The sequence below is a fragment of the Triticum dicoccoides genome, chromosome 5A (genome assembly GCF_002162155.2).
Source record: "Triticum dicoccoides isolate Atlit2015 ecotype Zavitan chromosome 5A, WEW_v2.0, whole genome shotgun sequence".
Taxonomy (NCBI): Eukaryota; Viridiplantae; Streptophyta; class Magnoliopsida; order Poales; family Poaceae; genus Triticum; species Triticum dicoccoides.
The window spans coordinates 528,326,187-528,383,395 of NC_041388.1; the positions used below are offsets into that span (position 1 = coordinate 528,326,187).

Consider the following 57,209-nt stretch of genomic DNA (forward strand, 5'->3'; position numbering starts at 1 on the left):
CAGGCCGCCGCCTCCGCCGTCGCCGACGCCGCCAAGCCCGGCCGGCCCTCCCTCCTCTCCGGTGAGTCCTCGTCGCCGGCGATCGCCGGATCCGCTGTGAACAGTGCCGCGAGATCCGATCCGGATCAGAGCTACAGTAAGCCCTAGGAGGTCATTTTTTTTCTCTAAGTCCCAGGAATTTTCAGTCCATATGCTCCTGTTCGAGGCCCCGTAACTTTGCATCCGTAACTCCGATTTGGGCATATAGCATATCAAAATGTTCATCTCAGAGAGTACATCATTTCATTCCATTGCATCATTTTCATTTCAGCTCATCTTGGTGACCGAAATGCTGTTAGAAGAGGGCTACTTGAGTTAATTGTCAGATCTGCTACTCCGTTTAGCACTTTTGTCATTTTTTGCCATGATTAATGTGTGCATGATATGCCCGTGAGTTCTTCATATGTTTTGTTAAGGGTTTTCTCATCTTTCCAGAGGTGCAACCCATATATTTTTAGGATGTGTGTGGTGACTTGTGCAAGCTTGCAAAGTGGTGCACTTTCTAATTCTGTTTTCAGGGACTTAGTAATTTCACTAAGTCCTGGAATTGTTTATCTCATGATGCCATATGTTCATGTTGTTTCCTAGTGATCCGTTCCTCTTTTGAGGATGGTCATTAATGTAGTTTTGTTAATATTATAGTGCTATAGCCATCCATCTCTTTTTTTGCAATTATGGAGCACCCTAGCTTGAGTCAATCGAGCTCTACTTTTGCTTCGTTGCGAATCTGGGCAGATCGTCAACTTGTTTGCGATTTTGCCGATGTTATTGTAGTTGACCCGTGCATGCTATGCTATTGTTCTTGCTATGTCTATCTTGTATTTTGTGCCTTCTTTATGGGTGTATGCTTTCCTTGCCATGACTTGCACCGTAGTGAGTGCATCGAGCTCGTAAACATGCCTTCGTGAGTTATGTTTCAGCATGTCCCAGTTTTCACTAAGTCTGAAAACTGATTAGGTTTTTGCTATGTTCGTGTGCTTGTTAGTAAATTTTGTGATCCCTTTTGGCTCAAGGTCACTAAGGGACTTTTGTTAAGCTTGTTGAGTGGCTCCATGCCATGTCTTTCTTTATCATGTTCAGGTCCTGTAGCATGTTGTTGTGTTGCTCCAAAGAGGGCTATATGATCTGAAATTCCAGACAAGTGTTAATTTCACTAAGTCTGAGATCTGCTTTACCATTTGCGTTTTTGCCATGCTTGTTTGAACCTATTAATGGATGATTTGGCCGTAGCTCAGTGCTAGACTTTTGTTAAGAATATTGTGTGCATCCCTGCCATGTATTTTGTTGACATGTTTGGGTGATGTAGAATGTTCATTTCATTGCATCTAGATGCCTACTTGCTGTAAATCGCAGACCGGTGTCATTTTTGAATCGCTTGCCATTTCCAAACCGTAAATCCGATTCCGACGTTCTTTATATTGTTTTCAAGCGATTTCATCTCATCTTTCCAGTGGCACCCTTGGAATTCCAAGTTGAGGCCAGGTTCATGCATTTCCTGTCATATCTTACATTTTGCATCCCGCATCGCATCCCGCATAGCATATCATCTTTGCATCGTGTTGTTTGAGTTTGCACGTGTTTGATTGTATCCTTGTTGCTTGTTTGTCTTGTTTGGGTAGAGCCGGGAGACGAGTTCGCTAACGAGGAGCCCGTTGAGTTCGCTTTTGAGGATCCAGTCAACTCTGACAACTGTGCAGGCAAGATGATCATACCCTCGAAATCACTACTATCTTTGCTATGCTAGTTTGCTCGCTCTTTTGCTATGTCAATGCTACGATGCCTACCACTTGCTTGCAAGCCTCCCAAATTGCCATGACAAACCTCTAACCCACCTTTGTACTAGTGAACCGTTGATTGGCTATGTTACCGCTTTGCTCAGCCCCTCTTATAGCGTTGCTAGTTGCAGGTGAAGATTGGAGCCCGTTCCGTGTTGGAACATCTTTTACTTGCTTGTTGGGATATCATTATATTGCCATGTTATCTTAATGCATCTATATACTTGGTAAAGGGTGGAAGGCTCGGCCTCTCGCCTAGTGTTTTGTTCCACTCTTGCCGCCCTAGTTTTCCGTCATATCGGTGCTATGTTCCCGGATTTTGCGTCCCTTATGCGGTTGGGTTATAATGGGAACCCCTTGATAGTTCGCCTTGATTAAAGCTTTTCCAGCAATGCCCAACCTTGGTCTTACCATTTGCCACCTACCCTTTTATTCCCTTGGGTTCTGCAGACTCAAGGATCATCTTATTTTAACCCCCCCCCGGGCCAGTGCTCCTCTGAGTGTTGGTCCAAACTGTCAGCCGCTGGTGGCTACCAGGGGCAACTCTGGGCTGGCCTACCGGAAGTTTGGACAATCTGAGTGTGCCCTGAGAAAGAGATATGTGCAGCTCCTATCGGGATTTGTCGGCACATTCGGGCGGTGTTGCTGGTCTTGTTTTAACCTGTCGAAGTGTCTTGAGTTACCGAGATACCGAGTCTGATCAGAACGTCTTGGGAGGAGGTCTATTCCTTCGTTGACCGTGAGAGCTTGTCATGGGCTAAGTTGGGACTCCCCTGCAGGGATTGAACTTTCGAAAGCCGTGCCCGCGGTTATGGGCAGATGGGAATTTGTTAATGTCCGGTTGTAGATAACTTGAACCTTAATTAAATTAAAACGAATCAACTGAGTGTGTTACCGTGATGGCCTCTTCTCGGTGGAGTCCGAGAAGTGGACACGGTGTTGGAGTAATGTTTGCGCAGGTTGTTCTCTAGCTTCTCGCGCGTGCTTTGCCTCCTCGTCTCGCTCTCTTTTGCGAATAAGTTAGCCACCATACTTGCTAGTCGCTTGCTGCAGCTCCACTCATATTTACCCTTGCCTTACCTATAAGCTTAAATAGTCTTGATCGCGAGGGTGCGAGATTGCTGAGTCCCTGTGGCTCACAGATTACTATTACACCAGATGCAGGGCCCGATGATTCCACTCCAGGAGACGCGTATGAGCTCAAGTGGGAGTTCGACGAAGACTCTCAACGATACTACGTTTCCTTTCCCGATGATCAGTAGTGGTGCCCAGTTGGGGGTGATTGGGACCATTGTCGCATGTTGGGTTCTCTTTTATTTTGGCGCCGTAGTCGGGCCATGAGTGTTTGGATGATGTAATGTTATTTATGTACTTGATTGACGTGGCGAGTGTAAGCCAACTATGTTATCTCCCCTTTTATTATTATTACATGGGACGTTGTGAAGATTGCCTAACTTGCGACATATGCCTTCAACGCGATTATGTCTCTAAGTCGTGCCTCGACACGTGGGAGCTATAGTCGCATCGAGGGTGTTACAAGTTGGTAATCAGAGCCTTCCCCGACCTTAGGAGCCCCATTGCTTGATCGTTTTTAGCGGCCGAGTTGTGTCTAGAAAAATGTTTTGAGTCATTTAGGAATTATATATCGGAGAGCTTAGGAATTCTTTTTACTTCCCAGTCTCCTCATCGCTCTGGTAAGGCATCCTGACTTAGAGTTTTGACTCTTCTCTTCTCAAATTTCACAAAAAAAATTAGGATCACGCGGGTATCTTAGAATCATTCCGATGGTTTTATGATAAGAACATTGTCTTGGTGCCTTCTGTCAGGGGTTTAGTGGAAGTGTCCCAGGGAGTTGAGCTCTGAGGTGTTGTCATCATAATTTTATCATTGCAGTTCTGGAATACCTGAGTTTAGTACGCCGACATCGAAAATCTCTTTTATGCAGTTCGTTGGTGAGATAACCTCGACGCCGCCCAGTACTGGGGCGGGAGTTCGGGAGTATCGCCATAACTTGTATAACGGATGCTTTTTGAAGGTTGAGGTAGATGGTTTCCAAAGGTTTCTTGGTTATGTGTTGAAGGATGGATACAGCTGGATGTAGGATTTGCTAGTTTGGGTGAGATATTATGCTTCCCCTGTATCCCCAACACCTGATTGCATAACCGGAAAGGTTCGGAAGTTTCATAGGTGGGAATTCTAGTAGCTCTAGTTCTTCTTCCATGGATATTGGTTTGAGATTGGGATTTCTTACCGATTATTCGTTCTTGATCCGTACCTTGTTGATTTATTTCTCTACCTTAATTCTACGTGGCTTCTCAATTTATGGATATGTGACCATTTCAAGAGGAATGCATTTGTTCATTTTGTTCGGATGTGAAGACTATATGTTGCAATTTTCATTCCGTTGGATTCAGCTTCAATATTTATCTATCAATGTGCTAATGGTGGTCAACCTCTTCAGGATGGCTCCTCCAACGCGCACAACTCTGAATCCTGATCCGCCACCACCTCCACCTCCTCCAGAGGCATGGCAAGCTGTGATGGCCGCAACCAATGCAAACACACAGCTGATCATGCAAATTCTTCAAGAGCGCAATCAAGGCAGTCAAGGGAATCAAGGCAGCAATCAGAGTCACTTTGCTACACTCAACCAGTTCCTTGCTAACGGGCCAAAGACTTTCAGCAATTGTGTGGAGGCAACCGATGCTGACGATTGGCGTGTGGATCTGCGTAAGCATTTCGAGTGCAGTAACGTCAGGCCTGAGGACTTTGTCAAGTTCGCTTCCTTCCAACTCAAAGATCAAGCTGCAGAATGGTTCCAGCAGTACAAGGACTCCAGAGGTGGACGTGTTATCACTTGGGATGATTTCCGTCGAGATTTCCGAGCTCATCATATTCCCCAGAGCGTGGTTGAAAGCAAGCGTGAGGAATTCCACAATCTGAAGCAAGGCTCTTTGTCTGTCTATGACTACAATAAGTTGTTCCAGAAGCTAGCCCGCTTTGCCAAGCAGGACGTCCCTGATGAGAAGAGCATGATATATCAGTTCAGGGGTGGTCTCAGAGAAGAAATTCAGCTCGCTCTTGTCCTCTTTGAGCCCTTGAGATACGATGAGTTCTACAACATGGCACTGAAGCAAGAGGCTGCTCAGTTGAGGTGTGATGCTTCCAAGAAGCGAGTCAGAGATGTTGCTCCTTCTTCCTCTACTCAAGTGGCCAAGCAGCAGAAGTTTTGGCTTCCTCCTCCTCCGTTCCGTCAGCCGTATCAGCAGAAGAGCAAAGGTGGCGGTGGTTCTCCCACCCACCCAACCCTGGCTTTCAGAACAAGACTTCGTCTCAAGCTCCAAGATCGAGTGCTCCGTATCACCGTCCGCTTTCAGAGGTCACGTGCAATAAGTGCCAACAGAAGGGTCACTATGCCAACAAGTGTTTCAACCAGAGGCGTCTTCCTCCTCCTCCTCCTATCAGATCGGCAAGTATAGTTGTGGTCAAGCATAACCCCAAGCATGCCAAGGTCAATTTGATGAATGCAGCTCAGGCAGAGGACTCGTCAGATGTGATCATGGGTAACCTTCCTGTTAATGATATACTTGCAAATTTTCTTTTTGACACTGGTGCATCGCATTGCTTCATCTCGAAACCTTTTGCGTCTAAGCATGAGTTGACTTCCCAAGTTATGCATAAACCGTTAGCAGTTGTCTCTCCGGGTAAATGTTTGCTTGCTAAACACGAGATTCCGGATATTTCTATCATGATGGGTGATTTCAAGTTTCTGGCTTCTCCAATGGTTCTTGGTAACTCGGATATTGATCTTATTCTCGGGATGGATTGGCTTTCTAAGCACAAGGCTTAGCTTGATTGTGCAGCCAGGCAGATTCAATTGACTCATTCGTCTGAGGATGTAATTGTCTTTGCCGCTCGGGATAATTCCATCCATCTGTTTTCTCTCAATGAGAAGGGTGAATTGGATGCCATCTCTCAAATTCCAGTCGTTTGCGAATATCAAGACGTCTTTCTAGAAGAGCTCCCACGAATGCCTCCGCACCGGCCAGTTGAATTCGTTATTGATCTTGAGCCCGGCACGGAACCTGTGTGCAAACGTCCTTACAAGCTCGGACCTGAAGAGTTGAAAGAGCTGAAGAAGCAACTTGATATGCAAGAGAAAATGGGTCTTATCCGGCCTAGTTCTTCTCCGTGGGGTTGTGGTGTTCTTTTTGTGAAGAAGAAGCATGGAACGGACCGACTTTGTGTTGATTACCGTCTAGTGAACAAGAAGACCATCAAGAACAAATACCCACTTCCCAACATCAATGAGCTGTTCGAACAACTCAAAGGTGCCCAAGTATTCTCCAAGCTTGATCTCTGTATGGGTTATCACTAGATTCGCATTCGTGAAGAAGATATTCCCAAGACAGCATTCAGAACAAGCTTTGGTTCATATGAATACACTGTCATGTCTTTTGGCCTCGCCAACGCTCCTCCGACGTTCTCTCGCATGATGAATTTCATCTTCAATGCCTACACCAATGACTTCGTTTTGGTCTACCTCGACGACATTCTGGTTTTCTCGAAGAACCAGGAAGATCATGCCAAGCACTTGCGTTTGGTTCTTGATAAGCTCAGAGAACATCAGTTCTACGCCAAGTTCTCCAAGTGTGAATTTTGGCTTGATGAGGTTCTTTATCTTGGTCATATCATCTCCGCCAAGGGCATTTCCGTGAATCCTGAGAAGGTGTCTGCAATTGTGAATTGGGAACCTCCTCAGAACGTGAAGCAACTCCGCAGTTTTCTCGGTCTCGCAAGCTATTGCCGAAGATTCGTTGAAAACTTTTCTAAGATCGCGAAGCCTCTCTCTAATCTTCTCCAGAAGCACGTCAAGTACGTTTGGTCTCCGGAGTGTGACATTGCTTTCAACACTTTGAAAGAGAAATTGATCACTGCTCCAGTTCTGACTCCGCCTGATGAATCCAAGCCGTATGAGGTCTTTTGTGATGCCTCTCTCCAAGGTCTTGGCGCAGTATTGATGCAAGAGAAGAAAGTGGTTGCTTATACATCTCGCCAGTTGAAACCTAATGAGAAGAACTACCCCACTCATGATCTCGAGTTGGCGGCAGTTGTGCATGCTCTTTTGACTTGGAGACATCTTCTATTGGGAAGAAAAGTGGACATTTTCACTGATCACAAGAGTCTCAAGTACATCTTCACTCAGCCTAATCTCAACCTCAGGCAAACTCGATGGGTCGAAATGATTCAAGAGTATAATCTGAGTATTGAGTATACTCCAGGAAAGGCCAATGTGATTGCTGACACTTTGAGCAGAAAGGCTTACTGCAACAGTCTGATTCTCAAGCCTTATCAACCCGAGCTTTGTGAAGCTTTCCGCAAACTTAACATGCAAGTTGTTCCTCAAGGTTTCCTCGCCAACCTTCAAGTCTCTCCTACCTTAGAAGACCAGATTCGCCAAGCCCAGCTTCTTGATGCTATGGTGAAAAAGGTGAAGATTGGGATTGCCAAGAGTCAGTCCAAGTACAAGTGCTACCACCTTGATGACAAGGACACTCTCTTCTTCGAGGATAGGATTGTTGTACCCAAAGGTGACCTCCGTAAAGTGATCATGAACGAGGCTCACAATTCTCTCCTCTCCATCCACCCTGGGAGCACGAAGATGTATCAGGACCTCAAGCAAGCTTATTGGTGGACTCGAATGAAGCGCGAGATCGCTCAATTCGTGAATGAATGTGATGTCTGCAGAAGAGTGAAGGCAGAACACCAAAGGCCAGCTGGTCTCCTCCAACCTCTTGCCATTCCAGAATGGAAGTTTGACCACATTGAAATGGACTTCGTGACTGGGTTTCCAAAGTCCAAGCGTGGCAATGATGCTATATTTGTTGTCATCGACAAACTCACCAAAGTGGCTCACTTTCTGCCTATCAAAGAGTCGATCACTGCAGCTCAATTGGCGGAACTCTATACCTCTCGAATTGTCTCTCTGCACGGTATTCCTCAAGTGATCTCTTCAGACCGTGGCAGCATCTTTACCTCGAAGTTTTGGGATTCTTTCCAGAAGGCCATGGGCACGAACATCCACTTCAGCACAGCTTTCCATCCTCAAACAAGCGGTCAAGTCGAGCGTGTCAACCAGATTCTTGAAGATATGCTCAGGGCTTGTGTGATCTCCTTCGGCATGAAATGGGAGGATTGTCTTCCTTACGTGGAATTCTCCTACAACAACAGTTTTCAAGCAAGTTCGGGCAAGGCCCCTTTTGAAATTCTGTATGGCAGGAAGTGCCGTACCCCTCTCAACTGGTCTGAAACCGGTGAACGTCAGCTTTTGGGTAATGACTTAATCACAGAGGTAGAAGAAATGTGCAAAGTCATTCGAGATAACCTCAAAGCAGCCCAATCCCGTCAGAAGAGCTACTATGATAGTAAGCATCGTGATTTGGCTTTCGAGATCGGAGATCATGTTTACCTCCGTGTCTCTCCTATGAAAGGTACTTTTCGCTTCGGTATCAAAGGGAAGCTTGCCCCTAGATACGTGGGACCTTTCAAGATTGTCAGCAAGAGAGGCGACCTCGCCTATCAACTCGAGCTTCCTTCAAACTTTGCAAATGTTCATGACGTGTTCCATGTCTCTCAGCTTCGAAAGTGCTTCAAGACTCCTGACCGCACCGTCAACTTCGAGGACATTGAGCTCCAGGAAGATCTTTCTTATCGTGAGCACCCAGTTGCTATTCTTGAAGAGACTGAACGCAAGACTCGCAACAAGTCAATCAAATTTCTCAAAGTCAAGTGGTCACACCATTCTGACCGTGAAGCTACCTGGGAACGCGAGGATCACCTCTGTTCTGAGTACCCGGCGTTCTTTCAGTCCTAGATCTCGGGACGAGATCCTTTCGTAGTGGTGGAGTGTTGTAACACCCCGGATGTAACTTTCCCTATTTGTACTCCAACTCTTGCCATTTCCGGCGTTAAGTTATTTTATTTTCTCGGGTTCGGGTCTTTGTCTCCGTGTGTTGTTGTCGTTGTCATGCATCTCATATCATGTCATCATGTGCATTGCATTTGCACACGTGTTCATCTCATGCATTCGAGCATTTTCCCCGTTGTCCGTTTTGCATTCCGGCGCTTCGTTCTTCTCCGGTGGCCATTTCTAGCTTTCTTTCGTGTGTGGGGATTAAACATTTCCGGATTGGACCGAGACTTGCCAAGCGGCCTTGGTTTACTACCGGTAGACCGCCTGTCAAGTTTCGTACCATTTGGACTTCGTTTGATACTCCAACGGTTAACCGAGGGACCGAAAAGGCCTCGTGTGTGTTGCAGCCCAACACCCCTCCAATTTGGCCCAAAGCCCACCTAACTCTGCTCCATGTCCTAGAGCGTTCGATCACGATCGCGTGGCTGAAAACCGCACCTCATTTGGACTCTCCTAGCTCCCTCTATGCCTATTTAAACACCCCCCGAAATTCGGGTCTTCCTCTCCCCCGAAAACCCTAGATCAGTCTTCTGCCGCGCCGGACACGTCCGACCCCCCCGGACAAATCGCCGCCGCCCGCCCGCACCAGTGGCAAGCTGCCACGTGGCGCGCCGCCGCCGTCGCCGAGGCCCGCGAGGCCCATCCGGGGCCCCCGCGGCCCGCTCCCTCGCCCCGCCGCCTGGCTGCCCGCGCCGCCGCCTCGCCCCGACGCCGCCGCCTCGCTCCACCGTCGCCGCCTCGCCCGGCCGCCGCCGCCGCCCGGAGCGCCGCGCCGCCCCGCTCCGCCGCCGCGCAGGCCGCCGCCTCCACAGTCGCCGACGCCGCCAAGCCCGGCCGGCCCTCCCTCCTCTCCGGCGAGTCCTCGTCGCCGGCGAGCGCCGGATCCGCCGGTGAACAGTGCCGCGAGATCCGATCCGGATCGGAGCTACAGTAAACCCTAGGAGGTCATTTTTTTCTCTAAGTCCCAGGAATTTTCAGTCCATATGCTCTTGTTCGAGGCCCCGTAACTTTGCATCAGTAGCTCCGATTTGGGCATATAGCATATCAAAATGTTAATCTCAGAGAGTACATCATTTCATTCCATTGCGTCATTTTCATTTGAGCTCATCTTGGTGCCCGAAATGCTGTTAGAAGAGGGCTATTTGACTTAATTGTCAGATCTGCTACTCCGTTTAGCACTTTTGTCATTTTTTGCCATGATTAATGTGTGCATGATATGCCCGTGAGTTCTTCATATGTTTTGTTAAGGGTTTTCTCATCTTTCCAGAGGTGCAACCCATATATTTTTAGGATGTGTGTGGTGACTTGTGCAAGCTTGCAAAGTCGTGCACTTGCTAATTCTGTTTTCAGGGACTTAGTAATTTCACTAAGTCCTGGGATTGTTTATCTCATGATGCCATATGTTCATGTTGTTTCCTAGAGATCCGTGCCTCTTTTGAGGATGGTCAGTAAGGGAGTTTTCTTAATATTGTAGTGCTCTATCCATCCATGTCTTTGTTTGCAATTATGGAGCACCCTAGCTTGAGTCAATCGAGCTCTACTTTTGCTTCGTTGTGAATCTGGATAGATCGTCAACTTGTTTGCGATTTTGCCGATGTTATTGTAGTTGACCCGTGCATGCTATGCTATTGTTCTTGCCATGTCTAGCTTGTATTTTGTGCCTTCTTTATGGGTGTATGCTTGCCTTGCCATGACTTGCACCATAGTGAGTGCATCGAGCTCGTAAACATGCCTTCGTGAGTTATGTTTCAGCATGTCCCAGTTTTCACTAAGTCTGAAAACTGATTAGGTTTTTGCTATGTTCGTGTGCTTGTTAGTAAATTTTGTGATCCCTTTTGGCTCAAGGTCACTAAGGGACTTTTGTTAAGCTTGTTGAGTGGCTCCATGCCATGTCTTTCTTTGTCATGTTCAGGTCCTGTAGCATGTTGTTGTGTTGCTCCGAAGAGGGCTATATGATCTGAAATTCCACGCAAGTGTTAATTTCACTAAGTCTGAGATCTGCTTTACCATTTGCGTGTTTTTCATGCTTGTTTGAACCTGTTAATGGATGATTTGGCCATAGCTCAGTGCTAGACTTTTGTTAAGCATATTGTGTGCATCCCTGCCATGTATTTTGTTGACATGTTTGGGTGCTGTAGAATGTTCATTTCATTGCATCTAGATGCCTACTTGCTGTAAATCGCAGACCGGTGTCATTTTTGAATCGCTTGCCATTTCCAAACCGTAACTCCGATTCCGGCGTTCTTTATATCGTTTTCAAGCGATTTCATCTCATCTTTCCAGTGGCACCCTTGGAATTCCAAGTTGAGGCCAGGTTCATGCATTTCCTGTCATATCTTGCATTTTGCATCCCGCATAGCATATCATATTTGCATCGTGTTGTTTGAGTTTGCACGTGTTTGATTGTATCCTTGTTGCTTGTTTGTCTTGTTTGGGTAGAGCCGGGAGACGAGTTCGCTAACGAGGAGCCCGTTGAGTTCGCTTTTGAGGATCCAGTCAACTCTGACAACTGTGCAGGCAAGATGATCATACCCTCGAAATCACTACTATATTTGCTATGCTAGTTTGCTCGCTCTTTTGCTATGCCAATGCTACGATGCCTACCACTTGCTTGCAAGCCTCAAAAATTGCCATGACAAACCTCTAACCCACCTTTGTCCTAGCAAACCGTTGATTGGCTATGTTACCGCTTTGCTCAGCCCCTCTTATAGCGTTGCTAGTTGCAGGTGAAGATTGGAGCCTGTTCCGTGTTGGAACATCTTTTACTTCCTTGTTGGGATATCATTATATTGCCATGTTATCTTAATGCATCTATATACTTGGTAAAGGGTGGAAGGCTCGGCCTCTCGCCTAGTGTTTTGTTCCACTCTTGCCGCCCTAGTTTTCCGTCATATCGGTGTTATGTTCCCGGATTTTGCGTTCCTTATGCGGTTGGGTTATAATGGGAACCCCTTGATAGTTCGCCTTGATTAAAGCTTTTCCAGCAATGCCCAACCTTGGTCTTACCATTTGCCACCTACCCTTTTCTTCCCTTGGGTTCTGCAGACTCAAGGGTCATCTTATTTTAACCCCCCCCCCGGGCCAGTGCTCCTCTGAGTGTTGGTCCAAACTGTCACCCGCCGGTGGCTACCAGGGGCAACTCTGGGCTGGCCTACCGGAAGTTTGGACAATCTGAGTGTGCCCTGAGAAAGAGATATGTGCAGCTCCTATCGGGATTTGTCGGCACATTCGGGCGGTGTTGCTGGTCTTGTTTTAACCTGTCGAAGTGTCTTGAGTTACCGAGATACCGAGTCTGATCGGAACGTCTTGGGAGGAGGTCTATTCCTTCGTTGACCATGAGAGCTTGTCATGGGCTAAGTTGGGACTCCCCTGCAGGGATTGAACTTTCGAAAGCCATGCCCGCGGTTATGGGCAGATGGGAATTTGTTAATGTCCGGTTGTAGATAACTTGAACCTTAATTAAATTAAAACGAATCAACTGAGTGTGTTACCGTGATGGCCTCTTCTCGGCGGAGTCCGGGAAGTGGACACGGTGTTGGAGTAATGTTTGCTGCAGGTTGTTCTCTAGCTTCTCGCGCGTGCTTTGCCTCCTCTTCTCGCTCTCTTTTGCGAATAAGTTAGCCACCATACTTGCTAGTCGCTTGCTGCAGCTCCACTCATATTTACCCTTGCCTTACCTATAAGCTTAAATAGTCTTGATCGCGAGGGTGCGTGATTGCTGAGTCCCTGTGGCTCACAAATTACTATTACACCAGATGCAGGGTCTGATGATTCCGCTCCAGGAGACGTATGAGCTCAAGTGGGAGTTCGACGAAGACTCTCAACGATACTACGTTTCCTTTCCCGATGATCAGTAGTGGTGCCCAGTTGGGGGTGATTGGACCGTTATCGCATGCTGGGTTCTCTTTTATTTTGGCGCTGTAGTCGGGCCATGAGTGTTTGGATGATGTAATGTTATTTATGTACTTGATTGACGTGGCGAGTGTAAGCCAACTATGTTATCTCCCCTTTTATTATTATTACATGGGACGTTGTGAAGATTGCCTAACTTGCGACATATGCCTTCAATGCGATTATGTCTCTAAATCATGCCTCGACACGTGGGAGCTATAGTCGCATCGAGGGTGTTACAAACGGAGTCTTAGTCATCTTCCCATGACGCATGGTTCGCAAGCATCAAGTGATTCATAATCAAGTGATTCCAAAAGTCCATCCGCATGGAGTTTCTTCATGTGCTTTAGACCAATATGACCTAAACGGCAGTGCCACAAGTATGTTGCATTATCATTATCAAGTTTGCATCTTTTGGCATCTATATTATGAATATGTGTATCACTACGATCGAGATTCAATAAACCATTTATATTAAGTGTATGACCATAGAAGGTTTTATTCATGTAAATAGAACAACAATTATCCTTTGACTTAAATGAATAACCATATTGCAATAAACAATATCCAACCATATTCATGCTCAACGCAAACACCAAATAACATTTATTTTAGGACACCTGAATAAGAATTTTTCAATGAAAGACCTCGGTGAAGCTGCTTATATATTGGGCATCAAGATCTATAGAGATAGATCAAGACGCTTAATTGGACTTTCACGAAGCACATACCTTGATAAAGTTTTGAAGAAGTTCAAAATGGATCAAGCAAATAAAGAGTTCTTGCGTTTATTACAAGGTGTGAAGTTGAGTCTGACTCAATGTCCGACCACTGCAGAAGATAGAGAGAAAATGAAAGTCATTCCCTATGCTTCAGCCATAGGTTCTATCATGTATGCAATGTTGTGTACCAGACCTGATGTGTGCCTTGCTATCAGTTTAGCAGGGAGGTACGAAAGTAATCAAGGAGTGGATCACTGGACAGCGGTCAAGAACATTCTGAAATACCTGAAAAGGACTAAGGATATGTTTCTCATTTATGGAGGTGATAAAGAGCTTGTCGTAAACGGTTACGTTGATGCAACTTTTAACACTGATCCGGATGACTCTAAGTCACAAACCGGATACGTATTTTTATTGAATGGTGGAGCTATCAGTTGGTGCGGTTCCAAGCAGAGCATCGTGCTGGGATCTACGTGTGAAGCGGAGTACATAGCTGCTTCGGAAGTAGCAAATGAAGGAGTCTGGATGAGGGAGTTCATATCCTATCTAGGTGTCATACCTAGTGCATCGGGTCCAATGAAAATCTTTTGTAACAATACTGGTGCAATTGCCTTGACAAAGGAATCCAGATTTCACAAGAGAACCAAGCACATCAAGAGACACTTCAATTCCATCCGTGATCAAGTCAAGGAGGGAGACATGGAGATTTGCAAGATACACACGGATCTGAATGTTGCAAGCCCGTTGACTAAGCCTTTCTCACGAGCAAAACATGATCAACACCAAGACTCCATGGGTGTTAGAATCATTACAATGTAATCTAGATTATTGACTCTAGTGCAAGTGGGAGACTAGAGGAAATATGCCCTAGAGGCAATAATAAAGTTGTTATTTATATTTCCTTATATCATGATAAATGTTTATTATTCATGCTAGAATTGTATTAACCGGAAACTTAGTACTTGTGTTAATACATAGACAAACGAATGTCACTAGTATGCCTCTACTTAACTAGCTCGTTAATCAAAGATGGTTAAGTTTCCTAACCATAGACATGAGTTGTCATTTCATGAACGGGATCACATCATTAGAGAATGATGTGATTGACTTGACCCATCCGTTAGCTTAGCACTATGATCGTTTAGTTTATTGCTATTGCTTTCTCCATGACTTATACATGTTCCTATGACTATGAGATTATGCAACTCCCGAATACCGGAGGAACACTTAGTGTGCTATCAAATGTCACAACGTAACTGGGTGACTATAAAGATGCTCTACAGGTGTCTCTGATGGTGTTTGTTGAGTTGGCATAGATCGAGATTAGGATTTGTCACTCCGATTGTCGGCGAGGTATCTCTGGTCCCTCTCGGTAATGCACATCACTATAAGCCTTGCAAGAAATGTGACTAATGAGTTGGTTGCGGGATGTTGCATTACGGAACGAGTAAAGAGACTTGCCGGTAACGAGATTGAACTAGGTACTGAGATACCGACGATCGAATCTCGGGCAAGTAACATACCGATGACAAAGGGAACAACGTATGTTGTTATGCGGTTTGACCGATAAATATCTTTTTAGAATATGTAGCAACCAATATGAGCATCCGGGTTTTGCTATTGGTTATTGACCGGAAGTGAGTCTAGCGGTCATGTCTACATAGTTCTTGAACCCGTAGGGTCCGCACGCTTAGCATCCGATGACAATCGGTATTATGAGTTTATGTGTTTTGATGTACTGAAGGTAGTTCGGAGCTCCGGATGTGATCACGGACATGACGAGGAGTCTCAAAATGGTCGAGACATAAAGATCGATATATTGGAAGGCTATGTTTGGACATCGGAATGGTTCCAGATGAGTTCGGGCATTTACCGGAGTACCGGGGGGGTTACCGGAACCCCCCGGCGAGTCAATGGGCCTTATTGGGCCTTAGTGGGAGAGATGAGGAGGCGGCTAGGTGGATGGCGCCCCCCCAAGCCCAATCCGAATTGGGTAGGGGGTTGCCCCCCTTCCTTCCCTCTCTCTCCCTCTTCCTTCTTCTCCTACTCCAACTAGGGAAGGGGGGAAACCTACTCCTACTAGGAGTAGGACTCCCCCTTGGGCGCGCCATAGAGAGGGCCAGCCCTTCCCTCCTCCACTCCTTTATATACGAGGGAGGGGGCACCCCATAGACATATAAGTTGATTGTTTAGCCGTGTGCGGTGCCCCCCTCCACAGAATTCCACATCGGTCATATCGTTGTAGTGCTTAGGCGAAGCCCTGCGTCGGTAACTTCATCATCACCATAAACACGCCGTGGTGCTGACGGAACTCTCCTTCGGCCTCAGCTGGATCAAGAGTATGAGGAACGTCACCGAGCTGACCGTGTGCAGATCGCGGAGGTGTTGTGTGTTCGGTACTTGATCAGTTGGATCGCGAAGACGTTCGACTACATCAACTATGTTTCATAATGCTTACGCTTTCGGTATACGAGGGTACATAGACATACTCTCCCCCTCTCATTGCTATGCATCTCCTAGATAGATCTTGCATGATCGTAGGAATTTTTTTTGAAATACTGTGTTTCCCAACACATCCACTTGAGGGAGAATTGCTATTGTCCTACAAAACTCTGCGCTTGGAGGCCCGACATGAGTCTACAAGAATAAAGTTGTGTAGTAGACATCATATGTGAACGTAGAGCTTATCACACCCGATCATCACGTGGTCTCTCGGCACGACGAACTGTAGCAACGGTGCATACTCAGGGAGAACACTTTGTACCTTGAAATTTAGTGAGGGACCATCTTATAATGCTACCGCCGTACTAAGAAAATAAGATGCATAAAACATAAACATCACATGCAATCAAAATATGTGACATGATATGGCCATCATCATCTTGTGCCTTTGATCTCCATCTCCAAAGCAGCGTCAAGATCTCCATCGTCACCGGCTTGACACCTTGATCTCCATCATAGCGTCGTTGTCATCTCGCGAACTATTGCTTCTACGACTATCGCTACTGCTTAGTGATAAAGTAAAGTAATTACATGGTGATTGCATTTCATACAATAAAGCTACAACCATAAGGCTCCTGCCAGTTGCCGATAACTTTTACAAAACATGATCATCTCATACAACAATTTATATCTCATCACGTTTTGACCATATCACATCACAACATGCCCTGCAAAAACAAGTTAGACGTCCTCTACTTTGTTGTTGCAAGTTTTACGTGGCTGCTATAGGCTTGTAGCAAGAACCGTTCTTACCCACGCATCAAAACCACAATGATTTTTCGTCAAGTCTATTGTTTTAACCTTCAACAAGGACCGGCCATAGTCAAATTCGATTCAACTAAAGTTGGAGAAACAGACACCCGCCAGCCACCTGTGTGCAAAAGCACGTCGGTAGAACCGATATCATGAACGTGGTCATGTAATGTTGGTCCAGGCCGCGTCATCCAACAATATCGTCGAATCAAAATAAGACGTTGGTGGTAAGGAGTATGACTATTATCGCCCACAACTCTTTGTGTTCTACTCGTGCATGTCATCTACGCATAGACCTGGCTCAGATGCCACTGTTGGGAAAGTAACATGCAATTTCATGAATTTTCCTATGATCACACAAGATCTATTTAGGAGATGCATAGCAATGAGAGGGGGAGAGTATGTCCACGTACCCTTGTAGACCGAAAGCAGAAGCGTTTGGTTAACGCGGTTGATGTAGTCGAACGTCTTCGTGATCCAACTGATCTTAGTACCAAACGTACGACACCTCCGTGTTCAGCACACGTTCAGCTCGATGACATCCCTCGAACTCTTGATCTAGTAGAGGGTCGAGGGAGAGTTCTGTCAGCACGACGACGTGGTGACGGTGATGGTGATGTGAGCCGCGCAAGGCTTCTCCTAAGCACTACAACGCTATGACCGGAGGAGTAAACTGTGGAGGGGTACACCACACACGGCTAAGAGAACTATGTTGTGCCTTTGGGGTGGCCCCCGCCCCCGTATATAAAGGAGGGGAGGAGGAGGTGACCGACCCAAGGGGTGGCACGCCATGGGGGGGATTCCTACTAGGACTCCACTCCTAGTAGGATTCGCCACCCCCTTCCTTCGAACGAAGAAGGGAAAGGGGAAAGAGGGGAGAGGGAGAAGGAAAGGGGGGCGCGCCCCCACCCCTTGTCCAATTCGGATTGGGCAGGGGGGAGGCGCGCACCTCCTCTTATGGCCTTCCTCCCTCTCTCCAATATAGCCCATGAGGCCCATTAACTTTCCCAGGGGGTTCCGATAGCCTCCCGGTACTCCGATAAATCCCCGAACCTCTTCGGAACCATTCCGGTGTCCATATACAACCTTCCAATATATGAATCTTTACCTCTCAACCATTTTGAGACTCCTCGTCATGTCTGTGATCTCATACGGGACTCCAAACAAACTTCAGTCACCAAAACACATAACTCATAATACAAATCGCCATCGAACGTTAAGCGTGCAGACCCTATGGGTTCGAGAACTATGTAGACATGACCGAGACATATCTCCGGTCAATGAACAATAGCGGAACCTGAATGCTCATATTGGTTCCTACATATTCTAAGAAGATCTTTATCGGTCAAACCACATAACAACATAGGTCATTCCCTTTGTCATCGGTATGTTACTTGCCCGAGATTCGATCGTCGGTATCATCATACCTAGTTCAATCTCTTTACCGGCAAGTCTCTTTACTCGTTCCATAATACATCATCCTGCAACTAACTCATTAGTCACATTGCTCACAAGGCTTATAGTGATGTGCATTACCGAGAGGGCCCAGAGATACCTCTCTGATACATGGAGTGACAAATACTAATCTCGATCTATGACAACCCAACAAACACCCTCGGAGACACATGTAGAGCATCTTTATAATCACCCAGTTATGTTGTGATGTTTTATAGCACGCAAGGTATTCCTTCGGTATTCCGGAGTTGCATAATCTTATAGTCAAAGGAATATGTATAAGCCATGAAGAAAGCAATAGCAATAAAACTTAACGATCATTATGCTAAGCTAACGGATGGGTCTTGTCCATTACATCATTCTCCTAATGATGTGATCCCGTTCATCAAATGACAACACATGTCTATGGTTAGGAAACTTAACCATCTTTGATTAACGAGCTAGTCTAGTAGAGGCTTACTAGGGACACTGTGTTTTGTCTATGTATCCACACATGTATCAAGTTTCCGGTTAATACAATTCTAGCATGAATAATAAACATTTATCATGATATAATAAAATATAAATAACAACTTTAGTATTGGCTCTATGGCATATTTCCTTCACTTTTTCCCTCTCCCAGTTGCAAGTACACCCTTGACACGCAACCGAGGTCCAATCCGTTTTTGTCCAAGTTGCAAGTCCAATTACACGTGTGAAATGCAATTGAGGGGACGCCTTTTTTATCCAATTGCAAGTCTACCCTCAGTATGCAACTGGGGTTGACCAATTTTATCCCAGTAGCAACTCCACCCTTGATACGCAACTAGGGCCCAACCCATTTATGTCCTAGTTGCAAGTCCACCCTTCCTTTTTTTCAACACAATGCTTTTCCTCTTTCATCTTGTTCATTTCTTCCATGTCTATAAAATTTTCTTTTCCTGTATGATGGCATGTTTAACACACAAAGAGAGAAGCCTACAACCAACATCTTTTTCGGGAGAAGCCCATATCTAGCCCATGAGACAACAACAACCACCATAGTCAGTGGAAAGATTTTTTTAGGCTTTTGTCTGGCTTTATTTTAATGTGCAACAACAACAATAATTATTGTAAAGGCCCAAGTCAACAACAACCACAAGGCCCATGAATTGTATAAGGGGTCGGGTTTTTTGGCACACTCCTCTACATATGTCTTTTTAGAGTGAAATTTTGCAAGATGTTAGAACAGTTGATATTCACCCCCTCCAAAATCAGCTTTTTTAATTTGTTTACTATTTTTCATAATTTAATGTTCATGCGGGTGCATTTGTGCTTTGGATTAGAGTAACACTTTTGGTTTTCTAGTGGTATATCTTGGCGTTCAACAATCTGACAACGAAGTTAATTTAATCTGCCACCTAAGTGGTAGTAATATGGCAACTGCTGCTGAAACAAGTTGACGAAACATTTCGACATTGAATCTAGTTTCGACGACCTAGTCGCGAGGAAGCTCTTGATGAAAGCAAATCACCGAACGGATTAACGGTTTGGGAGATAAAGCTTCTTTTAAAATTTCAAAATTAAAGAAATCTTTGTAAGACAGAGGAGTACAAGCCACCGCATGGAAGACGATAGTGCGACGCTTCTACATAGTGAACTCCAATTATTAAAATTAATGACGCAGATAACCCAGGGAACATTGGCTACGTGGTGTGCCTTCAGGGAACTATTCATTTGCTCATGGACGAACCCTCCAATGAACATTTCACCCTTCCTCGAGCGTTCGCTCTAGTGGGTCTCCAGCCCAACCCCGGTTGACCCAGAGGCCTAGTTAACTATTTTATTTGGCAAAAAGATGCCATCAACAAATCATATATTTTCTTATAAAAAGGCAGAGAAACATAAATTTACAATTGACATGATCTAAATTATGAAATTGTCATGCTATAATTTGTAAAACTATCCTTCTCTAATCTAGAAATTTAGAATGGTATAAACAAAATAAATGTGTCGTGTTCTCTAAAAATTAAATTTGGCATGTCCTAATTAATAAACAAAATGAAATAGTCTGATGGCAACTTTAATAGAAGAAATATTATCTAGATAATGTAAAAATATATAAATTGGGGTGTTTAACATGGCATACGAAAAAAATTGGTTTCTATACAAAAATCATGGGAAACTTAAAAAAATTCTTTAGAGTTCACATGGGAAATTCTGTGTTGTAAAAAAAACTTGTGCTTGTGAGATGGCATAACTTTGCCAAGTCAATAAATCTGATAGTGTATAATACAAAATTTACGATGGTATGTTAAATAATTTTTTCATGGGAAATCCAGTAAATTTTCCATGGACCAAAAAACAAAAAATAGTTGTAAGATAAAAAAGTGATGGTCAAACTAATAAAATTGACATGGTCTAAATAATAAAATTTTGATACTACCTACAATACAAATACCAAGGTCTAATTTAAAAAACTGCCATGCTCGAAATAATACAATGATCATGCTCCCTATAAAAAATTGCCATGGTGAGTCTAATAGATTTGTCATGGTACAAATAGAAAAAGTTGCAAGACAAGAAAATTGTCATGATCTAAATAATCTATACCTAATAATAAATAGACTATTGCTTTTGGCGGTATGTCATCAAAATTGCCCCCAAAGTTGTAAAGCATTACCCACCGGTGCCACATATAATATAAGTGCTAAGAAAAACCTTCCACACAGAGGAATCCACTCCTGGGCCATACCATGGAGTAGGACCATCTATACGGCGCTCTGCTCGCTGGGAGAAGACAGATCGCCCCTGTTTGGGCCAGCCCATGTCCGGACGGCTGTTTTTCAATTTCCTATTTTATTTTCTATTTTTATTTTCCGTCTTTGGTTTTTTCTACTTTAATAATTTAGGACTTCAAAAAAGTTCCAAAAATTAGAAAAACAAGAATTTTGCATTAAAATGTACAATAATTCATATATTTTGTTGGATTCAGCAATTGGTTGTGATTTTTTAAAAATGTTCACATATTCATAAAATATTTTCAATTTTGAAAAAATGTTAGAGAAATAAAAAATCGTGAATTTTTTAAAAGTCCGTGTATTAAAAAAATGTTAATCAAATTGAACAAAAATTCGCCAACTCAAAAAATATTCATGAATGGAAAAATATCCTAAAAACTCTAAAACTGTTGTGAACTACAAAATAGTTTATTTATTCATAAATTATTCGCTGATTCAAAAAATGATCATGCACTTAAAAAATGTTAATGAATTTAAAAAATGTTCCACTAATTTCCAAAGAATATTCGTCGATTCTAGAAATTTTCTCCGATTAGAGAAAAACGTTTAGAAAATAGTCACAATTTTAGAAAAATGTTTGCAAATAGTATAAAACGTTCATGAATTCAAAAATGTTCTTGATAGTGGAAAATGTTCGAAAATTTGTAGACGTATTCACGAATTTGAAAAATGTTCACGATTTCAGATATGTGCACGAGTTGAAAAATATGTTTACTATTTCACGAAATTTAGAGTGATGGTGTATCTCGGTGATGCAGCAAAATGTAGTCATGGCCATTGGAGATTTTGATATTATTTTTCTACCGCTGCAACGCATGGGCCCTTTGGATAGTATAATTTAAATGGTCTAAGTAATAAAATTTCCATGCTATCTATAACAAAACTACAATGATTAATATTTAAAAATGACATGCCTAATTTGAATAATTGCCATGGCTTAAAAATTAAATTGTGATGCTACCCAAAAAAATTCGCGGTCCAATGAATAAAATTGCCATGGTCTGAATACAAACTTGGGAGATTGGCCTAGCCAATATTCAGAACAACCAACCTCCATACAAACACCCTGTGCTGCTAATGTGTGAGCCGCTACATTACATTCCCGCTTACAATGTATTATAGACACATCACTTAAACCAACATGTAGGAGAAATTTAACCTCTTTAAACAATGTGCCCAGAGTTGATAGGTCATATTCATCACTAAGCATAGCTTACATCAACACCATGCAGTCTGTTTCAAACATTATCTTTGGCAACCCATTTGAATAGCAGCATGCACAACTTGTTGAAAAGCTAAGAATTCGGCGTGTAATGGTTCTGAAACATGCTCCAGGTTACCTGCTCCTGCTGCCAGTAGCAGGCCTTGGTCATTCCAGAGTGTGAAGCCCCATCCGCCTGATTGTGTTGCTTCAATGAAGACCCCATCAGTATTTATTTTCAGGATTCCTGCTGGAGGCGCCTTCCACTTTTGGATTTCTTCCTTTTCTTGGTGATTGCTCTCCTTTTTTACCTTCAAGCAATATGACAAATGGTAATCAGTAGAGGAAACTATGTCTGATATATTTCTCATCGTATCCCCATTATTTACTTTGTTCCGTTCGTGCCACCATAACCATAAAAGAAGGCACACTTTTAGACGCTAGACATGTTCTTACACATAGAGGACAAGTGGTGTTCCCACTTCTACACAAAAACCACACAATCTGTTTATGTTTGCTCATCCCAACTACAATTATACGCCCAATTATCTGAATGCAGCTCAAACCAACAAAGGGAACGGAATATGCAGAGCGGAACATGCATAGGATTGTGAATACATCGTGTGAATCCTATGCTTTAAGACCAGAGTGCTCTGCAGTTACCTTAGAAGAGTACACACGATGGATTCCGAGAAGGAAAGTGGAAATACACTCCACGGCATGGTTGTCGCTGCTCCTCCGCGACCGCCACGCTGCCGTGAGTTGGAGGTCTAGGGGCTACCGTCACTTGGGAGCACCAGGGAGGCGGAGGAGGTCAGACGTGGGGGTGGGAAGCGCGCAGGCGCCGTGAGCAGCCGCCGCTGCAAGCCCGCCATGGCTGTCATCTGTTGGAACCAACCTATCCACCTGCTTCTCCTCCTCTTCCGGCACCGCGACGAAGGGGAGCACCGCCAGCGAGCATCAAGATTGGCGCGCTTGATCCAACGGCCCTGGATGCGTTCTGGAAAAACGTTCCAAGGGAACGTTAGCCAGATAACATTCTCCAAAATTATAAAAGATGAAAAGGGCCTCAGAGTGATTTTGGTAAAAGAAAATCTCCAGACCTCAATAACCTAGTGACGGATTGTCCTTCGAGAAGATACACTAGAAATTACTATGCACGCGTGCTACTCACCAAGTAGCATTACACGTCAAAATATGTAGCTGAAGGGAAGCATCATATCGTGCTCTCTTGGACACAAGATTCAGGAAGGCGGTGTGGAGCCCGACCGCAGCACTCGACGCGTCAGAGTGTGCGGCAGCCTCTTCACCGCAATCCCGGCCGTTGAAAATGACTGCTTACTCAACTACAAAGATCTTTGGCAAGAAGATTCAGAACTCTCTACACCACATCTTGTAGACGTAACGGAAGGCATCAGAGTCAGACCACATCTTCTGGATTGCTCGTTGCAGTTTGAGTCACCTCATCGATCACGACATCGCTTTCTCTGTTGAAGGCATGGCACGTGAAGGTATATTTCCTTTTTGTGGAACTCTTCGCAAGCCGTCTCAACCAATCGGGTATCAGTGTTTTTTTTCTCTTTGAAGGTGCAGAGTATCAGTTTTGATTTTGTCATTTTCGTGTTCCTCTTTACAGCATGAAACTGCATGTACTACGTTTCAGGAAGGGAAGAAATCAGTCGCATAAAATTGTTTCATTATTGAGTGCTGGATTGGAAACAGGTTCAATTTGTTTGCTACAGATACAGAGTCATCTCCCAAAAAAGTAAAAAATTGCAAAGGGGAAAATATAATCTACAGAGTCAAAACAGAGCAGAATCAGATGGGGAATCATTTATCGACACTAGCTAGCTAGTAGCTCCAGAGCGCGACATCAGCACCGCCGTCGCGGTTGTCCCGGTACGCGTCTATGATGGTGGCCGTCGACGGCGGGTCCATGAGCAGCGCCTCCGCGAGGCTCACGTAGTACGAGCCCAGGTCCATTTCCGGGAACAGGTCAAGCCTGAACATGTCGATGTCCATTGTAGCCAGCACCTCGAACTCTCCATCGGCGGAAGCTTCCGACGTCTCCGACGAATCGGCGCTGTCGGACTCAGACGACGATTGTGCAGGAGCGCTAGATGGGGCCTCCTCAGCGGCGGTCCTGGTTACCAGGCCATTGGCAGCCTCCCATCGCTGGAAATCCGCGACGGCCTGCAGGGCCGCGCGCCGGACGTCGGCGAGGTCGGAGAGCGCGGACGGCACGGCGAGCAGCCACGCCGAGTCCGCGAAGTTGAGTCACCTGGCGGAGCGGCCGCCGAGTGCGAGCATGGCGGCGTCGTTCGCGCGGGCGGCGGCCTCGGCCGTCAGGTACGTCCCGAGCCAGAGCCGAGAACCACGCTTGCCAGGGACGCGCACCTCGCACACCCACCGCCCCGCGTTGCCCCTGCGCCGCACGCCGCGGTACACCGGGTGCCGCGTCTCCCGGAACTTGGTGCGCTCCGCGGGGCGCTTGGCCGGCGACGCCCGCCCCGACGCGTGCTCGGGCGAGGATGACGCCGACGAGGACGGGAGGAGCTGGAAAGATCCATGGCGAACGCCGGAGTGCTTGGTGACGGGCTGGTGGCGTCCTTCATAAGCAGACGAGCTTGGTGCTTGAGCTTATCGAGGAGTGTGAGCTTAGCCGTGGGATGCTTGAGCTTGATTGAGAGCGTCGGGTGATCGGTGTTACTAACATCTGTGGAGTGTTTGGGGACGTATTTATAGGTATGTGTCGCGCTGGAGCTTCAAGCGTGTATGAACGCGCTTTGGACAGCAGCTGGTACTACGTGGCCTTATTCTAGTTGATTAAGGCGTTGTACAATGAGAGATGTTTAGAGGAATGCTTAAAAAAATAAACTGAGATTTTTTGAAGCACCGGTGTCTATTTCTACAGGAGAGATGCTTAATTAAGTGTCTACTCTGTACAAATAAGCATCGATGCTTAAGAAAATTTGATTTATTTTTTTAAACACCTTCCTTAAGCACCTCCTATTGTACAGGGCCTAAGGGCCTTTTGTACTGCGACTTCATGTGAGATTGACGCGTGGCGAATTGCAGCGTGTTTTTTTACGGGGGCGAATTGCAGCGTGTTAAGCAAAGTCAGCTTGCAGCATTTTTTTTCTAGACTAGAGGAAGGCAGCTTCCTTCTTTGGGCAGCGGTAAATTGGGCTCCACCGACCGGATCAGCCCGTGGAGGCCCAGCCACGCATATTGCCTTATTCTTTCCGGTTTTCATGGTTCCAGGACGCAGTCAAAATGAATAAAAACTGGAGGCAAGAAAGCGCCACCTAGCCTGGAAAATGTAACGGCGGAAAGAAGACAGTGGACTAAAAACACGCATGTTGTTGTTGTTTGAAAAAGGCTAAAGGATATATAAAATAGCAGAAATTGAAAACTACATCTAAATTCGCCCTCTGTTCACTAATGCAAATTATCCGTCAACAGAAGCAGGAATAGTACCCTGCAAAAAAAGAAGAAGAAGGAATAGTAGTATACAGTACACCACAAAGACAAATTACAACGTTCTGAAACTACTCTAAATTTATTTCAAAATTAAAAGGAGAAAATATTCCGTTTTGAAAAAAAAGGTGAGAAGGCCTGAGAGTGAGTTTGGCAAAGAGATTCTCCACACCTCAATAATCTGGTCAAGGACTGCCCTTCGAGAAGATTTAAGAATTATCGAGCACACGTACTAGTTAGGAGTACTCAACAAGCGGAATTGCACGTCTAATCATCTGGCTAAGGACGGCGCAGAAGATGAAATTAAAGTCTATCCATGAGAGTGAAAGGTATTTTGATACCCACGAGTATAGGACATCAATTATATATTTGGCTAAGTAAGAATATCAAACACATAGGGGGCAGGGCGAATCTACGTGCAGGGTCACCCCCACTCGATTTTTTTGCCCACTTATACCTGGCTTCCGATACGTGGCTTTGCCTCCGCTCGGCCCAGGATATTTGCCCCCACTAGCCTGACCACTTCTTTATTGTTCTGTCATATAAAGCCTAGCCCATCTTCTCTTGTGTGAAAAAGGCAGCAGCGGAGCAGCCCATCTAATAGAGATTGCTTGGATCTCAAAAAAAATCTAAGAGAGATTGAGGCCCCTCAACAAAAAAAAAACTAAAAAAGGATTGAGGAGAACCCACGAGTCGCTAGAAACTAAGCGTTTCCTAAAAAAAGAAGCATAAGCGTTCGTCCGTCGCCTGGCTTCTAATTCGAAACGAAGCTGCCGTCGTCACCCTACCTGCAACTCTAAGGGCATCTCCAATGGGCGGCGCTAGCTGGAGGCGCTAGGATTAAATTCCTGGCCAGAGCAGCAGTTGCGCCAGATAATCCCGGAGTCCAGCGCTTGTATTCTGGCATCGGCGCAAGAGTAGGAGTCGAGTACTTAGGTAGTTTGCTTGCCATGCAAGATAAAATTTGAGCGCAACAGCCACGTTTGTTGGAGTTTGTTAGCGTCAATACTAGCTGCTAGCGTTGGAACGAAGAATGCTTACGTGAGTTTTTAATTTTAGAATATTTATTTTATTTGCCTAAGCGCCTTTATAGGCGCCCTGCATTGAAAATGTCCTAAGGGCATCCCCAACCGAAGGCGCTCATCTAGACGCTTAAGCGCATAAAAAAATATTAGAAAAATAAAAACAACAACAAGGCGCTATGTGATACAACGGTGGATGCTAATTATAGGCACTTAACCGGCCGCTGGGTAGACAATGTTTTATCTGACCGAGGTAGAAAAAGAGGCAAGCGCTCGGCTCCTGTTGTTGCGTCGACGCCGCGGGCGACGCCAGGATTCGCGGGCCTAACTGCCAATCAAGCAGGAAATTGACCCTGGCGTCTCCTGTTAGGCTGGTCATAGTGGGAGTAACATAGGTAGTAACATAGATGCCACATAAGTAAAATTGGTGATGTGGCAAGTAGTTAATGAGGAGAGAGGCAAATAGAGTAACATAATATGTTACCATCACATAGCGGTTTCCAATGCATAATGAGTCTACAAAGTAATAAATGAAGGCAACTATGTTACCACACCTATGACACTACCCACTATGAAGGTAGTAATATAGACTAGTAACATATGTATGTTACTAGTCTAAGTTACTCTCCACTATGACCAGCCTTAGCGCGCATTGGTCATGCCCTAATATGCGCCTACAGGTCGCTAGCCGCTTCTCCGACTATCAGCCTCGATTTGCACCTACACGTCGAACGGCCGGCCGGGTTGCCGTCACTATCCACGATGGAAGTAACATAGATGATAACATCATACTTATTTAGACAAAATAGATGATGTGACATTTAATTAATGAAGAAAGAGAGGTATATGGTAACATGGTTAGTTACAATAACATCACACATATCAAGAAAAGATGAGTCTACAACCTAATAAATGAAGTAATGCATGACACAACACATATGTTACTACCCACTGTGGAGGTAGTAACATAGACTAGTAACATTTGCATGTTACTACTCTAAATTACTCCTCACCGTGACTAAAAAGATGCGCCCCACCCCCACTCATCAAGCCGTAGGTTCAGTTCTGATCTTTCCCTTTTCAATTTTCAAATTATTAGTCTATTCCGATTTCATGTTTAAAAGGTACAAACTGGTAACTAGGTTGATTCAATCTAGTTTGATATAACAATTTCGTATGACTAAGTTTAACCACTCATCAAGCCCTAGGTTCGGTTCTGATGGGAGTAGAATAAAATATATACTTCCTTCATTTCTAAATATAAGTCTTTGTAGAGATTTTAAGTATATAGATGCATTTTAAGTATAGATTCACTCATTTTGCTTCATATGTGGTTTATAGTAGAATTACTACAAAAACTTATATTTAGGAAGGGAGGGAGTAGACTATAGTAATATTCTGACTTCATGTAGTCAATTTAATTGTCGTTTATTCGCAAAAATATATTGTTTGACTATTTGACATTGCTAGGAAAGCTAATGGAGAGATATTTTGCGAAATCCACAAGTGGTAGTATTCCTAATGAGGGAATAGTTAAACGCTTTCATGCGAAAAATCATCGTGGGATGAAACAGAAGGAGGTAATGTGCTCAAGCTTACATTTTTATCTGTTAATATTTATTTTAAAAATGGTTTTTTCATGCAGCTTGAAGGCTATAAATTTGGGACAGACCAACAAAAAGGAACGACATCCATATTTCTCAAGTTATTCTGTCTTAAGTGGTTAGTTTACTTTTATTTTGGCAATGAACTTGTCATAGTTATGTCTGTGATGACATTATCTTATAAGAAAATATATGATTTTGCTTCTTCCACACTATATGTTTACAAATGTTAAAAACGTGCAATTTTGCTCTATTTTTTCTTGAATTTAACCATGATATTCTATAGACTTATCTCACACTATCCCATTAACTGGTACTCCCTCTGTAAACTAACACTACTAGGGAAAAGCCTATACACAGAATCTTATCAGCAGCGCGCTTTAAAATAAGACGCTGCTGCTAATTAGCAGTAGCGAGCTTAAAAATAACTCGCTGCTGAAATAAATATAGCAGTAGCGCGCCCGCTCAAAGACGCGCTACTGCTATAATTTTCACGAGGCCGCCGCGAGGCCGCCGCGAGGCCGCCGCGAGGCTGGTTATAGCAGCAACGCGTTATAACGACGGGCGCTACTGCTACGTAGCATACTAGCAACGCATTTCGCCAATAAGCGCCTACTGCTAAGTTTACTACAAAAATTTAGTCCCACCTCATTCCGTGAAAAGAGTTTCTACCATCTTAAATATGTTACTTCTCAAACTTTGACAAGCACTTGGTCTTCATTGAACTCTATGTGTAGAATTTGTGGCTGCAATATGAGTCTTCACCTGTTCCTAAACCGGTAGGACTCATATTAACAAATCAGATTGTACACAAAAAGATCGTTGATGATCAATGTATTTTTGATACGTTGAACTAAGTCTATTTTTACATACTAACACATAGCAGTAGTGCTTCTTTGTGAAAGGTGCTGCTGCTAGGTAGTTTAGCAGTAGCGTCTTTCTCTATAGCGCGCTACTGCTAAGCCATTCCATCTCCCACCCCCCATCTCCTCTATCTGATCCACTCACAGTCACACACTCACTGGATCCCCTCTCAATCCCCCACGTCGGTCCTCCCCCGTCGCCCCTCCTTCGTCTGCGCCACCGTCACCTCCTCCTCCTTACTGGACTCGGTACCGGCCTCCTCCTCCGTCCTCCCTCTCCACTCGCCGCTGGCCGGCCCCTCCTCGCTCCGCCTTCCTCCTCCGTCCTACTCTCTTCTCCCTCCTCGAGTTGCCCCTCCTTCTCCCTCCTGCCTGCTACATTTTTATTTAGTAGGCTAGTCCATATGCAACATTTTGATTTAGTTGATATGATTGGTTGACTTAGTAGGCTAGTTGATTTAGTTGATTTAGAACATTTTAATTTAGTTGATTTAGTTGATTTAGAACATTTTGATTTAGTTGATTTAGTAGGCTAGTTGATTTAGTTGATTTAGAACATTTTGATTTAGTTGATTTAGTAGGCTAGTTGATTTAGAACATTTCGATTTAGTTGATTTAGTAGGCTAGTTCATTTAGTTGATTTAGAACATTTTGATTTAGTTGATTTAGTAGGCTAGTTCATTTAGTTGATTTAGTATGCATCATTTTATTGTTATTTTTTCTGTACATGGATAGGTACGTAGTTGCTTTTGTTTTTTTAATAAGTTATTTTTTGGCAAAATGTAGGTGGTACCTTGTCATCTAATATGTTACTAGATCTTAGGATTATAATTGTCCATCAAATTACTTCTCGCGGAAGAACCAAAAATGGCGCCACCACCACTGCCACTATGTCGACTGTGCAAGTCAAGGTGCGTCAGCAGTCTTGCAACTGGCAAGCTGTTCGGCATCTACTTCCAGTCGAGTTTTTGTCATGCAGCGATAAGAAATTAGATGAAATGTAATAACTATTTTATTTTCAGTGTTGGCATTACTGCATTGTGTCATTTTGCTTATTTTACACAGATCGTCCCATGCAATGTGAGGTTGAAATTCAACAAGCTGACAGGAGACACTGTGACATTTGAGGCTCCTGGGGGGCGTACACTATGGAGGTCGAGAAAGGACGTAATATGTCGCGGATTGGAGGAGATGGATGGGCCCGTTTCGTCGCTCGCATGCGTCTTACTGGTGGTGAGTTGATCAGCTTCTCCTTCAGAGCAGAAAGACCCAAGCTGGCTGTCATTTATCTCAACCTGGTGGAAGATGATAAAGATGACGAAGATGATGAAGATAATTACGACCCACTCGATAAGATGATGAGGACCCACTTCATGAAGCCATCATAGCTCAACGAACAAGGCTGAGCGAGGAGGAGGTGTCCAACCTGTGGGACATAATTCCGCCACGTGCTGACTTTGTCGGGGTGCCATTCGTGACCCGCCTGACAAATACCATGGTTGATCGACATGATATGGTATGTTATACTTAAAAATGCAAATTATCCGATGAAATACTTAGTGTACAGTCCAATGATATGGTATGTTGTGTGGAATCTAGTGGATGATATGTTTTACTGTAGAGTTCGATCACATGCTTATTAGTGTAGAATCTAAGGAAACTATTTATAGTGTAAATAATCCATATGTACTTATTTGCGAGGCTATTTATTAATTGGAATGTTTTTCTTATTCAGAAATTGGCAAAGAGCATATCTGTGAGTTATGGTATCGAGCCTGATGAAGAAGGCTCGGCTGGACTGCGCCTTACTACAAGGGGCCCCGTCACAACCTGTACTTATCGCGTGGACACGGATGGTCACACACACTTAAACTCGGTTGGGTGAAAGAAATTCCTCGATGGCAAGAATCTTCGTATTGGACAGGCCATCCTAATTACTATCAGGAACACAAACCGCCCAGGCTTGAGGATGAAGATTGTCTTCGATATCATCTAGAACTACATATGTGTGTGTGGCTATATCATCTAGAACTACATATGATGATCATCGTCGATATCATCTAGAACTACATATGATGATCGCCGTTGATATGACCTTGTACTGCTTGAGGATGCATGTTGACTATGCATGAAATTGTTATCTAGTACTCCTTTCGTTCCAAATTACTCGTCGTGGTTTGAACTAAAACCACGACGAGTAATTTGGAACAAAGGGAGTACTACCCAATAATGGTTTATAAATTAGATATCTACTAGCAGTACCTAGTATCTAGTATCTGAAAGGGAAACTAAAAGGGAAAGGGGTACGGGGGGAATGATGAAAGATATAGCAGTAGCGAGGGACTGCGAAATCGCTACAGCTAAGTAATAGTAGCGCGTTCATAAAAAGCGCTGCTGATATCGTCAACAGTAGTAGCGCGGGTACGGACCGCGCTACTACTATAAGTTAGCTGTAGCGCCTTATTAGTAGCGCGGCCACCCGCGCTGCTGCTAGCCCCAAAACCCGCGCTGATACTAGGGTTTTCCCTAGTAGTGTAATATACGCTCTTATATTAGTTTACAGAGGGAGTACCTTTTAGTTTGTTTCATTATTATTTTTGTTTCGTACTGTTATTAGGTGAACAGTTCATCTCATCGACTTGTCGTGGTGAACAGAACCAATTTAAGGACATTTTTCGGAAGTTATGAACGCTCGATAGAAGGATGTGGGAGCATTTTGTAAATGGAGTTCCAAATGAAGATCCGAGATTTAGATTTTGTGGCTTGACCATCCAACGAGCCCAAAATCATTTCAATTGAAATCATTATAAAGAAATGGCAGTCGATTTACTAAACATTATCAGACTCGAGGCTGGGCCAACCACTAATACGACCTTGCAGACAGGAAAAAAATTATATAAGACCAGGTCTCACGGTTAGCAGGTGAGACTTGTCCTGATGAATGACACGTGGCATTCACAAATCACAAAGCATCTAATCTCCCTCCTGATTTTAAGTGGGGGTGGGGGATGTTTTGTGGTTTGTGAATGCCACGTGTCATCCATCAGGATGGGTCTCACGTGAGACCTGATCTTATAGAATTTTTTCCCTTGCAGACATATTGATGTTCGTACCAACAAATCCAAGATAGAAATACTTCCATAACTTCTCCATTTCAACATCAATTTTGGCCCAATTTGTTTTCGTAGATTCTTGAGAAGATAAGAAACGTATTGGGAAGGTCTATTGAGCATATTAGCCCTAGAATCAAAAGGAGTATAAGATCTATAATGGAGAATGGACTAGTTGATGTTATATATATACATGAGATTTCAAGGGGAGGTGACCCTTATTTGGCCCAATCCGCACAAGGGCAGGGGTTGCACGCCTCACTCCATGAAGAATAGCTAGAGCAACAACCTCTTTTTTTAAGTGGAGAGCATCATCCTCAACACAATCACCACGACACCGAAGCAACATGGAAGAGAAGAAGGTGCCACACCGTCGTTCGACGCAGGCCCTAGGCCGTGCACAGCGGCCATCACCGCCACCCCCATCTCGCCTTTTTGCCACGTGTTTCTAAGATTGAACATGATGAGGATTTAGGGCCTGTTTGGATTGCTACCAAAGCTGACCCTGCCAAAAAGTTGGCTAGCCCATGCAATTTGGTAGCTGTTTGGATCTGCACCAAAAAATTGGCTCGCCCGACTTGCCCAGCGCCTATGCATTCATGATTGTGCACACGTACTATCTAGCTAAAGAAACGCATCGCATTTCGTTTGTCTTTATTCTCTTTTGCGGAAAGAACAGATCTATTATAAAGATTCATCGAAAGTACAAGACATCTTAAATATAATAAAAATTACATCAAGGTTCATGGACCACCGAACGACCATTGCAGCCGCCAGAATGAGCCGCCGACGCGCCGCTGTCGCCGCTCCCATACCGGAGCCAGCCAAACCTTCTCTTCATGCACGTGCCTCTAAGGACCAGAGTCTCGGAGCCGGAGCCGTCGCCGTTGAATCTTTGAATCAATGTGAAGAATTTGATGTCAAATATCCCCGTTGCGTACGCACTGTGAAAAACCATGACCTCGCCGCCCCGAGGAGCTTGCAGGAATCTATGTCGGAACTCCGTCTAATCCATCCCAATAGACTAGCTTAAGTAGGATCAGAGTCTGAAATACTGACTCGAAGAAGAAGCGTCTCCATCCATCCAAACGCCGCCGTTGCTAGAACTAAAATCCTACAGTACCTCGCATTTTGTTGTCCTCGACAGATAAGATTTAGGAAGGAGGCAAGGAGCGTAACAGTCGACGCGATTGCAGCACTCACCGCCTGAGAGTGTGCGACTGCTTCTTCACCTCCGAAAACGCCAAGCTACAACAGGAAGCGCCAAGAGCTGTTCTCGATGCTTTAACCTGCTGGGTCCATGAACAGATCGACCCGAGACCACACGTTAGAAGGATTGGAACGCTTCAGGCGACATTTTGAGCATAATTGGTTTGATGCCAAAAGTTGGCATGCCAATTATGACAATTGCGAAATGTTGGCTAGAGATTGGTTGCTTGCCAATTTTCGCCGCCACTCTCACAAAACATTGTCAAATGTTGGCAACTTTGGATTTTGCCAAATGTCGGCTTGCCAAATATTGGCAATGCCAAATGTTGGTAGCAAACCAATTATGCCCTTAATGTTTAACGCAGATCGGCACCGCATGATCCCTTCTGAATGTTACCTCCCTCTTTCTCCCTTTTTTCTGGAGTCCTTTGCAACTGTCCCAACTAACAAAGTATCTGCTGTGGAGCACAAACAAAAATGACACCAAAAGTGAATATATGGCCGGAGTTTTGGGCTGGTCAGGCGGTCCTTAACGTCGATGTGTCGTTTAGTGAAGGAGATTATGCAGGATCTTTTGGAGTGGTCATCCGTGACTATCGTGGAAATTTTATGGCTGCAGCCACAACAACACTAGAACATGTAGCTGATGTTGAGACAACAGAAGCTGCGGTTATGCTCGAAGGACTGAAGCTAGCAAAGGAAACAGGATGCCATAATGTGATACTAAGATCAGATAATATCATGGTGGTGGAGGCACTTAAACTAAATGGAGGCTACTCTATGGTGGCAGCACCGTTGGTGGATGAATGTCGCAGTTATCTCAAAGATTTCGGAAAGTTTTTTGGTGGTTTTCACCCACCCCCACCCCCCGCGTCGTCCGCTCCGGGCGACTCGGGGGGCGAAACCCTAGCCACCCGCCAGTTTCCCCCCGCCTCCCCTCCTCCTCCCCCGCCGCCCGCAAGGCGGTAGGCGGCGGCGGGGTTTCCCCGCGCACCTGCCTCGACGTTGGAGGCACTCCCAACCCGCATCAGACGCCGTCGCCCGCCTCCCCAGCTCCTGGTGGCCGCCGACGCTGGCCCTCTGTGGCGGCCGTCGATCGTCGAAGCTGTCGCTAGCCCTCCTCCCGATCCGTTGTGGGGGTCTCCTAGGAAGGTCCGACTGCCAGATCAGGCCGGCTCGGCCCTGGATCGGGGCCGGCTCCTCTCTGGCGGCTGGTGGGCCGGGGATCGCCGGATCCACCCGGATCTGGCCGGCGTGGCCCTGCCTCATCGCCCGGCTTGGGTGCTCGCGGTGTGGTCTTCCTGGTGGCGGCGGTGTGGGTCGTTCTCCGTGTTTTGACGGGATGTGCGCAGTGGGTGGATGCCGGGGCCGCGGCCTCGGGCGGTGTGGACGGCGTGGCCTCTCGACGGGCGATGGCCGTGGGAGCTGGTGGTCCGTGACTTTGGCTGTGCGGGTGGCGAGGTCTCGGTGGACGTCTACTACGGTGGGTCGGGGTGCCCCGTCACCCGGCGTGCTTGCTTCGATGAAGTCCAACGCCTTCTCCGGCTGCGTGCGTTCCCCTAGCCAGGTCTTTGGCCGGGTGGATGGGACGGGGGCGGGATCGGTGGAAACCCTTGGCCGTCGGCGGAGGCCACGACAATGGCGGCGCCTTGTGAGCGTCGGTTTCCTTCTTGGAGGCCTTGTCGAGGTCCTATCCCGTTTCTCACTGTGCTCTTTGTCAGTGTCAAAACCGGCGGATCTCGGGTAGGGGGTCCCAAACTATGCGTCTAGGCGGATGGTAACAGGAGGCAGGGGACACGATGTTTACCCAGATTCGGGCCCTCTTGACAGAGGTAAAACCCTACGTCCTACTTGATTGTTCTTGATAATATGAGTAGTACAAGAGTTGATCTACCACGAGATCAGAGAGGCTAAACCCTAGAAGCTAGCCTATGGTATGATTGTTGTTCATCCTACGGATTAAACCCTCCGGTTTATATAGACACCGGAGGGGACTAGGGTTACACAGAGTCGGTTACAAGGAAGGAGATCTACATATCCGTACTGCCAAGCTTGCCTTCCACGCCAATGAGAGTCCCATCCAGACACGGGACGAAGTCTTCAATCTTGTATCTTCATAGTCCAACAGTCCGGCCAAAGGATATAATCTGGCTGTCCGGATACCCCCTAATCCAGGACTCCCTCAGTAGCCCCTGAACCAGGCTTCAATGACGATGAGTCCGGCGCGCAGATTGTTTTCGGCATTGCAAGGCGGGTTCCTCCTCCGAATACTTCATAGAAGATTTTGAACACGAGGATCGTGTCCGGCTCTGCAAAACAAGTTCCACATACAACCGTAGAGAGAATAATATTTTCACAAATCTAATCTGTCGACGCATTCCGCAGTGTGACATCACACCACAGCCAGGTCACCATTCGAATCATTTTTCACAACCAACCTCAGCGTGTTTCGCGAGGCGGTTTCCTTGGCACGTCTTGTCGAAACAGAGATCGTGTCCCCAGATCTTAGGCAAGTCCCAAACGGCTACGAGGAGGACGCTTGATATTCACCCTCTTTATAAAGGGGACAAGGCTTTTTCTTTTTCCCCTCTCGTGCTCAATCGAATCCTTCCCCCGCATCGAGTTCTAACACCCAAAACGTAGGTCAGGTGCTTCCGACCTTCAATTATGTCCGGATCCAACCTTCAAGGTCGGTGGATGCCTTCCTTCGTCACGGAGGAGGACATCGAGAATTTGAGAGAGGCCAGATATCTGACCGCCGAAATTTCGCATCGGCTGCCTGCCCGAGGGCAGGCCGTCCCTCCTCCCGAACCCAACGAGAGTGTCGTGTTCGTCTCCCACTTTCTCCGAGGACTAGGCCTCGCTCTGGATCCCTTTGTTAGGGGTCTTATGTTCTATTACGGGCTAGATTTTCACGATCTGGCCCCGGATTCCCTTCTTCACATCTCAACATTTATTGTCGTATGTGAGGCCTTCCTCCGCATTACCCCTCACTTCGGCCTGTGGCTCAAGACCTTCGATGTGAAACCAAAGATGATCGAGGGGCAGCACGCAGCGTGCGGAGGCGCTTCAATAAGCAAAATCGCTAACGCTCCATGGCCTAAGGGTTGCTTCCTAGAGGTGTCCGTATTGTGGCAGCGGGAGTGGTTCTACATCACAGCTCCCCGAAGTGCCAAGTGGGTAGCTGCCCCCACCTTTCGCTCTGGCCCCCCACCGCAACTGATGTCATGGATCAGCAGGGGGCTGAGCTGGGGTCCAGCCAAGGACGTGCCCATACTGCAAAGCCGTATCCGAGATCTCTTTGAGAGAGATTTCAGTCTGGTTATGGTAGTGCAAGTTATGCTAGTTCGTCAAGTCCAGCCTTGCAAACGCCGGCCCCTTCGCATGTGGGAATTTAACCCGGAAGGACCGCGAGCTGTTCAACATTTCCTCGGCATGACGCACAAAGAGATGTACAAATTATTCTTCGGACTACAAATAATGTGTCCGGACATCACCAAGGATGCAGGTCTGAGTTGCAATCGCCCGGATACCCAAGTAAGTAGCCCCGCATCCGAACACACTGTCCATTTATTTATCGCAATGTTGCCCTAAAAAATGCGCTCTTTGACCAGGATTGGATAGCGAAGGCTAAGTTGATCAGGTGTTCGGACCCCCTCCCTGAGACCTCACCAAATCCCGTGCTAACCAGGATGCTGGAGATCGCGCCTTATCAAGCGCCCTCAAGAGAAGATAAAGGGGGGGAACAAGGAGGCTAGCGCCTCCGCGAAGGAGGTTAGCCGGGGAGGAGGGATTGAAACTTCCTCTCCCCAGAGAAGGAAGAGGACCGCCTGCGAGGACCCGGAGACAATGGTCTCCAAACGGTGGAAGAAATCTTCGCCGGAGGGTCCTGCCCCGGGGGCTACCCCGGCCGCACTATGCCCTCAAGGGGATCAGTCCTCCACCGAGCTGTAAGTAAAAGGGTACTTAATAAAAAATACCTTGCTTTACTTCTGAGGAAAATAACCGAAGCATTTATCTCACAGTTCAGATCTTATCCCTTCTCAGCAGAGCTCGTCTTCAGGGGATCTTCTTCCAGAGATGATGGAGAGAAAAACGCCCCCCTGCCATACCGCCTCATGAGGTGGGTGACCCCGAGGTGTCGTCGCGGAGGGTTTCTCCTGATCCGGCAAAGCCTGAAGGCAATCCTATGGCCACCCGAAATCCTCAGTATCCGGCTCTTGAAGAGAGCAATCGAAAGAGTCTGGCACCGTCTGGTGTGCGGTCGGACGTACTGAGGGATCTGCTAGAGCAAGCGGCTATCTCAGAAGAGCACCGCAGGTTGATGGGTACGGTGATTGAAAGGATTTCGTCCGCCGAAAGCGGGTTGCATGAAGCATTTATGAGTCTACTGACGGGTTTTGAGGTACGTGAAATGATGTACATTTTTGACAGTACCGCACATTTTTAGATGTGCCCTATGTAGATAGTAGCCTCTGAGACTCTGGTTGTCATCTAAAACGGCGGCAAACAGAGGATCATAGTCCCAGGTAATAACCAGACCGCCTTTATGTCCAGGTGGTTGAAGCTCCGGTGGCCAGCCGGATTGATGGGTTTGCCGAACTAAGGCGGCAACTGGATGCGGCAGATGCCGACATCGTGCTTGTTAACAAGCGGCTTGATGAGACACAGGGTAAGTGATCTTTCTGGTGATTGTCACATAATAAGAGCAGCATGATGCCAGTATCTTTAATATGTTGTGACTGCAGATGGAGTTGCCATCGTGGAGACCCTTCGGGCGGAGCTTGCCCGAGCCAAGGAGCAAGCCAGGAGTAGCAATGCGACCGCTTTAAAGGCGGCCGAAGAGTTAAGGGCCGAACAGGCCGCGCATTGCGAGAGCAAAGAAAAAATAGCCAAGATGGATGTAGAGTTAAAAGATGCTGCTGAACATTACCAGCTTCTTGAAGAAGAAAACCGGGCGAAGGCGGCGAACCTGGAGAAGGCCCAGGTGGATGCCAAGGAAGCCCGCTCCAAAATTAGAGCGACGAAGGAGGAGCTACATCAAGCTGCGGATATTGTATCTGGGAAGCCCTTCTTGTTGCGGACTAAGTTTGGGGATCCGAAATATGCACCTCTGGACCGGCTATGGAGTTCTGCGGACGCCTACGTGGATTTGGCTGCAAGTGCTCCTGATGCGGCCGAGTACTTCAAGGATCGGGAAGATCACGAAGTGGAAAAACTGTTTTGGTCACAGTTTCATGCTCCTGCCCGTCTGCTGCTATTGAATGAGCAAATGGCCGAGTGGGCCGAGCTCCATAGATTATCCGGACTTGCCATGAGGTCCGTTGTGGATCATCTATGGCCGGGGGGCCAAGGCGAATAGCTACTTTAGCTTAGTGCAACAGTTCTTTGGTGCTGTGCCACGCATCGATGTTGTAAAGAGGTCGGTGTGCATAGAAGGCTCATGGATGGCCCTTGCCCGTGTCAAAACATACTGGGTGGAGATGGATGCCACCACTGTTGCGGCACCGGGTTCGGCCATAGGCCGAGTGGCTGCCGAGCACTACTTTGAAAAAGTTCTTGAAGGCGCTCGTTCGATAGAGGCTCAGTGCTCGAAGAATATTATGTTTAAGTGACATGTATTCCCATTGTAAAAACAATGTTTTATTGAGTTTATCAAGGCTGTATTTATACTTTTGCCCGAAAGTACTATGATGCCTCCTGTGCGCCCGTTTATGTATATATGTATATAACCTGAAATATGGCAGTCGTCGGCTTCAGCCCCCACGCATATAATGCAGGGGTGTTCGCAGAAGACGCATGTTCACACTTGATCCAACGTCTTGGTCCATTAAGGAGGTGATAGCGCAGCGAACTAGGCAATCAGACTATAATGCTTTAACACTTTCACTTAGCTAGAGGAGTTTGACAATGGGGCTACTATATAGCCCCTGGTGGCTCCGCGCTCATCCGAATTCGGGGCGCGTACATGCCTGGCCGGGAAACGGCCCTTCGTTAAGGCGGAGGAATCCCTAAGATTCCGCTAGGTCATCGAGTGGTTGACCAGTCTCACGCTATATCATGACAGTCAGTTTTCGGCTTTCTCTACTGAGGTGCTCGTCCGGATGAATCAGGGCACAATCACAGTAGTTCTCCTAGTGCCGCCTTAGCCGATAGAGCGGAACGTAAGGCAGCAAAACACAGGAGCCGGGCAAACCCAACATTTGACCAAAGACATGATTCGGAGCTGATGCATATAAGGCCAAACTCGCGACGCCGAACACTCCCTAAGGTATTCGGTCTTTATGGTGTAAACCAGGCTAAACAGTGCCCTTTGTAATAAGCCCCTGGTGTCCAGGTACGTGCAATATTTTGACGTGGCCATATGCCAATACGTAAGCATCCTTCTCAATTGTACTGAGAATCCGGGGGATGTGTATCAACAAGAGACAGTAAAAAAGGTTTACGCAGGGTCTTAATCTAAAAAGAATCCTTGGAACGGGTCCCTGTTGCACGTCTGCGCCTGTGTCTCTGTTGTGCCATATCCTAGACGGGTGTAGCACGATGGTCATCTGTAAAAGAGAGGAACTTAGTTGAAAAGTTGTCGTGCAAAAGGTAGGTTATACTAAATAAACCATCTATAGTTCAAGATGAGTAGAGTTGAGCCTAATTGTCCCTTGTTTACATGCGTTGAGCCCCTTGTATTGTTATAGAGGTATGGCTATCAAACATGTGTCAATTATATATAGCTATACCAGACTCGTCTAACCGTGTCCGTAGTCTTGACGACCCGTCAGATGCTCTAGTTGGTGAGGCCGTCTAGTGTGCGGCTGCCAAGGCAGCTGCACGGTCTTCCGCACGCAAGGAGCGTTCAATATTTCCATTTACTGTAATGATGCCACGTGGACCGGGCATCTTAAGCATGAGAGAAGCGTAATGCGGTATTGCGTTAGAGCAAGCGAAAGCTTCGCGTCCGAGTAGTGCTTGATAGCCACTTTGGAATGGAGCGACGTGGAAGATTAACTTTTCACTCCGGAAATTATCGAGAAAGCCGAATATAACCTCTAGTAGCAGGGAGCCCGTGCAATGGCCTTCTAGGCCTGGCATTACTCCTTTAAAGGTAGTATTGCTATGACTGATTTTTGTTGGGTCTATCCTCATCTTGCGGACTGTGTCCTGATATATCAGGTTTAAACTACTGCCGCCGTCCATCAAGACTCGTGTGAAGTGGTATCCGTCAATTATCGGGTCTAACACCAAGGCAGCCCATCCTGCATGCCGGATACTTGCCGAGTAATCCCGATGATCAAAGGTGATCGGTTTGGACGACCAGTGGCAGAACTCCGCGGTGATAGGCCCTGGGGCATGTGTCTCTAGGAGTGCCGCTTTATTTCTCCCCTTCATCACGTGTAACACGTTTACTGTTTTGACTTCTGGTGGGAATTTCTTCTGTTCCCCAGTGCTTTGCTTGCGAGGCTCGTCCTCGTCTTCGCTTGGTGTATCCTGCCCCTTGTGTTCAACGTTGAGCTTGCCGGACTGCTTGAAGACCCAACATTCTCTATGGGTATGATTTGCAGGTTTATCGGGGGTGCTGTGGATCTGGCATATTTTGTCCAGAATTTTGTTTAGGTTGGACAGTTCGTCTCTATTGCCTTTGGAGGGCAGCATTTGCTGACCTGGCCGAGAGCTTCTGAATTCGGCGTTTACCGTCGTGCTCTTCGGGCTGTCTTCTTTATTCCGGCGCTTGTTTTTGCTGCGTCGTGGCTTTCCATTTCCGTCCCTGACTTCGGATGTACTTGGGTCGCTGGTGTTGCATCGGGCTAACCAGCTGTCCTCGCCCGCGCAAAAGCGGGTCATGAGGCTTGTTAATACTGCCATTGTTCTCGGCTTTTCTTGGCCAAGGTGTCTGGCAAGCCATTCGTCTCGAACGATGTGCTTGAAAGCTGATAAGGCTTCGGCGTCCGGATAGTCGACTATTTGGTTCTTTTTAGTGAGGAACCTGTTCCAAATCTTTCGGGCTGACTCTCCGGGCTGTTGAGTTATATGACTTAAATCGTCTGCATCCGGTGGTCGGACATAGGTCCCTTGAAAATTTTCCCGAAAAGCATCTTCGAGCTCTTCCCAGCTTCCAATGAAGTTTCTGGGGAGGCTTTTAAGCCAGTGCCGAGCTGGCCCTTTGAGCTTGAGGGGTAAGTACTTGATGGCGTGGAGATCGTCTCCTCGAGCCATGTGGATATGGAGGATGTAGTCCTCAATCCAGACCCCAGGGTCTGTCGTTCCGTCGTACGCCTCTATGTTTACGGGTTTGAATCCCTCTAGAAATTCATGGTCCAGCATCTCATCGGTGAAACATAGGGGGTGTGCGGCACCCCTGTATTTGGGTGTACCGTGGTGTTCGGATTTTTGTTGTGTTGCCTTGTGTGCTGGAGCGCGCTTGCTTGGCCCGTAGATGGATCTGGTTGCGTCGTCCTTTTGATGCGAGCCCTCACGTGGGTCGCGTACTGGCTTGTGTGCGGCGTCGTTTGCCGCTCTATGTTGGCCACGAGGTCGCCTATCTGACCGGATGGCTGTTTTGTTTTTTTTATTGCGGGGGATCTAAGGCCTCCTCATCGAATTCAGGTAGCAGCTTTCGCTTCGGGTAGCTCTTTGTGTGGCGACTACCGCCGTACTTTGCTGCAGTGTTGAGTACTTCACTCCATCTGATTCTGAGTGTGTCTTGTGCAGCCCTGAGCCTTTGCTTCTGCTTTTTCAGACTCCTCGCAGTGGCAGCAAACCTTTGATGGGTATTTTGTTGCTCCGGGTGCCTTTCCAGTGTGATGTCGTCCGGACTGTTATCTTCGGCAGAGTCGGGTTGTTCGGTTTGATTCTCCGTGTTGCCGTGGTCGGACGATGGTTCAATGTCGTGTTTGTCGTCCGCTGGCTCACCCTGCTCTATCGCTGGGTTTATATGATCGCTGTTTCTGCCGAGGCGGGATTTGGAGCGGCGCTTACGCCGCCACTTTGACTGCTTCTCGAGGGAACAACCCTTCGCTGTGTCCTTCTGTTTCTCGTCGTCGTTTTGTTTGGGTGTGTCCACCATGTATACATCATATGATGAAGTTGGCGTCCAGTGCCCTGTGGGCAGTGGTTCCTGTTCGTCTCCTGCATTGTCGTCCATACCGTCGATGTCTTCGGAGTCGAAGTCGAGCATGTCGGTCAAATTGTTGACAGTGGCTACTAAGTGGGTGGTGGGTGGGGGCGAATTTCTTCGTCATCCGCATCCCAGTCCTACCGGACATAGTTCGGCCAGGACTCTTCTGACAGGGAGAGAGATCTTAATGAGTTCAGTATGTCGCCGAAGGGCGAGTGCTGAAAGATATCCGCGGAGGTGAACTCCATGATCGGCACCTAGTAGGATTCGATAGGCACGGGCGTAGGCGGTTCGGAGTCCGTGGCTGGGAAAGAATCCGGCAGTTTGGCGTCACGACTCTCGTGAAGGGTAAGGTCAATACTCGGCTCGATTGCCGATGAGAATGCGGCCTCCGTGGCGGGGTCTATCCACCCGTCCCTGGATGGCGCAATTGGCTCCGAATTGAGGGTCGGAGCGGTGGCCGGTGCGATCTCCCGAACACTGTCCGATGGTAGAGCTAAATCAGGCTCATCGTGACCGTGCGGTGCACTCGGCGAGGGCTTGAATCCGTCGAAGATCAAGTCCCTGTGGATGTCGGCTGTGTAGTTCAAGTTTCCAAATCTGACCTGATGGCCAGGGGCGTAGCTCTCGATTTGCTCCAGATGGCCAAGCAAGTTGGCCCGCAGTGCGGAGCCGCCGAATGCAAAGATCCGTCCGGCGAGAAAAGTCTTACCCTGGACTGCATCACTATCGATGATTGAAGGATCCATCAAGCCGAACGATGACGACACAGAGGAACTCTCAATGAAAGCACCAATGTCGGTGTCAAAACCGGCGGAGCTCGGGTAGGGGGGTCCCGAACTGTGCGTCTAGGCGAATGGTAACAGGAGGCAGGGGACACGATGTTTATCCAGGTTTGGCCCTCTTGATGGAGGTAAAACCCTACGTCCTGCGTGATTGTTCTTGATAATATGAGTAGTACAAGAGTTGATCTACCACGAGATCAGAGAGGCTAAACCCTAGAAGCTAGCCTATGGTATGATTGTTGTTCGTCCTACGGACTAAATCCTCCGGTTTATATAGACACCGGAGGGGCAAGGGTTACACAGAGTCGGTTATAAGGAAGGAAATCTATATATCCGTACTGCCAAGCTTGCCTTCCACGCCAAGGAGAGTCTCATCCGGACACGGGGCGAAGTCTTCCATCTTGTATCTTCATAGTCCAACAGTCCGGCCAAAGGATATAATCCGGCTGTCCGGATACCCCCTAATCCAGGACTCCCTCACTCTTCATTTGGACGAAAGCTCTAGTTCCCCTTGCGGGTGACGGCGTCGTGCCTTCGTCGCGTTCCTTATTGAAGGCATCGCCTGGGGTTCCCGAAAGCATGGTGGGCGCTTTGTGGTGCGTGTGAGGTGTTTGGCGGCGGCAATGTGTGCGGCGTTTTATCTATTCTACCGCTGATCTTCATCTTGTGGTAGCGCTCCTTTTGCTGGGCGGTGTTCTAGCGTAGGTGGTGGTCGTCACTTGGCGTCATGGTGGCGTTGATGGCGGAGGAGCCTGCCAAGGTTGGCACCTCAATCTGCTTGGAGATGGACCAGTGGAAGATGGTGGAGACGACACGTGTGAGTGCGTCAGACCGGTTTATACCCCAGACCCGGTATGTGGCTAGGCTGGGGATTCCGGCTTCTGATGTTAGGATTAGGTGAGTGGTCTGGGTAGTGGCCCAGCTAGCACCCCTTCATCATATGGATAGGAGTAGCGGCATATGTTGCCTAGATGGTGGATTCAAGCTTATTGTTGTAACGCTTTATAAGGTCCTCGAAAATAATCAATAAAGTGACCGTATGCATCTCCCAGATGCAGAGGCCGGGGGTCATCCTCCTTTTCTAAAAAAAAACTATTGAGCATTGTATTAGAGAGTTAAATAATGTAGCTCATGAGTTAGCATGTTGGGGTCGTGCTAATAATCCATCTCGCTGGGTTGATGACCCGCCTGATTTCATTGTAAACCTGTTGGCAGACGACGTTGCTATCCTTTGATTAATAAAGTAAACTTTTCTGTAAAAAAACAAAGTATCTGCTGTGAGTTGCCGTTTTTGTGTTCCTTTTTATTGTTTGAAACTGCATGTATGTACATTTCAGGGAGACAAGGGCCGGCGTGGGAATAGTGACCTATCAGTGGCAAAAGATTTTATACGAGTAAAACCGTTTCACAGTTAAGTATTGAATTAGGAGCAGCTTCACCTTATTAGCTAGGAGTACTACGTACATAGTCTTTTCCCACAAGGGGAAAACTTTGTAACAGGGGAAAAATAGCTACAGAGCTGGGAATTATCGGCACTACTATTTATTTTTTTGCGAGGGGAATTATCGACTGTACTAGCTAGTAGCTCCAGAGCGCGACATCAGCTCCGCCGTCGCCGTTGTCCCAGTACGCGTAGGTGGTGGTCACCGGTGCCGGCGGGTCCAGGAGCAGCGCCTCCGCGAGGCTCGCGTAGTACGAGCACAGGTCCAGTTCCGGGAACAAGTCAAGCCTGAACATATCGGTGTCCACCGCGACCGGCACCTCGAACTCTCCATCGGCAGAAGGTTCCGACGTCTCCGACGAACCGACACTGTCAGACTCAGACGACGATTCTTCAGGAGCGCCACAGGAGGCCTCTTCGGTGACGGTGGCGGTGACTGTGAGGGAGCCGTTGGCAGCCTCTCGTCTCTGGAAATCAGCGACGGCCTCGACCGCCGCGCGCCGGACGTCGCCGAGGTCGGCGAGTGCGGGCGGCACGGCGAGCAGCCACGCGGAGTCCGCGAAGTTGAGGCACGCGGCGGAGCGGCCGCCCAGGGCGAGCATGGCGGCGTCGTTCCCGCGCGCTGCGATCTCAGCCGTGGCGTACGTCCCGAGCCAGAGCCTCGCGCCGCGCTTGCCGGGGACGCGCACCTCGCAGACCCACCGCTCGGCGTTGCCCCGGCGCCGCACGCCGCGGTACACCGGGTGCCGCGTCTCCCGGAACTTGGTGCGCCCCGCGGGGCGCTTGGCCAGCGACGCCCGCCCCGCCGCGTGCTCGGGCGAGGACGACGCCGACGAGGAGGACGGGGAGGAGCTCGAGACCTCAAGGCCCATGTCCATGGCTGCCGGCTGAGTGCTGGGTGATTGGCTGGTGGATTCCTGCTTGAGCAGTCGAGCTTGGTGCTTGAGCTTACTGAGGACTGAGGAGTGTGAGCTAGCTTGTTGAGCTTGAGCGAGAGTGCGGGATACTTCTTATATATAGGTATGCGTGATGCTGGAGGTTCAAGTGTATGAACGCGCTTGGGACGGCGGTAGGGATGCGGTGTCCGGACAGCTGGTGACAAAGGGAATGTGGGGTGATAGCGTCGTGTGACTTCTCTCCTGGTGGGCGTGTGGGGGCTTTTGGCTTCGCAGTGTTAAGCAAAAATAGGCAGCTTCCTGCTGGCTTAACAGTATTGATGCAGCGGTGATTGCCTTGCCTGATTGGTCCGCCGGCTGTTCGGCTGCAAAGAGAAGACAGCAGTCACTGCTGAATGGAGGATAGAGATCAGGTGACATGTACGTTTGCATGTCACCTTGTGTCTTGCGGCCGGAATTCAAATTTAAACATTACGAAAAAATCTAAAAAGAAAATCATGCATCTTCACAGCACATATTAAGATAATCCTTAAAAAATTTAGATTCAAATTCCAAACATCCATCAAGAAACGAAAAAGAGAAATCTGTCATGAATAGTTCGTGAATGGTTCTGTGTAGACTATTCACATCTGAGTTTCTCTTTTTCGTTTCTCGATGTATGTTTTGAATTTTGATCTGTATTTTTTAGGGGTTATCTTAATATGTGCTGTGAAGATGCATGATTTTTTTAAGATTTTTTCGCAATATTTAAATTTGAATTCCGGCCGCAAGGCACACGGTCACATGCAAACGTGCATGTCACCTGATCTCTGTCCGCTGAATGGGTCGTCTGGTTCCCCGAGTACTAGGGAGACGGAAGGCACAAAGGGGCACCACTTAGAGCATCTTCGATAGACTGTTCATATGCAAAAATAACTAACTTTTCAAGCTTCGAGAGTAAAAGAAGTTGCTCCAGCAGACGGTCCATATATAAGAAAAGTTGAACTACCGCCTTCCGGAGATGTTAAGATTGAAAACTTTCTGATGCAAATTTACATCACGAGATACAAGCGATGTAAAACCGCGGCCGCCCACAAAACGATCAACCACCAGTTCATTTGCCTTCCCGCTCGAGACCGCATGCCCGCGGACCGCCCCTCAGCCCCCCCTCCTCCCCCGCCTTAAGCCGCCGTCGTCACCGGTGGGCTGACCCACGTCGTCGCCTCCGCTGCCGCCGCGGCGAACTCGCCCTCCGCCGCCACGTCCTTGCCACCGCCCCCCGCCCGCAGGCCTCGCGTGGCCCGGCCAGTCGCTACTGCGCCGACCGTTCCTACGAAGGCGACGAAGCCACGAGGCGGAGGCAAAACGGCCGACGAATCGCGTCGGAACTCGGCCGAATGTGCGGATCAGCCGACCAAAATCTCGAAGGCAACCACGGCGGCTCGGGCCGCCGACTCGCAACCACGGCCGGCGGCGTCCTTCGGCAGCCAAGGAGCCGTTCCTCCACCTCCACTGCCGCCACCGCCGGCCGTACAGTGGCTGAACAACAGTCGCGCGGTCGTCGGCCGGTTTACATCTTCGTTTTGGACCATCTATTGGAGCTGCTCTTTTATTTACATCTCCGTTTTGGAGCATTTGTTAAAGTTGAGCCTTTTTCGAAGATGTAAAAAGAATTTTTTGGCGCTTCAAATTTGGATCATCACGGGATTGGACCATCAAAGTATACAAAATCTATTGGATATGCTCTTAGTAGATGAACAGACATGGTGCGATGAGTATTCCAGCAGTCCACATATAGGGGCAACTCCAACATGGTTTATTAATTGTTTGGACGAGATGATGCTTTTAACATGGATGTGGCTAGGTCTCAGTCTATTAAGTGACATAGTATATGAAAAGGAAAAAAACTAGATTTTTTTTACACGAATCTCCATGTAAAATGAAAAGAAGCAAACTAGGGTTTATGGAGAAGCCTTGGGAGGAACCCTAGGTGAGGTGCTGGAGGTGGATGTTCCGCAGACGGGCCATGGGACTCAGGAATTTCTAAGGGTGAGGGTGAAGCTGCCGTATAATAGGAGATTGCAGAAGGAGGTGACGCTGGAGTTTAATGCAAAGGGCACCACTAAACGTTTGAAATTCCAGTTAAAGTATGAACGGGTACCGCATTTTTGCTTTCATTGTGGGTTCATGGGACATGATAAGGAGGCGTGCGAGAAGAAGAGGGTGGGGTTACCCACCAAGGCCTATGATTCTACGCTGAGATGCTCCCCGTTCAAAATTTTTGATCATAGAGCTGTATTCACGCCATCACCAGGACAACCACGAGCAAGACGGAGTATGGACTTCTCTTTGGGGAGTGCGTCGTCGGCTACGCGCTCAAATGCATCGGGGAATGCCAGGGAAAGAGGCCAGGGCTCACATGAAAACCAACCAGGGTGGACTCTATGGATGGGTTTGAGGAAAACAAGGCTACGGCACCGCAGGAGGAGGATGACCAATTGGCAGACCATGTTGAGAAAATGCGGCTACGGCTGGGCATGGAGCAACCTAAGTGCAGCAAAGTGCAACGGATGAAACAACAGTTTGAAGCACAGGAGCATGAAGCAGGAAAAGGACCTATGAGACCGCGAAAGAAGAAGATAACATCACAGCCGAAAAAATCTGCTGCAGTTAAGAAGGATGGGGCACTTGTGATCCGTGAAAAGCCAAGGGGTGAGGATGTGATACCAGCTTTGTGGGGGCTGGATACGCTCCAGGTCTCCTTTGGCAGCGCGGTGGACTCCATGGATTACAATGACTCCATCTTGGGGAAATGGCATCTAATCGGGGGCCTTCCAGTCCAGGTTATGGTGCCCGATGGCAAGGGAAGGGTGCCGTATGAAGAAGGGACAGAGGGGGGCAAGCAGAAGAAAGGAAAAAAGGAACGGCGAGAAACGGAGGATGATGCATGCAGTGTGGGAAGGGGAGGAAATCTGGAGGCAACTAGCCATGGGGCCGCTAGTAAACTGACGGGGCCAGCTGTGGCGCCCGTCGGGAACAATGAATTGCCTAGTATGGAACTGTCGGGGGGGTGGGGAACCCTCGTACAGTTCGTGATTTACAGGCTCTTTGTAGAGCCAATTCCCCGAGGATGGTGTTTCTGTGTGAGACTAGGAATCAGCTGCAAAAGATGAAAAGGTTGCGCGGTAGGCTTGGGCTCCATGGTTTTGAGGGCATAAGCAGTCAAGGAAAGAGTGGTGGACTAGCTTTGTTTTGGGATGAGTCCATGTATGTCAGCATTCAGGACGTTAATGAGAGGTGGATTGATGTTTTTGTCAGGGTGGCTCCCTCGGAACCTCTCTGGCGAGTGACCTTTGTGTATGGTGAACCTAGGGTGGAAAACAGACATCTTATGTGGGAGAGCTTGTGTAGATTAAGGAATACTTCTGAGCTGCCTTGGTTAGTTGCTGGAGATTTCAATGAGGCGCTATGGGAGTGTGAACATATGTCCATGATGGCGAGGCCGCAGGCCCAGATGATAGCCTTTTGGGATTGCTTTGAGATGTGCCAGTTGGTGGATCTAGGCTTTTCAAGCTATCCGTTCACATACAATAACAAACGGAGTGGCCGGGCTAATGTGCAGGTGCGTCTGGACAGAGCGGCAGCGGACAATGCTTGGCGAGATATGTTTCCGGAGGCGACGGTGCTCCACCTGACGTCGCCGCGGTCGGACCATCGCCCGCTTCTCCTGCGGTGTGCACAAGATACGTAGGTGAAGATGGCAAAGGCGAGGCGCTATGAGATTATGTGGGAGCGTGAGGCCTCCCTGGCAGAAGTGGTAGAGGCGGCCTGGGCTGCTTCGGGCGCGAAAACTGACTTGGGAGGCGTGAGCAAAGCCCTCAAATCAACAATGTTGAGATTACATGAGTGGAGCAATAAGAAGATTGGCAATGTGACAAGAGAGATTGAGAAGTCCGGAACGAGGCTGGAGGAACTGCACAATATGAATGCCGACCATAGCGAGATACGGAAAGAGTCTGATCATATGGATGAACTCTTGTACAAGGAGGAGATGATGTGGCTGCAATGATCTAGAATGGAGTGGCTAAAACATGGAGATCGGAACACAAAGTTCTTCCATAGGAAAGCAAGATGGAGGGCCTGGAAAAACAAGATCAAGGGACTGCATGATGACTTGGGAGCCCTTCATTCGGAGCAGGCTATAATGTCAGGTATGGCTATGAGTTACTTTCAGAATCTGTTTGAAGCTGATCCTTGTTTACTCCCTCATACAGTGGTAAACCTTTTTGATCCGGTCATTACGGAGGAAATGAATGCCAAATTGTGTGAAGCTTTCTCGGAGAAGGAGATTAGTGATGCACTATTTCAGATTGGGCCTCAAAAGGCACCTAGTCCGGACAGTTTCCCGGTGAGGTTTTTTCAGCGTCATTGGGGCACAGTGAAAGATGACATCATTGCTGCAGTCAGACAGTTTTTCTTGTCGGGGGTAATGCCGGAGGGGGTAAACACCACCACCATCGTGCTCATTCCAAAGGTTGAAGACCCCCAACGTTTATATGAGTTTCGGCCCATTAGCTTGTGTAACGTGATTTACAAGATCATCTCCAAGTGTTTGGTGAACCGGTTGCGACCACTACTTGGCGATATCATCTCTGAGGAACAGAGCGCTTTCGTCCCTAGAAGACTCATTACGGATAATGCGTTCATTGCTTTTGAGTGCACTCACTATATTAAACAGGAGAAGGACCCTGATAAAGCTTATTGTGCTTACAAGCTAGATCTATCCAAGGCGTATGATCGTGTAGATTGGATCTTCCTTGAGCAAATGATGAGATGATTGGGCTTCGCGGATCAGTGAGTGAGATGGATAATGACTTGTGTCACCTCAGTCCGTTATTGTTGCAATGTTAATGGAGCTCTATCAGATTCATTTGCATCGTCGTGTGGGCTGCGGCAAGGAGATCCCCTCTCCCCGTTCTTGTTCCTTTTCGTGGCAGAAGGGTTAGCGGCAATCTTGAAACAACGGGCCACTTCTCAGCAGCTGACACCGTTACGGGTCTGTCCACGTGCACCTAGCATCTCACATCTCATGTTTGCAGACAATACCTTGCTGTTTTTCAGAGCAACCGAGTAGGAAGCTTCTCATGTCAAAGGCGCACTTGCCACCTTTGCTCAAGCCACGGGTCAGCTTATCAACCCGCAAAAATGCTCCATTCTCTTTGGTGAGCACTATCGGAGAACAGACCAGGATGCAGTGGTATTAACACTGGAGGTGCAGCAGCATAGCTTCGGGGAATGCTACTTGGGTCTGCCCACGCCAAACGGGCGCATGTCCAAGGGCATGTTCCAAAACCTCCAGCAGAAATATATGAAGCGTATGGTGGAATGGGATGGCAATCAACTTGCGCAAAGCGGAAGAGAGGTCCTCATTAAATCCATTGCACAGTCTATTCCAACCTACATCATGAGCGTTTTTAAGCTACCGGCAGCCACCTGTGAAGATCTTATGCGGATGATCTGTAACTTCTTTTGGGGGCTGGAAAAGGGGAAGAGGAAGATGCACTGGCGGGCATGGATTCATCTGATCAAGCCCAAGGCGCAAGGTGGACTGGGCTTCCGAGATCTACGACTCTTTAACCAGGCACTTCTAGCACGCCAAGCTTGGAGGCTACTTACAAACCCTGATAGCTTGTGTGCCCGGTTACTGAAAGCACGCTACTACCCGTTTGGTAACTTGGAGGATACGGTTTTCTCGACAGTGGCCTTAGTTACTTGGCAAGCAATTCAGCACGGGTTTGAACTCCTGAAGAAGGGATTGATCTGGCGCATAGGAGATGGACGAGCGATCAGGATATGGCGCGATAGCTGGATTCCCAGGAATGGGAGCGGGAGGCCTGCTACCCCCCATGGAAGATGCCGGGTGCGGCGTGTATGTGACTTGCTGGATGACCATGGAGTCTGGAATATGGACTTGGTTCGGAGCATTTTTTTGCCGGTCGACGCGGAGGTGATTGCAACAATTAAAACCTTTCCTGGGTTGGGTCCAGACATGCTTGCATGGGAGTCGGAACGCAGCGGGAACTTCACCGTGAGGAGTGCTTATCGACTTGCTCTTGTGGATCATCTCCGGTTCTCTTCAGTCGCGGCGAGCGGGGCACCAGACGGGCGATGGGCCGTCTGGGCTTTTATTTGGAGGTGCCCTGCTCCTCCTAAGGTTCGAATCTTCATCTGGCGGTAGCTCACAGATTGTCTACCCACTTGGGTGAATAAATGTCGTCGGGGTTTGGAGGTCTCTGACAAGTGCCCTCTCTGTGCCTTGGAGCCGGAGGACACGTACCATGTTTTTTGCAGGTGCCCAATGGCGGTCGCACTCTGGCAGGCTATGGCGGACCAATGGAGAATACCTGCGGGTACATCCTTCCATCGGACGGGAACGGAATGGCTTGCCCAAGCCCTTTGTGAGCTGCCGGACACGGAGAGGATGGAGCTCATGATGACATTATGGCGCTGCTGGTATGTTCGAAATGAGATGGTGCACCACAAGAAGCCACCACCAATCGAAGCATCCAAAAACTTCCTCATCGGCTATGTTGATTCATTGGTGGGCGTCTAGAACTCTCCTCAGGCGGATCCAATCAAGGGGAAGCAGGTGGTGGACGCTGTTAGCCACCCCCGGCCCATGCAGCATGAGTCTCCTGCTCCAACCACGGTGCTACGCTGGTCTCGACCGGCGACGGGGTGGGCGAAGCTCAACGTCGACGGCTCCTACAATGCCACCAGCGGACACTACTAGGAAAAGGGCTATAGATAGGATTGATACTAATGGCGCACCATGGAAGCAGTGCGCCACTACTATATACTAATGGCGCACCGGTTGGTGATGCGCCATTAGTGTGGAAGACACTAATGGTGCACCAGAAACAGGGTGCGCCACTAGTATTAATTTTTTTTCCATTTTTCCATACAAACTAATGGCGCATCAGGTCGAAGTGCTCCATTACTAGTTCTAACTAGTAATGGCGCACCAGGCAGACAGTGCGCCATTACTGTAAAAAAAAATTTTTTTTTTGCAAAACTACTAATGGCGCACCGTTTCACAATGCGCCATTACTAGTTTAAACTAGTAATGGCGCACTATTACCCGATGCGCCATTAGTATATATATTTATTTTTTTACTTTTTTGCAAAACTACTAATGGCGCACCATCTGCAGGTGCGCCATTAGTAACCAGGGTTACTAATGGCGCATTTGCTGGTGGTGCGCCATTAGTAACCTGGGACCCCAACAAGATATTTTGGACAGCCCCACACCTACCCACTCACTTTCCCCACTCCATTCCCTCCACCTCCTTCTCCAAGCTTTCGGCTGCCTCCTCCTCCTCACCTCATTTCCACCATAGATTCATCAAAATTAAGTGGTGAAATTACCTTTTTTTGATAGGTAAGTAAGGGGAAAGCTATCTTCATGATGTAGATCTACTTTTTTTCTCCCTAGCTCGCTCCAACAACGTGCGCATGCACTTTTTGTGTCCTAGCTAGATCTATGTATGTTTGTGGTGTTGCATGTGTTTGTGGTGTTGCATATATGTTTGTGTTTGAAGGTACTGCTATTTGAAATGCGATAGTTGCCAATATTTTGCCGGAATGTTTTGATTCATTTTCGTTTCGGCAAGAATTTTGGCACTATGCATTCTTTTTGGTCCTATTTTTAGGGAAGGTCATGCCAAATTTTTTCTTGGTTCTAAAATATCGTTTTGCTCTACCCCGCAGGCGACCATGGTCCGAATGATGACTGAAGGCATCGTGAATAGGTTTTTGAGCTCCGCTAAGGCCGAGATGCTTCAAAAGAACGATACGGAGATAAGATGTCTGTGTCGAAGATGCAAGCTGAAGAGCCTTATTGCGGACCCGGATTACGGGCAGGTGCGGGACCACCTGCTCTTGCGTGGTTTCATGGATGGCTATCGGTGGCAAGGTGATGAAGATGACTATGAAGTCGTCCATGGGGGCCGGGCAAGAAATGAGGAAGGGCAACAAGACAAGTACCACCGCGGCGAGGGCTGGCGAGAAGACGAAGAATCTCCAGGACATGATCACGACGGTGATGCTGTACATAGTCATCATGTAGAAGATGTCATACATGATGATGAGAAAGATCAAGACGAAGGGCATGATCATGAAGATGAAGATGCCGGAGAAGACGACGATGGAGGCTGGGTGCAGGATCCTCATATTCAAGAGCTGCTTCTCAAGCAGACGGATAACGCAAGAGCTGTCGCCCGAGAGAAAGCCAAGCTGGATCAACTGGAGATAGACGCGGTTACTCCATTGTATGAAGGATGCAGGCCCGAGGATACCCGCCTGAAAGTAACGCTCATGGCTCTGGAGATGAAGGTAAAACACAAAATGACCGACGCATGCTTCGACGAGAACATGTCATTCTGGCACGAACGTCTTCCCAAGGGGAACAAGTGCCCGACCAGTTTCGAGGAGGCGAAGAAAATCGTGTGTCCTCTGGATTTACCGCACGTGAAATACCATGTGTGCATGAACAATTGTATCATTTATCGGGACGAGCACGCGGAGTCTACCATATGTCCGGTGTGCGGCGTCACTCGATACAAGAAGAGGAAGAAAGCTCCTCGAAATCGGTGTGGTACTTTCCGATCACTCCTCGTCTGCAGTGGTATTTCGCGGACCCTAAGGTAGCAAAGCTCCTGCGTTGGCACGCGGATAGGGAGGAGAAGAAGCGGGAAGATGACGGAAATGATCCGGAGATAAATAAAAAAGACAAGATGTTGAGTCACCCTAAGGATGCGAGCCAGTGGCAAGCGTTGAACTTCGAATACCCAGAATTTGGGAAGGATCCAAGGAACATCGTGTTGGGCGCAAGCACCGATGGAGTCAATCCGTTTGGCAGCCAGAGAAGCACACATAGCACCTGGCATGTGTTTGTGTGGATGTACAACCTTCCCCCCTGGTTGTGCATGAAGAGGAAGTACATTCACATGAGTATGCTAATTGAAGGGCCGAAACAACCAGGGAACGACATCAATCTGTATCTGGGGCTGCTGAAGGAGGAGCTAGACACATTGTGGAAAACGCCAGCCAATACGTGGGACGCCGCAGAGAAAGAATATTTCCCTATGAGAGCCCGCACTGCTCACGACGGTGCACGACTATCTCGGTTATGGATATCTCGCGGGGCAGGTAGTCCACGGATTTTCTGGATGTGTAAGGTGCATGGATGACACAACGTATTGCCAGCTAGATAGAGATCCCGGGTCTTCGAAAACTGTGTTCATGGGACATCGAAGGTGGCTTCGCGACGATGACCCGTGGAGGAAACGCAAGGATCTGTTCGATGGTGAAACTGAACCCCGAAAGCGCCCGTGTACGAGGAGCGGCGAGGAAATAGACGAGCTGTTGAAAAATTGGAAAGACTGCCCACTGTCGGGAAAGAAGCAAAAGGCGCTAGAGCCGGGAAAGAAGCAAAAGGCGCCAGAGCCGCTGCTGAAGGTATGGAAAACGAGGTCTGTTTTCTGGGACTTGCCGTACTGGAAGATCCATCGTGTGCCTCACAGCCTTGATGTCATGCATATCACGAAGAACGTGTGCGAGAGTCTGCTTGGTACCATGCTCAACATGCCAGAGAGGACCAAAGATGGGCCGAAAGCAAGGGCAGACTTGAAATCAATGGGCATCAGGCAGGAGCTTCACGCTAATGATGATGATGATGATGATGATGATGATGATGAGGCGAAGCAGGACACAGAAATTCGTCGCAAAGGAAAAAAGGCCAAGAATACCGGAAATGACTACCCTCCCGCGTGCTTCACTCTAAGTCAGGAGGAGATCGAGCAGTTTTTCACTTGCCTCCTAGGAGTAAAACTTCCTTACGGTTACGCGGGGAAGATAAGAAGATACCTATACCCAGCGAAGCAGAAGTTCAGCGGGATGAAGTCTCACGACTGTCACGTGCTGATGACGCAGATACTTCCAGTTGCAATCCGTGGGATCATGGACGCGCACGTCCGTGAAACGCTATTTGGCCTATGCAACTTTTTCGACATCATCTCTCGGAAGTCGATTGGCGTGAGGAAACTCAGAAGGCTATAGGAAGAGATCGTGGTGATACTATGCGAGCTTGAGATGTACTTCCCGCCCGCATTCTTCGACGTTATGGTGCATCTGCTGGTCCATATCGTGGAGGATATCATCCAACTCGGGCCGACGTTCCTGCACAGCATGATGTCGTTCAAAAGGATGAATGGTGTCATCAAAGGATACGTTCGCAACATGTCACGTCCAGAGGGAAGTATAGCCAGGGGCTTTCTGACCGAAGAGTGCATCTCCTACTGCACGAATTATCTAGGCATCGAGAACCCCGTTGGTCTTCCCGTCAACAGGCACCTCGGCAGGCTCGCTGGATGGGGTCACCGTGAGGGTCGCCGCGAAATGCATGTCGACTTCGAGGGTCGACTCGCCGACTTTGAAAGAGCAAACCTAGTCACGCTACAACACATAGACATGGTCGATCCTTGGGTGGTAGAGCACAAAACCTTTATTGATAAGACGTACAATGACCGAGGCCAACAGAGGACGGGCAGAGATATACTCAAAGAGCACAACTCATGTTTCACGCGTTGGTTCAAGCAGAAGCTTCTGTCGTACCCTTTACATGAGGATTCTTCCGCGGAAGAACAACTCATATTCGCCTTGTCACAGGGCGCCGAGCACAACCTGATGACCTATGAGGCGTACGATATCAACGGCTACACATTCTACACCGAGGACAAGGACATGAAGAGCGATGGTTATCAGAACTCCGGGGTAACGATGGAATCCTACACCGGTAACGACAAGGACAGATACTACGGAAGGATCGAGGAGATCTGGGAGCTGAGGTATGCTAGAGAGAAGGTCCCGATGTTCCGTGTCAGATGGGCCAAGAGCGTCCTAAAAGAAGACCGGTATTTCACCACCATGGTTATACCCGAAGCCAAATCCAAGACCGCGGGCGCAAACGTCACCGCGAAAAATGAGCCATGGGTACTGGCTTCCCAAGTGGACCAATGCTACTTCATTACCGACCCGTCAAAGCCCAGTCGTGTTGTCGTGAGGAGAGGCAAAAGGAAGATCATCGGAATGGATGGAGTAGCCAATGAGCAAGACTTCGACAAGTACGGCGACCCGAAGATCGAACATGACGACGACGATGAAGTAGCAACACACACCACAAGAAGAAGCATGACCACCCTACCTAAAGGACGTTCGTTCCACAGAAGAACTCCATTTGCGAAAAAGAAGGGCAAGAAGATTGTGAACAGATAGCTAGCTAAGATCGATTGTATTTAAATCGTAGTCTTCATTTCTCGATTGTATTTCATGGGCACTTTTTGATATCATGAATATTTTTAAATTTCATGGGCACTTTTTGAATTCATGAGGACACTTGATCTCGATCCCCCTCCATCTCGATCTCGATTCCCCCTCCATCTCGATCTCGATCCTCCTCCATCTCGATCCCACCCGCACCCTCCCCCGCTAGCTCCACCGCCGCCGATGACCCACCGCAACCCTCCCCCGCTCCACCGCCGCCGACGAGCACCCGGCCCCCCGCACCCTCCCCCGCTCCACC

At 47.5% G+C, this 57,209-nt stretch overlaps 1 protein-coding gene and 1 pseudogene across 1 annotated transcript; both read right to left on the reverse strand.

Moving 5' to 3' along the window:
* Positions 1 to 23,784: 23,784 nt before the first annotated feature.
* Positions 23,785 to 24,754, reverse strand: LOC119297731 (annotated as a pseudogene).
* Positions 24,755 to 44,626: 19,872 nt separating this feature from the next.
* On the reverse strand, positions 44,627 to 45,653 carry LOC119297732 (dehydration-responsive element-binding protein 1H-like). Its single transcript, XM_037575402.1, has one exon. It carries the CDS (start codon positions 45,569 to 45,571, stop codon positions 44,831 to 44,833), a length of 741 nt encoding a protein of 246 aa, XP_037431299.1. The 5' UTR covers positions 45,572 to 45,653; the 3' UTR covers positions 44,627 to 44,830.
* Positions 45,654 to 57,209: the final 11,556 nt, after the last annotated feature.

What these genes read in the sequence shown, in the direction of transcription:
- LOC119297732 (XM_037575402.1), bottom strand. Translation starts at nt 45,571, where the DNA reads ATGGACATGGGCCTTGAGGTCTCGAGCTCCTCCCCGTCCTCCTCGTCG.